This window comes from Amphiura filiformis, chromosome 8 (assembly GCF_039555335.1).
Source record: "Amphiura filiformis chromosome 8, Afil_fr2py, whole genome shotgun sequence".
NCBI lineage: Eukaryota > Metazoa > Echinodermata > Ophiuroidea > Amphilepidida > Amphiuridae > Amphiura > Amphiura filiformis.
The window spans coordinates 34,778,420-34,850,508 of record NC_092635.1 but is presented as its reverse complement, the minus strand read 5'-3'; the positions used below and the strand labels follow the sequence as shown (position 1 = coordinate 34,850,508).

Sequence of the window (72,089 nt, the reverse complement as noted above, 5' to 3'; positions counted from 1 at the left end):
GTTCTACGGTCATGTTTCCCTTGTTTAATTGTCTATACTATAGAGTGCAACGAAAACTAGTACACTGGGTCAAATAACTTATATCAAATTTATGAAGTTTAAAAACTGTTTTTCGGCATTTGAAGTTCAATTAAATATATTGACTGGTGGTAGAAAGGAAAGGCGTCGCAGTAGTACTATGGATGGCGGATACCTTCAAAATACGCGTAAGACAATACGCCTAGCCTTACACACCTAAGATGAAATCTTAGACGTCTAAGAATTCTTAGGCGTGTAAAATCTTAAGCGTGAAAAGTCTTAGTCGTCTAAGATTTAATTGGCATACTGGCCAGTAATTGAATACGCTTATGATGATTGGCTGTTTGTGATTTCTGGCTCTGTGATTTGTCGATTTAAGTCTGCCGCGAAATTCTTAGACGTCTAAGATTGCATCTTAGGCGTGTAAGGTTAGGCGTATTATCTTACGCGTATTTTGAAGGTATCCGCCTTCCATAGAGTACTGAGAGCAGCACCAATATCACACATTTGTTATTTTCACTCTAATGTTGGATACATGTTGATTCTATTGTCAGTGCTGTGAATAACTGTCGACTCCTACATACAGGACAGTGTTCACACAAATTATTGCCAGAAGTCGCAATTGACGAATTATTTTCCTGCCAAGACGTCAGCATTTCGGATACCACAATTAATCAAATACACACATCTGAACACAGTAAAAGAATGGTGAAGACAGCATTTTGATCCCAGGGTTTGCAACGTGTTTATTATTTCATAATGTATGTAAGATTAGGCTACAGGCTATTCAGTGGGATGGAAGGTGTCAAAAACGTCAGTGTCGGCTATTGGTTATACAAGACATCCACTTTCTGGTGGTCAGTTTGTCACGTTTTAGCCATTTAGTCACGTGATTTATCCATAAATTATTTTCAAGGCTATGTGAACTTTTGATCTCTCATGAAGATATGGATGTATATCATTTATTTTTGGATTTTTAGTAATGTTGCAGTTCAAATATATGCAACAAGACCAACGTTGTTAGCTTGATTAAACAGGGGAAATGCTCTATAATGCTACTCCTACCCATACTCAGATACCCTCAATATTAACTACATGCCTGTATTTAGCAACACATAATGGTAATTATGATTTGAGACAACTCACTCTTTGGTGATGTTCTAGAGGGACCAAACAAAGTGTGTTTTTTGCTATGAACGGAATGCCTAGTTTTCCCAGGTTGTTCCCACTCATTTCTCTATAATAGAATCCTTGTCTATAAGAGGGAAAGACAGGGTTTATATTCCATTATACCTACTTTTGTTTGGTAAAATAATAGATAGTAAGTTACACTAATAGCAAAATAGAAATGATTGGCCAATGATTGAAGCAATAATAAATTGTATATTATTAAAGCTAAAACTTCCCTTTAATTTGTGCAAAAAGAAACTCAGTTGTACGTTAAGGTTGGTCTTAACCCTGGAATTATGGAAACTTTCGGGCACCATAGTTGCTAAATTGTTGGTCTAAAGTATATACAAGTATACATATTTAGAATGGCAAAGACTTGATAAATTCATCTGTGAGGTAAAATTTGGGCCAAAATGATCATTCTTGGTCCATAATCCAAAAAACAAAAAGACAGCATTTTGAGCCCAGGGTTTGCAACGTGTTTATTATTTCATAATGTATGTAATATTAGGCTACAGTTCAGTGGGATGGAAGGTGTCAAAAACATCAGTGCCGACTATTGGTTATACAAGACATCCACTTTCTGGTGGTCAATTTGTCACGTTTTAATCATTTAGTCACGTGATTTATCCATGACTGTGATATTCAAGGCTATGTGAACTTTTGAGCTCTCCTGAAGATATGGATGAATTATTTTTGGATTTTTGGTAATGTTGCAGTTCAAATCTATGCAACAAGACCTTAAACTTGATCAAACAGGGGAAATGTTACATAATGCTACTCTTACCCATTAACACTCCTCCCTACGCCATACACGAGTTCGCCAAGCCGCATTTCCCTAAAATAAAATTTTCAAAAAATTACACTTGAGCATGTTTGAAATATGAATCTATGTAAATAACTTCAACATATCGGGTTAGAATTAACAATATAAAGACAGAAAACGTACCATATTTGCGGAATTCACCTTAAAAACATTAATATTAATTCTAATAGAGCTAACACTATTAAGTGTTATTACTATGTAATATTGTTGAATTCTCAAGCGCATACAGACCCAGACAATACGAGGGGCCTATGAATGATACATACACAATACATACTCGATTTTGTTTTCGTGCACGTGCTCTGTGCTGACTCAGGATTTTTTTCGTGAGCAAGACAAAAAGACAAGCCGTATGCTGTGGCAATGGGAATACACATCAAACAAGGTTTAATTTCATGATTACATGAAACCTGATTATTTATACAAAAACTTTGCCTGAAGAAGTTGAAGCTGACGTTCATGGCGACACTTTGGATGTATTAATTTGACATTATGGATTGTTTTGTGCAAAATTGGAGGAATTTTTGTGCCGTTTAATACGCGGTGAGTCAGCATCTGAATTCTGATCTGAAAAAGTTCAATTTCAAAGTCAACACCGGAGGATATCACTACCCAGGAAGGATTTTACACGGATTTTTATGTTATTGGGATGAACTGAAGTCAGGGTGGTGCACCGTTTGCGTGCCGATGGACCAGTGTATGCCGACAAAACTGGATTTTCCGTGGATCCACGGACCGACTGGCATGGCATGCACATGCAGGCCTAGCCGAGTCATGATGGTGCTCGACTAGGCCGCAATCATCTTGTCTACACATGTACATCATGTAATAGGTTCATACAAGCTGGACAACAGGAAGCCAATGTTATTGAGTCTGGAATCAGTCCAACACAGCGCTAGTCCACTCTGCCAGTCCGACACGCCTCTAGTCCGAAAATGAAAAACTCTGCGCCAGTCCGAAACTGAAAACCACTGCGCTAGTCCGAATCTGTAATACACTGCACTAGTCCAAGTCCAACACGCCGCTAGTCAAAATCTAAAATACACTCTGCCAGTCACACGCCGCTATAGTCCGAAAATTAAAAACACTACGCCAATCCGAAACTGAAAACCATTGCGCTAGTCCGAATTTGAAAAACATGGTGCTAGTCCGAATCTGAATTTGGGAAACACTGTGCTAGTCCGATATTTGGACTAGCGCAGTGTCGGACTGAAGAAGTGTTTTCCAGATTCGGACCAGCGCAGTGTATTTCAGATTCGGACTAGGGGCATATATGGACTAGCGGTGTGTCGGACTGTTGCAGTGGTTTTCATTTTCAGACTAGCGCATGCTTTTTTTCGGACTAGCGCAGTGTTTTTATTTTCGGACTGACACACCTCTAAGTAGTAAGGAATTTGTGTAGTCGGACTAGCAGCGTGTCGTACTAGGGCGTGTCGGACTGAGTGGTGTACCCCCCCCCCCCATTGGACTACGGCTACGCCTCTGATGAATAACTTAATCCAAACAATAAACACTATAATTTAACAAATACTAGAAAGCCAAATTCCTTGCAAGGATTCGAAAATGACCAGAAAAAAGAAAAACACAGTTTGTGTTTGGCGCAGCATTGGTATGATTTTTAATGAGGAAATGTTGCAAATCAAATATTAACTGCGTGTTTGTGTAGTGTAGTCCTTTTGAAAAATCATGCAAACCTATGCAAAATATTGTTCAATCTTTAAAATTGAGTCATACCACAGTCCACAGACCCTAAAAAGATCTGTGATCATAGTCATACATAGTCATACACTTGCCGTACGGCAAAGGCAAAGAACTAGCCAAAGGTGAAAACTTAAAAAAAAAAAAATCTCTTGGAAACTGGGTTGAAAAAGTAGTGAAATTTATTAAAATTGGATACTGAATTGATTTGCTTGGTTTGTTATTTCAAAGTAAGATTATTTTTTAATCAATAAAATAGAAATAATATTATTTAAAATACGGTTAAAATAGTAAACACTTTATTTATTTGTTATTTTAATATCTTGTTTATTTGTTTGCCATTCATCGTATTTCGTAGTAAATTCATTCATAAAAAAGTTATTACATTCTTAAAAGGAGGTGCTCCACCCACGTGATCACAACTAATTAATTATTCTTGAGTGCGTGCGCTCGACAATTTTCGAACGCAATCGTTACCAGTCCTCACCTGCGAGCACAACCCGATGACCGCGCGTAAGCAGTGGAAGGACTGGTGGATTAAGTCTATCAAAAGGGTACGTGATTCCGCTTGATTATTTGACCCCCTAGCTTACTGAATAAATACTGCGGTTTTCCGATCTTTTCCGATCTTGATTTGAAAAGGTCTATATCACACATTTGTTATTTTCACTCTAGTAATGTTGGATACATGTTGATTCTATTGTCAGTGCTGTAAATAACTGTCGACTCCTACATACAGGACATTGTTCACACAAATTATTGCCAGAAGTCGCAATTGACGAATTATTTTCCTGCCAAGACGTCAGCATTTCTGATACCACAATTAATCAAATACACACATCTGAACACAGTAAAAGAATGGTGAAGACAGCCTTTAGAGCCCAGGGTTTTCAACGTGTTTATTATTTTATAATGTATGTAAGATTAGGCTACAGGCTATTCAGTGGGATGGAAGGTGTTAAAAACATCAGTGCCGACTATTGGTTATACAAGACATCCACTTTCTGGTGGTCAGTTTGTCACGTTTTAGCCATTTAGTCACGTGATTTATCCATGAATTATTTTCAAGGCCATGTGAACTTTTTATCTCTCGTGAAGATATGGATGAATTATTTTTGGATTTTTGGTAATGTTGCAGTTCAAATCTATGCAACAAGACCAACATTGTTAAACTTGATTAAACAGGGGGAAATGTTACATAATGCTACTGCTAAACATTAATTTAGCAACTCAAATACCCTCAATATTAACTACATGCCTAGTAATGGTAACCAATATGAGACAACTCACTCTCTGGTGATGTTCTAGAGGGACCAAACAAATTGTGGTTTTTTTTGCTATGGTTTATATTCCTGGTAAAATATAATAATAAAAATTAAATAACACTAATAGTAAAAAAAATATTAACTAATGATTGAAGCAATAATAAATTGTATATTATTTAAGCTACAACTTCCCTTGAGTTTGTGCAAAAAGAAACTCAGTTGTACGTTAAGGTTGGTCTTAACTTAAAATATAAAAAAACGGTTTTTTGGCCCACTTCTTTTTCGTTAAACGTAACAAAAAAAATCGTGGGCCAAATTTGTTTTTTTATTAATTTTTAAAAATTAGATAAAAATATCTAAGCCGTTTTTTCAAATTTCAAATATTTTTGGTGAATCTGTCGCGATATTGTTCAAATAGTGCTACTATAAAGTATGCTAATAATGCTACTGATATAGTCAATAAATTGATAGCATTCCCCTTTTACTAGCACATTATACATTGATGCATCTTGTGCATTTGTTAGCTTAAGTGAAAATCAAAACAGTTAGATTTAAATGTACCATATTTCTGTTTATAGAACTTTCGTCGCCGTTAGTTTCAAACATATTGGTCAAAATTGTTATATGCAGGAACGGATATTGCCGTTTAAGGAATCGTAACATACCTGAGAATCCCGATATAGCCTCTAACAGACTAGAACTTGCACACTCTATCTTATAAAACATTGGCATGGTAGTTGATTTTTTTTCTCAGTGTTTTTACCATTCGACATGAAACAACTAAATGTAAAATAATAATGAAATAAATCAAATTTGTGAAAAACTGTTAAAATGTACAAATAAATGAATTTCAGCTTTGTTTCATCACAGACTTACCAAGGTGTTGTAATGTCACCGAGATATTGACAAATGCACGTCACAGATTTGATTATTAAGCACGCTAAGGTAACCATTACTCTATGTCCATTGAACGGTGTTTAGTGAATCGAATTTCACTGACCTCACTTTGCAAAATGACAGGGTAAACATTTTATTTGTTCTACTTGATGCTTCAGAACAAAATTACAATTTGCGTACAGTAAGCAAGGTTAATTTATTATAAATTAAGTAAGGGGCAGAGACCTGCTTTACATTGCCTGTTTACTCAATTCTGTTTAGTTGATTGCATTCAATTCCCAACTCCATCAACTGCCCTGGGATTTCAACTGTATTTCTTTCTTGTGCGATACACCGGTGAAATTCAAATGTCACGAATCACAATTTTAGAAAGGTGTGAAATCGATTTTTATTAAATCTAATTTGTGTCATAATGAAATCACTGTAATCGGTAAATAGTGCAGTAGGTTAGCATGATATTTTGAAACATTATCAAACAGGTGTTTGAATTTAGTTGTTGATCGTTTACAATTTTTCTAATATTTATACTTGAATATACAATGAAAATGTAATTTATTCACCATGAACAAAAAAGCAGCAGTTGAAATGCTCTGTTGCTTATCGTCTGTGATGTTTTAGTTACCAGAGAAGCATTTGAAAATATAGTTGTTACGTAGATTTCATCTGTAATATTTAGTTTACCAGATAAATGCATCAGAGTTATACAAAACAAACTTAAATGTATTGTTCATTTTATCTCGATTAAGAGCTGTGGTACGTGCAAATTGAGGTAAGCGGAGAGAAGAAGCAACGAGGAATCCCAAATCACAGCGCCAGGTAATGACCGGGCCACCGAGTGCAAATGTGCATTTATTTTAGAAGATTCATGTTTGTTTTAAATTTTGGGGCGTTTTTTTCCGAAATTTGATATTTTGGTGATATTTCAAGAAAGCGACATGCCAAAGACAAATCTTTTGGCATATACTTTGTTATTGTTAATACAACTCTTTTCTCCATACCTACGTTACAATTCGTTTTGGTGATTTAGTAATATTATACATTTTGTGACTGCATTTTCACGTTTTCAATGCGTTTTAAGCTTACCGTGGAATTAACGGTGATATCTGGTCATGCTCCTTTTATCATTTCTGTCTGATCGTCGGCTTTTGCAAATAACAGAATGCTCTGAATAACTATCTATTCCTCTCGGTGGCTCTTTTCATGATATAATTACTTTGAAATCCATGTAACAACCCACAATTTATATGTGAATTCGAGGTTCAAGGCTGCTTTCAGAAATCTCAAAAAAGTGTGTCGACTATGTTTTTTACAACCAAAGTATACAAAGAATTAATTACATGTCAATGACCTCTGTAAGTATGACTTCATTTATAGACCATTTTATGCATCTTCCGTACTTTTCTATTACGTAGGATCTTTACCCACAGACATATGCCAATATTACGTAACGCCACAGGTGAACATATTTGTTTGACACCCAGTCGAGCGGTCTAAGGTGTTGTAATTAATTTCTTTGATGCTGCTCTGATCGTCGCTGATCCGTGTCGCTGGTTCGAAACCTTATTATTATTTCATCTTTTTTCTTATGCTGCTTTATTGTTAAAGCGTATAGAAACTGATTTATATTTCTTATTTATTTACTTATTTGTTTATTTATTTATTTATTTATTTGTTTTATTTATGTATTTATTTATTTATTTTTCGATTGAGTATTTAAATGACGTGATGATTGAACGATTGCTACTTTAGTTGTGGGATTTTTGTTTGATTGACATCGTACATTAGTATTTCTTTCTATCTTTTAAGCATTATCAAGGATTAATATCACAGGTTTTAGTGCATCCCGTGCTTCAGAACTGAGAGGTACCGGGTTCGATTCCCATATATGCCTATATACTGCAGTAAGTTTATTTGACGCGCGATCTCAGTTAGTCATTTTCTGATGGCTGTGTCTGGAATCCAAACCACGGTCCGTTCTCTTCACATCCCCATCAAATGGTACTATGCATTATACTGAATCATCGGGATATTATTGAGTTATCTTAGTTCTGTATTCTGTGTCGCTATCTGTTGTATGGTTATTCATGGCAATGAAGATCATAGTTTATCATTCCCTTTCCCTTATTTTATTTTCCCGGCTTGTATTAAGTCAAACATGTGCAACGTGAATGAAAGGTTAAGGTCATTTTCACCTTATGAAATAAAATTTAGTTTTAACACTACCGGTGAGTAAATAAACAAAATTCCATTACCGTTGCGCTGCGTTCCACATGGAAGTACATTATTCACGATGCACAAAATATTTATAATCAATCAAATCCTTGGACCGATAATTTGAAAGCCAGCAAACATGCATCATTGCTAGAATTTATTCTAACGCTCACAAATAAACCATTTGAACTCAGCGAATGTGTAAAAAATTAAATTGTTTATAAATTGTACTAAAAGCAAAAAATGAAGGATAATTCATAAACATTGTTGTTTTTGAAGTGAAAAATGTGGCAAAAAACAAGGAAATTCCAAGGGTTGGCACAAGTCTAAGCATTCAAAATTTGAAGTAGGCCCTATCGGCTATGAGTTTGCTCAAAAATTAAATATTTTATGTTAATTTTGATAATTGCTTATAAAAGAGAATTGTATAAAAAACGTGTTTTCAAAAAAATAGAATGCATTACCTGAAATTAGTCTTGGTACAAATCTTTGGGATTGATTGTCACAGTATACGAAAACGCTCTGAAAATGCATGTTTTTGGCCCTTATTTCCAAACATTGGTAAAATATTAAAATATTACTTTCATTTACCAGTTAGAACTAACTAAAGGATTGGGATTCCGTTTGACAAAACAGGGTAATATGTTTGTAATCCAAAATTATTAGTACTGTATTTTTCTGGAATTGGTGTTATATAGCTAATTTTATGCCTAAAATACTTATTATCAAATTAATACTAATACTTATTATCAAATTAGAATTCATTTACGGGGGAGTGTGTCAGTAACAGGCAATTATTAACAACTAATATTAGTTGTTGTTATGTATTGTGTATTGTCAAAATGACAAAGGAATATTTTTATGCAAAACTAAACTATTGTATCGCATGACTTCCTACCCCTGAAAAAGTTTGATCCCAGATTGTTCAGTAAAGAACAAACAAATATAATTTCACGTATTGTTCATGACTGTTTCAAAGTTTTATTGTCTTCCACATATGATCAGGAAAGTATCGCGACCTACATGGTATTCCCTTACGGGATTAGCTTAATTCAGTGCTAGATCGAGTTGTGGGTATGTCAGAGTTTTCCCAAAATGAATTTCGTTACCATGGTTACCAGTTAAACCATGTGGAAAAGAGGCTTCCAGTTGTGTGTTTTACTAATGTTCCTTTGCTAAATTGCATATACCTTAGAGAGCAACAAAAAGTCGTAAACTGGGTCAAATAATCAATCCTTACTTTGCTGTACCCACTTTGCATTTAGTTGCAGCAAATTCATGAAGTTTTATTCCCTTATGTTTAAAAATATTTTTCAGAATATTCTGTTCAATTAAAATAAAGTTAAAGGGGACTAGAACGTTAAGCTGTACGGGTTTCGAAAAGACGCGTGCTTATATTGTTGCGTTCTAATAATTGCAAATTGTCATTTATTTTGGCCCCATTTGGTAGAAGAGATTCTTATACTATAATGCAATTCAAAATTCATAATTCATAATTGACATTCATCTCATCAGAAAAACAATCGAATCCGGCACTTACCTCCAATTAGGTTGCTTGAAATTTGAACATAGCTTACTTAGTAAAACAGCATAAATTATAATCACTCAAACATTTGCTATGCTTACGGATTCTTTTCACCACGTAAGTATCGAACTCAAAAGTTCCTAACTTCTACACTACTTAAGAAATGTTTCATCTGGATTATCATTTAACACTATTCGATGGGAATTCATACTATCAAATCCATTTTTGGTGACATACCTTGTTACAGTGTCATGCTGCTACGCAGCACTTCTTCAGACTGGCAACCTTGCTTCTTCTTCTTTCCTGAAGTTGCTGCCGGTGGCGGCGCTAGAAGCTGGTCGAAAATATTCGGTAAGAAATAGTTCTCCTCGTCTCTGTTCATGTGTTTCGCCCTCGTCTCCAGATCCAAATTACATTTTTTGCTAAATATTTTGCTAACACGTAAATAACGTTATGTTAAAATATTTGCAGTATGTTTCAACAAATGTTTTTGAATGTTATTAAAATGATTTATGCACTTTATATGTCCTTTATATAACCCGACATTTAAACGTTTTCTGGCAACCTTTTCTAACCTTTTGTGATTGATGTCGAAAACGTTTTGTGTTTGCTGGGTAGCTGTGTTACGCTTTGTAACACATTGGGAGACTTTATGTCTCTGTGGATTGTGATGATGATGATAATAATGATGATGATGATGATGATGATGATGATGATAATGATGATGATGATGATGATGATGTTGATGATGATGACGATGATGATGATGATAATAATGATGATGATGATGATGATGATGATGATGATGATGATGATGATGGTGAGATTAATTTAAACATTTTTTTCTTTTTCAAAATACATTAGGAATGATGTGTTTGTACATGACTTCATTTCTCCTTTCATTTCAATCTTATTAACATTTTACCTGCAATGAGCATCACTATTAAGCAAGAAAGAAATCATATGAATTGAAAGAAGTGTTTATTATTCATTCTAGCATTCTAGCTAGTTTCAATCATTGAATTTACCTTAGACAAATCTGCTCTTAAGAATGTGAAAACCTTTTTCATAACAAATGGGTCGCCCAGATGACCTTTGTAAAACATCTAACACAAATGTCTGCATACTTTAAAGTTAATGGAAAAACGTAATGGAATCGGAATCCTCTGTTAAGTGAGAGGCTTTTAACACATGTTAATTGCATTCTCATTGGTTACGTTGTACCATAAAGTGTCGCTGTAAATCTAACTGTTGATTGTTAGGGATATTTGTACACTAACTAGGCAACTTTGGCAGAATCGAATGATTAATTGGCCCTTGATTTGTTTTAGAAGAACTTGAGTCAAGGTTGCTTTAGGAAAAAATGGCAAAGCAAATTAAATATCTTGAAACAGGTTGGTACCTTATGTACTAAAACGAGAATCACTTAGTAGCTTTTTCTGGGAAACATGTGCGTGCTTAAACACATTTGCTATTTCGACTTTTTTACCGTAATGCAATATGCAGAGACCTAAACCTAATACTAGTAGTTGAAATGTTCCCTGGCCTTTTAAACGATTGGGGCAAAACATGTAATGTCTACCGCTAAGCCACTAAGATGCAGTAGGTGTTATATGGGAATTATCAAAAGTGGTATTTTCTCCATATGTAATTGTATAACCTATGCGTGTAATGGTGTCATCATCCTGGGGAACATGTGATGTATTGCACGTAAGAACCATAATGAGCCAACTTGCGTAATCATTAATGTATAATTCAGAGTGTTGATTTATCATCACCAGATGAATATTCATTTATTTTTTAATTCGTGGTTTATTAAAAGACACAGTCGCAGCTAAAAGCTAAATTGATGTGAAATTTACAATCAATAAAAAACAACAAAAGTGCGTGACTTAAATATCAAAAAACACATAAAGCACACATATTCAGTCAAGGGGCGAGACTACCTCCGGCAACCATATCCCAAGGTAAGGCCAAAAACAAAAAGACGTTTGCTTGATCTCAATCGACCGACCCTAATTTTGGAAATCAGAAAAACGGGTTTTTCTGTACAAGGCAACACAGGTATTGAACACACAAGCGGCACATGATTTAATTGCTGAAATGCACATCAGGTATGAAAACATGGTACTAAACATGGTAAAGATGCTGAATATTTCCTGAACAGAAATTATAGCAAACAAATTGTATGCGTTTAATTAGATTTTATATTTATACATTCATTAAATTTCAGTAATTTTAGGTAATCCATTAATCGTATAAGCTGCAGAAAAGCGAGGAAGCACAGTCAGCATTTTGGCTAGCTGTTCAAAGATCAGTCCATGTTTGCTGCTGGTGGCATCAATAAAAGGCCACAAAAAACCAAAAAAACAATGTACAATATGTGTTAGTGTATGATTTCCAAAGTCCGTGCATTTGGTTGTGACTAAGGCTAGGATCCAGGTTAAAACTCTTGAAATGACCTTGAAAAACCTTGAAATGCCAGAAAAATGTACCTTGCTCCAAAAAGTTATGGCTCCTCCAGTAAACAAAGTTTGTTGAATCTGAACCAAGAAATACACTTACTTGTGTACGTTTTTGCAAACACTGTTGCCTTTGTCTATACTTGAAACACTTGATGATGAGTGATTGCTACTGACAATTGACGCTGGATGTATCTCCAGTGCAGGTCTTGGTGTTGCCAGGGATTTTCTTGATCCCAGTTATGCTTCTCTCAAAGTCATAGAGGGGTTAAATTTTAAAATTGATCAGACTTAGTTCAAAACCACACCAAGTAGTCATTTGGTCAAGTTTAGTTTAGTTTACCTCCGACGGTTCTCGAGCAATGAAAAATAAAAAGGTTTCATTTCTTGCTACACTGGGGTCAAACCTAAAAATGCTCCGATTTTAGCCAAAATGATCTCAAATTGTTTGTCTTGCAAAAGCAATTAAAATTGAGAATACTTTATACCATATACAATGCTGAACAAAATTAGTGGAATAAAAAATTGAATGTCGTCATTTTGCAGGAAAAACCTCCTATGTGTCTTTGGCCCCTGAACATGTTTAAAGCAAAACTGCCAACAGGTTACATAGGAGGTTTTGCTTTAAATATGTTCAGGGGCCAAAGACACATAGGGTTTTTTTTTCTGCCCAACGACGATGTGCACCTTGTAATGGTCATATTTTCGTTATTTTTAGAGTCATGAAATGGTGCTTTCTTTAGTGTCAAGTCTAAACATTACTCTCACCCCAATATCTCACCCTTTCCCACCAATCAGGGAAGGCCACATTTCGACCATTTTGCTTATAACTCGAGAATTATACATCTCAGAAAAGACAAAGAATACTTTTTCAGCCAAGACTGCACAGGATTAAATTTCCCTTGCTTCTTAACTATCATTACAATTGAACTATCTATCATAATAACGTCAAATGATGCCTTGAATAGTATAACAGTTTCTTCCAATTGTTACGTGTCAGGCAGATATCATGTTACAGAAAGGGCAAGTTAACATTAAGAAGGGGGGATTGAGTGACCACCTTGGACCTCACGTTCCGCACCATATGCTCGTGTCGCTTAATAGCAAACAATTATTTCATGATGATCTTTATTCGTCATTGGCTAACCTCTAATTCGTTATTAGTAATCTCATCATTGAAGCCATACTACGTAAAATCAGATATATGAGATCATTACTAGTCAACTTACAATTATTATTCGACCCAGCTGATTCTGGGGTGATTGAAAGTAAAAAGCAGTATTTACCGAAAAATATCACAATAAAACATTCTTTATAATTGACAGGTGATTACTATTAAGTGAGTTGTACTCATTCAATTTATGAATTTCCTCAATGTATAAAATGGTATATGCATGGCAAATCATTATATGTCCGCAAATCACAATACAACAAGAAATCAAAAAGTAAAGTCTAATGATCATAGTGCAAAGGGAATACTAAACAATTTGTGAACGATACAAAAATTGTCTTCCAAAGGAGAAATGTTTTAGATGGTTATGTAAATATCACCAGCTGGCCGCATGTGGCGTATTCCGAGTATCCACACTTCACATTTCACTTTTGTCGACGCATGCTCAATACATCAATACTGCGTGACTACAAGTGTCAATCAAAGTGTATTAACATTGATGGCGTGGTTGTTACCAGTCGAGCTCACTGGAAGTAATGATTCGATCAGTGGTCTGAATATAAACGTAGGAATCGCTGAGATAGGCTGCCTTTGGACTTCCCGCAGAAATATGCTAACACCGGTACTCGGCTATGATATACCTATATAAGAAGCAAGACGAGCAGTACCTTTTGTGTATGGTCTTATTGAATATGGCATAGATAGCAATAAAGGATTATATCACTGGTTAATATCTATTAAACTGTCTTCGAGATCTCTTGCGGAATATTTTTTCCAGAAAAAGGTAGGATTCTATTTCAAAAGTTACATAATCAGCTATAGGTTGCTGGTAGCACCAACTTGTACGTGTTTTAAGAAAACCAAATAGAATATACACGCGGTAATATCTCAACTTTGTATTGTTGTTAATGCACAACATCTTCATCGCATTATTATCGCTTTCTCGTCAATAAAAAATAACATCAATTTTTCATCACATCATTATCTTTTATCATCATCGTCATTTTCGTCGTCGATCAGTGTCGTCGTCTTGGTATCGTGATCATTATAGATATCTTAGTATATCATCATTGGTACAGTCAAAGTGTTCAAGACATCCAATTTGACAACTGCAAATGTACACGATATCCATAATTTCATAAGTACTATTTCAAAACGAAATTTACATCAATCTATCATAATAATTGAATTCAGTAAAAAGTAAACCCCGGAGAGTAAACGTATACAATACATCACATTACATACAGAACAGGTGAAAATAGGACTCTTTGCAACATTAAAGCATTGGAAGTGGTAATTAGCACCATCATATTATATCGATTTAAAACAAAATGTTACCAGTTAGAGTATAAACCACAGCGATATTAAGTCTCTCAATGGGCTTCAACAATGGAATTACAATAAACAAGCTCAAGGAATATATGATGTATGCCAGTAAAGGTGGTGCATCCGAAAAATAGTGAAATTGAGAAGATAAATTCGTAACTTAATGACAATTTAATCGGGAATTACTGATGTCTTCGTGCTGTCCGACTTAGGATTGGGTTGAAAATTGCAGTGTCAAGTAACTTTAGAGCATAAAAAGTGGACAGAGTGGTATATCCAGAAACTCGAACAACAAAGATTTCTTTATAGAAACATAAGAATTCACTTCACGTAACAAATGTATCTATTATTCAATTATATACGTGCTTTTTGAAATAAGACCCATAAAATGAAAACTAACAGGTTGATCCAGCCGATATAAGCTATTGACCTTAAAACTGTGATGCCATTTCAGGGAACAATTCATTTAGATTTTTTCGAATAAAATATTGAAATGAGTATATTTGACTGACGGCTCAATTACAATAACTGTCATAAAGAGTATTATTTATTTTGTCCTGGACACGCAGAACGTAAAATGCGTCTCAAAGCGTATGTAAAAACAAAAGGATTCAGTATCGTAACGCAATACAACCGTCATTGTTTAATGTAAAATTTTGAACATCATCTTAGACAATGTAATGGAAACCTTCAACTTTGTTATTTGAGTATCAGCAAGCTGTAGATAAGATAAGTTTTATTACCATATTATATCCAAAATGAAAACACTCGAGCAGATCAGAAGTATTTTAATTCCATCAATACCGACTCTAAGAAGAAAACGTTCTAACCGAGTGTCTATACGCTCCTGTAAATATTGTCATTGCAAAGTAAAATGTATACATTACTTGGCATAGCATTTAAAATCAGATGCATTTGTGAGAAATTGATTCGTTAAAGGTTAAGACAATTTTTGACGTGTTATAAAGCTCGGTGTGATTTTATTCAATATTATCTACCTGGACGATATTGTTATATTATTTAGTTTGTCCTTGCAAGATTGAATAAAATCAAATTATGTCATGACTTGAAAGTGTTTATTAAATGATAAAATTATTTTCAGACATCGTTGTGACCTTTTTCATTTATTTTCTGAGCGACAAAAGCTACCAAAATATTGAGTAGATATTTGTTTGAAAATGTTATTGCTGATTTGTTTTGTTTTAAAACACTGTCTTCAACTAATTTGACAAAGGAAACGAGTAAATCTAACGAGAGCAAAAAAATGCATCCATTTTATTGTATCAAACCTTTTACTTGATATATATTAGCTATCCTTAAAAGCCTTGTATGGATTTGAAACGTTACATTAAATTAGCAATGATTCGCAAAAAAATAATATTAACAGTCAATATTGAAGACAGTTAATAATATCATTTACGCAATTTATGAAATAGTTAGGTTGACTCTGTGTTAAAAAGGCAATAAAAATTGTGATATAAAATATTGCGAAAAGTTCCATATAACAATAATATTGAAAATATTGTATTTATAGTATCAATGGTGAAGGGGAAATGGCCCATTTGAGACATATTAACACAAGGTTGTTCTGTATGTTTGTATATCGACTCCATAGTGTTAACCACATTACTCACGCATCACTTGCACAACCTACCGCTAAAGGGGAATAACACCATTAAACTTGACTTACCGAGGTTTTATTAAAATCGTTCTCCGAACCCAAACGTTAACACGCGCTCATATATAATCATATTAGTACATTTTCACATACTGTGGTAGGTTTTTAACCTAGTCCCTCTTTTTAATTTTAACATGTTGTATCATGCTGCAAACCCACAGCCAATATAAATTATTCATGCATGTTCATATTATTCTGGCAATTTACTATTTCTTTTATGCCTTTCTCTTTCTTTAAGGGATGGGGTATGAACGTTTGGACAGTATTTATTGTGGGACATTAGAGCACATCAGATATATCGAATTGCATTCTGAATACGAAGAATGTCCTTCTGATATCAAATAATTTTGATTTTTTGAAATTCGCAATGTAATACACATTTTATGGCAAATGAGTAAAAATTGATATTTTTGATATTTAACAGTACTCGAAGTAAACTTTATAAATCTAATGATTGAAAATTTTGACCTTTCGTATTGAAGATATGGATTTTTCCCAAAAACACCAAAAAAAAATTAGGTCTTTTTGGGGAAAAAATCCATATTTTCAATATGAAAGTTCAAAATTTTCAATTCATCGTCGGCTTTTCACCCCAGCTACATACACTTTAAGAATATATCACTATATTTATAAAATTTACTTCGAGGACTGTTATATATCAAAAATGTGAAAAATATCAAATTTTAATAATTTGTCATAAAATTTGTATTATATCGTGAATTTCAAAAAATTTGATTTCGGAAAGATATTCTCCGTATTCAGAATGCAATTCGATATGTCTGATGTGCTCTCATGTCCCACAAAAACTACTGTCGAAACGCTCAAAACGCTCATTCCAGATCCCTTAAGAGATAGTGCTAACGTTGAAACTGTATTACACTTTAAATATTTGCCACTATAATCTTACCGTTTCATTTACTGATATTAGACACAAGGTGTTTTCCCGATTAAAATAAAATTGTAAAATGCATGGACTCATTAAATTAGCCTTCTGAGCGATTATATTAAATATCACTTCCTTAAGGATGACTTCCAAAAGAGAAAAAAAGAAGCCTCCGGGCAGGAGGCTCCTGACGACGTAATTGGTTTATCTGGCTGGACATCTCTCCAAACCTTCCGGGAAATGTATAACAACTTCAACGCTACTAATTCATTTTCTTACCTGTACAATACACCAGAATAATCATCCCACGGTCTAACTGAGGCAATTTGTAATACTCTAATTTGTCTAATACCTTTTGAACTCTGTTAAGGTCATGGATATCCTCTATTCAGTGATACCAACGTAAGCAGCAAAAAACGTCTTACAATATGTCCCAAAAATGATTCAGTCGAAAGGAACTGCTTTTTAAACAGGACAACTTTCACAATACTTCTTAGTCTTACACCATATAAAATATCAACATTTACGCAATGCCTCATACTCAAATTGATATATATATATTGCGTATCTATTGAGTAGAATCAACTCATCGCACACAAAGTGGGCCATGCAGAAAATGATATACTACGGTAAATTTGCCGCAACGTTTGTGACACACTTTGTACGTTGCCACCAAGAACGTCACGACACTTAGGAAATTTAACATGTACATGTAAGAAAAATATATAACGAGAACAATAATTGTGGCATTATTATTGTAAAAATAATTTAAAGGAAAGATTTACTGGAAATAAATAGCACAAGTAATCGTTTTGTTGACGGGTCTCACCGTAGGGACCGTGAATATGTAACGTCAAACTTGGCTTTGCTGCAATGTGTGTAAAAAGGAATGATTAAACGTTCGTGGTTCATTAATGTTTTATCACACTCGATGATAAAGCTAATTTTGCACCGTCGTAGGCGAATGTTAACTTGTATGGATAGAGCGATAGACTTGCCTTTCATGTAAAGACGTATATCTTTCTTAACACTCAATTAGAATTGTGATATAGATACTATACCAATAGATATTCATGACATCTTGATGCATCCACTATCATTACGGTTTTATTTAGAACAGCGTTTCTAAAATCTTGTAGGCTGCCAGGCTATTTGCAACAGACATATTTTGTTATTGAAAGCTACGTTTGAACTGGTGAGAATTCTAATGTGCTGAGTAAAATGCTTCTAACCCGATCTAAAATGTTAATTGCGCATATATTGAGTAAAATCAACTCAAAACACAAAGTGGGCCATGTAGAAAATAACATATCACGGTAAATTTGATGTAACTTTGGTAACACAATTTGTATGTTGCTACCAAAACGTCCTCATGATACTTAAGAAATCTACATGCACGCAAAATATATAGCGATATTATTATGACAGTTTTATTGTAAAAAATAATTGAAACAAAATATTTCTCAAGAAATAAATAGCACAAACAATTGGAGTTTTGAAAATTGGACTAACCTTTTGTAACGAGAAGATTCTGTATCAGAATTGGTTTTGCTAAACAGGAATGCTTAGACAGTTAACATGTTTGTGGTTCACTAACGTTTTATCACATAAGATGATAAAGCTAACTTTGCATCGTCACTTACTGAGTACTTTCGTAAGTGAAGGCTAACATCTATGGATATATAAAGCCATAGTCTTGCCTTTCATGTAAAGACGTATATCTTTCTTAACACTCAATTAGAGTTGTGATATAGATACTATACCAATAGATATTCATGACATGTTGAAGCATCCACTATCATTACGGTTGTATTTAAAGCGGCGTTTGAAAATTTCTGTAAGACTATTTGAAACGAACATTATTTTTGTTATTGAAATCTACATTTGAGTTTGTTGTGTAAAATTAACGTCTGCACTTTCGCAGTGAATAACATAAAAATAACTTTTTATATTTTTTTGTATTTTTATGTATTGCAATATTATGGTCACTCTAGTTAACTGTTTTTATCCTAAGTATATGGTGGTATTTTATGGCATAATTTCAATGAATCCAGCCAGGTGCACTGATCGCGGAACTATAAAATTTACATTTGATAAACACTTTTGATCATGTAATTTGAAATGGGAATTTTAAGTATATCAGAACAACATTAGGTATACTCTACCAGCAGAAATCTTTAGCTCGAAGTTAAGCATGTGTGTCTTTTATGACAATATTATGAATTCGTAAACATTTCCTCAAAATGCAACTTTTAAAAATGTGCAGATCTCCTACATATAGGCAAATTTAGGGTTGTTTATATTATATTTTAATTTTAATTAGTTAAAGAATTAAGCATAGTAGACAGCCACAACACACATAAGTAATAGCTGAGCACTGAATCAACATAAGCACTTATCTAGAATATTAACATAAAACGGTGGTTCTTCTTAAACAATTTAATAGCAAGGTCACAATTTTGAGTCAATACTAGAAAACCCGTAGCAACCAAGTAATTAATAAATTACATGCAGTCATCTTGAACTGAAATATTCTATACCGAGTCACATTTATAGATGTAGCGACTAATCCTACATTTGAATTTGGATTTGGAAGATACCTTCTCTTAAATAACAGTATTGCGAACCACCAGCATACATAACTCGATGTAGAGAGTCTTTCCTATTCAGAGGAAATATTGCAATTACACACCTTATTGCCTTTTAACAATAACCATTGACACTAGCACATTATCAGAGAAGATGTAAGAAAAGGATGGAGAACAGAATTATATCCTTGAGATAATCCCGTAGGTAATCCTGTTGCACCTATCATAGTCCTTTATTCTCAAGTGGTGGGTTAACCAACAGTTAACAATGAGAGGAAATTCCTGAACCTAGTTCAGTTGGGGATGATTTGAAGTGACCGCAAATTATGACCATTTGATATTTAATACCAGCAATGTGAAAAAAAAAAAAAAGAAATAATGTAGTGCCAAAATAATGTACCCTTTTACGGAAGGAGCAAAGTTTAACAAGTTATAACTCCGCTACTGAAGTACGAATATCAGCGGCGAATGTCAGGTTATTATTTCCCAGTCTTTAAAAAAATTGCAGACAGAGGTGGGAATCGATCTCGGTACCTCCCGGTTAAACAGCACTGTGAAAGACCACTAGACCAACTAAATATCTGTTGTGAGATGTGTGACATTAATCTTTGATATTGCTTAATGGAACAAATCGCGGAATCAAATCAGTAATAAAAGAAATAGATTCTTATATAGCGGTCAAATTAGATAAAAGGGGACATATTTGTCCCTGCTCGAAAGAAAATATAGGTTAGAAAATTATCAAATAAATTTAAATTACAAATTGAGATTTTATATTTCTTTCTTTCACGAGGCGACATTATCACAGACAAACACTGTATAAGCTAAAAACTCGACGCTCATCACTAGATGCTGTCATTTAGCTCAATGGTAGAGCATCAGACTGCTGATATCAATATCGTTGGTTCGAGTCCTCCTGCCAGCAATGGTTATATTTATGATTTTAATGCTACGCTAAAATTTGTTCAATTTTTTCGTTTATTTATTTATTTATTTATTTATTTATTTATTTATTTATTTATTTATTTATTTATTTATTTATTTGTTTTTGTTTATTTATGTAAATAATTTGATATATTTGAAAGAGGTATTTGAGCAATTTTATAATCCTATGGGGTCATTTTGAACCCCCACCCTCCCAACTTGCCAAACGCACAACACCTATGAGTTTGCATCATACATGTCATCATTAGTCACGATTATGCACTTTCAGTTTCCCACGCGTTTGAACGGGAATTGGATTGCGTACTTTTTCGATGTCTAGTGAGCAAATTTTTTCATTATTTTGAGAAAATGATGTCAAATTTTCTATTCTATATTGTTTGGTAATAATGTCTTTTGCCAATAGTATGTTTAAAGTTGTAATTTTGTGTTTTTGATCGCAAAGATCGGATATTTTCGTTCCCGATTCGAATTCTGAACCCTTCGCAAGGGTGCCGATTTCGGCAGAACTTTGACGATAATTTTGCCTTTTGGACACTTAAATGCTTTCGATCCTTAATTTTGTTTCAACCGAGTCTTAAATTATCAAGCACAATACAGTTGGTACCACATTTATATATTGATGAAATTTTAAAGATTTTTTTTCAAGTTTCTAACCGGCGCAAATCGTTAAGTGTGTATTTCCCATTGACATCCAAAATGGCGTAAGCCAGTCCTCAATATACATAGGTACGGCGTATATAGGACTGGCAAGCGAGTCTATGTCATCATCATAAAATTTGAAATTCAGGTCCCACAAAAATACAGTAATTGTGCAAAAGAGGACATAAATAATTTCTTTCTGCAACCATAATGGGCCGCAATATATCACTAACCGCATAGTCCGAGGCAAGGTTCATTATTGTCAGGGTTAGGGTCTTAGGGTTAGGGTCTTATGGTTAGGGTTAGGGGTTAGGGTTAGGGGTTAGGGTTAGGGTTAGGGTTAGGGTTAGGGTTAGGGTTAGGGTTAGGGTTAGGGTAAGGGTTAGGGTTAGGGTTAGGGATTAGGGTTAGGGTTAGGATTATATTCGTATTTATTATACTAGTAATAGTATTCGCTACTTGCACGGTTCCGCCATTATGCACTATGTGCGGGGAGAGCCTCGAACTGGCAGCATACATGAAAGGAAGAATTATGTAACCTTACACAGAACGTTATGACTAGTTCAATTCCCATTCATGTATGCTGTCAGTTCGAGGCTCTCCCCGCACATAGTGCATAATGGCGGAACCGTGCAAGTAGCGAATATTGTGTGTATGCAGTTTATTCCGTAATCAATAAGTATCATAAACAAACACCTTTCTGGCACAACGAATCATAGCACAGTCGTGTAGGCATTAGACTATGGATACAAAGGTTGTGGGTTCGAACCCCAGGTAAACCGTTATAGAATTTTAATTCTATCGATTTCTTTTTATTTATTAAGTAAGAGGAAATAATAATGGTAATAAACTCGTGTTATATCTAGCCTCATAGGCCTATTAATTACATGTATGTACTATGTGTTATCGCATTGTGGCCCATTATGGTTGCAGAAAGAAATAACGCACGCCGGCAACTAGACTACTATACAAAAAAATAGTATCAAATCTTTCCTGCTCAATCAATATAATACTTGCAAATAGATCATAGTTTACTAATCTAATCCTGTAATATAGACCTGTTATATCACCTGTATTTGCATGTAGAGTCTATACATGGTTTGTTATGGTAGGGATTAGTGTCCGATCTCTGTAATGTAATGTAAATGAAGCATATTGATATGCAGGAAGAATCGATCAGGGCGCTATCTATTAGGGAAAGATAAACACTATTCAAAATATCAATAGACAAGAAGAAAGGGATGTAGAGATTTGTAATTGAGTCATGCATGATTTATCAGAAGGTTCTTTCCAATTCCCAAACGTAATGTATATACTTGCTCTTATTTTCACTGCCTTGCTGTAATAATCCTACCAATCTATATACATGATTGAAATGAATACACAATATGAAAGTTAAGAAAGAGGTCAGGGTTTTTAGGTAGCTCATATCATTAATGTAATATAAAAAGATCTTTTAAGTAATTGAAGCGAAACATGCTTTTTAATTATCAGATGATCTTTATAATGCAATAATGCCTGAAACAGATACTGACGATATGTTAACTTGGAGCGCCAACTCGTAAATACTTTTAGTTTTTAATACGCATAATCCGTGTGAAAATTAATACACAGTTATTTTAGTAGAACCATGTGTTCATTCTAAGAAATTCCAAAAATGCATTTTGAATTCTTTACTTACCGTTCTTAAGAGATACCAGGAAAACGCATCTCACCATTTTTTTGTCCTAGCGTGGGTTCTCAGAAAGGTGTATATATATACCGCTTTTACATAAAAAACGATACTGTTCTAATAATATAGCCGGATATTGGTAAAAAGGCTGTTATAGTTAAAAGTCGCCCCAAGTGCCGTCCCTGTTTGTCTGCAGGGTTCGTGTTTAAATATAGGTGCTTTTTGTGTTTCAGAGTACATAGCGTTATATGCGTAACATAGTGTATAGGAGTATTAGAAAGATAGGGTTTTCAGATCTTTGCTTTGCTTTTAACATTATGCTGAGACGCAGTAATGCATTTGAGAAAGCAATAAATCGTAATTGTATTATTGAATCATAAATTTACCTACATTACCGTGTTCGTTGTGCTTGCTTAATTTGCGTACAGTATCTGCGTCTTTATTGTGTCGAAATCATAGCAAGCAGTTGGTTATGTTAAGACAATGTGGGTGTGATCGGTGGTAATAACAGCATTTCTTGGGTGTAGACCTTTCCTCTGAAGATATATATATATTTCGTAATATTCTCAGAACTATGTATATGTTACGATTCGCATGGCATCGTACTGACTCTGTGAAGCAAGCATTACAATGCCAGATTATCTCATCCATCACGTCTGTTAATAAAAAACCCGACCTTCCAACACAGAACTAAGAAGCGTTTCATACCATGCAAGGGAAATAAAAAACCCTGTTTTATAACGTCTCTATTAGCTTTTAAAGAGACGCTTTTAAATTCGTGCCTTCGATTTATCTTTATGCTAAGCAGTAGTACTCAATCAAAATCAATCTTATATCAAAATCAAAATGGTTTACACATGTACTTTCAGTTATTAAAGCTCTTTAAAACATAACCTTGTCCTTATATTTACATATTTTGTATCTGTCAGTAAATATCTGTCAGACTAATGTAATTTATTAACTGCGAAAGTCCACTAACCGCCGCACCCGAAAAAAGCTTTTTCGGGCGGCGCGGTCGCGATTTGTCTTTCTTGCACCACGTGAGATATTGATCATAGTATGAGCTAAGCATAGTCTGGTAACTAAGAAAAAAGGTCCTGGTCGTCGGACTACTACATCGTCCTCAAAAACTTTTTAGCGAGGTACTTTTAATTATGTTTATGGACAGTGGAGACCTATTTACACAGATGGTTGATACTCAATCAGCGGCATCATATAAATTTGATGCCTGTAGCTTACAGAGTCTGGAATAATGTGACTACAGATTGCTTTAGCATTGATGTAAACGATACGAGTAATGTCCATGTAATGGTATTATCACCATATGGAATATAATATAAAATAACACTTAAGGTCGAGATGGTACACTGTAGAATTACACATATAATTCATACTTGCGCCTGATGTGACGGTGTTATCTTTCTCTGATGCACTCAATAATTACCGATTGTTGAAATCCAATCGACCCGAAAGAAATGTAATGTATTTTGATGATAAATATTAGAATACTCTTAATACCGTTAAGTAAATGAGCAGACAATGTGATGAATTGAGCACGTGAAACAAAATGAAAATCAACACAGAACCGAACGGTTTTAACTTACTGGAATTTATCTACATAAGCCTTTTCAGAGAAATTCTAAAAGTGGACTTCAGATATATGCGTTCCCTTGGTGTAATTAAACGTTTAAAATCTATAAAATCAGTTCACGAAAATTTAAAAAATTCTCGTAAATGGACCGTGTTTGTCAGAAATTGATCGTGAAAAAATTACATCGTGACATAGAGTAGTGTTTGCAGAAATATTGTATCATAAAACTGATATGATATGTTTAAAGGCGTGATTTTTCCCCGGGATAAGTTCGTCTTAGCAATTAACTTGCATCTGATTTATTTTGAGATTGCATTTTGTTTGATTTCAATAACCATTTTCTCGGATGACCAATTCCCATAAAACATGTCTACCACTCTGCAATAAAAACCTAGTCACTGGAGTCACGATTGTGACATTTTCATAGCAAAACTGCGCCAGTGCTATTAAACGTCAATACAATCTGTAACTCCGAATGGCGTTAATCAATCCGTGAATAGTTTCTCCTGCTGTTCTTTATATGCACAAATATAAATTGTTCTTCTAAGGACAATTTGTCCATAAAATCTATTATTATAATTAAAAACATTTCTAATAATTATGTCCATTGCATTCCACACACAAAAATAACAAACATGTCTTAACCTTTGTTGGTTATAAAATGATTGTTGTTGTTGTTTGTTAATTAACGGTGTCTAGAGGATTAATTTTCCTCAAGGTCGTTCTTATCATCTGCAGTGCCTTTAATCAGGATAAAATAAAAGTTGTCGTCGTATTTATATTTCTATCGTGGTTTTATTTGTAAGGTTGATTGGATGACCTACTTTTCAATTAAGAACGGCAATATGTTGATGAAAACGAAATATGTGGTGGTATTTTGTTCGGTTGCAGGTGCACAGACATAATAAATATTTTCAAATAAACATAAATAATGCGTATTGGGTACGGATGTAAGTCAGTACATTAAGCTCAGTATACGTCCAATATTTTGATCAAATATTTTAAGTGCAAGATATTAGTATTTGTACTTCAAGTGCCTGTGGTTCAATGTCTGCTACAAAATACATGTTGTCGGCGGAGTCAAATGACTCGTATACATTTGGAAATAGGTCTACGGTATTTGCATCCAAGCTGAACATACGGAACATGTTAATCACAGTGTACATTATGTTATGTTTGTAAGTAGATGCATCTAGTATTACATCGAGATGGCATAGACAAGGTGTTGTATTGCTATGTACAAGACCCATTACGATGCTTCTGACCGAATAGGAATTCAAGCATCGTAATGGGTCTTGTTACGATGCCAAAGTAGGAACCAAGGGTCGTTTTGTAACGCAAAGTTGCAAGTGTGTTTATGATAAGAGATAGTGCGGCCCACCAAATTAATAGATTTAGAAATATAAAAGCTAATAACTTGAAACATGATTCTAACTTAAGGACCAACAGAAGAAATAATACAAAGGCCTTTTTTAGGTACTATGAAAGTTGTCAAACTTGTACAAAAAGAAACTGCTGCTACAACTAAATTCTTCATTGCGATTATCGGATTGATCTCGTATTTTACTCGATGTCGTACAACCTGAGGCAGGCATTGCATAATTTTTACTCCTCGGCACCTGTATAACAAAAGTCGTGATTTCTGATGTTAAAGCCCCCATACGTACTGGTATTATTCATCTACTGTAGTAATTGGTTTTATCGTTTCTTTTTGATCGTAGTTATTGCAGAGGTAAGAACTGCGGCATTAAAAACATAGAGGTCAATTCCAGTAGTCCATGTTTTTGTGATTGCTTAAGTCGTTTGCAACTGATAACCCATCTTTTACACGCGAGTCTTCTTCTTGAAAATCTAAAGCAATAACAGTAATAGACCCTATCGAATACAGTTGTACGTCACTCGCCCTCATAAGATTCTGCTGTCCGTAAGGTACCACGGACCAAATTCGCATGATAATACAATAAAACAGGTGATATGTATGAATGGTGTGGAATCGAACTAGAGACCTGTTCTGCTGTCATTTAGAACTTAGAATGTCTGTCATTTCAATTCTTACACCGTTCCGGTTGAGTTTTAATATTCGATTGGGTCTATAAAACACATGATTGGCCTGATTACATCAGAAAACTGATACTTTTTGCTCCGACTCAAATCCACGGGGGATATGTTTACGCTGCGATAGTTTCGGGTGGTGATTGGTTTTATCGCCTGTTTTGATCGTAGCTAGTGGATGAGGTAAAAACTCGTACATTGTACTCAACAAGTAATAGTTTTACAAAGGGTGATTCCGGTAGTCCTTTTACAAATTTTTGTTCTTGCTTATTTTACAAGTTCGCCTTTGTCTCAAATGACCCATGTTTGTTTTAAAAACAACCATCGACGTTGTTGTTACATCATGGTACACATTATAATATGGTAGTAAGTTAAGGCATCTAGTATTACATCAATTTAGCATAGACAAGGTGTTGTATTGCTATGTACTGACCGAATAGGAATTCAAGCACCGTAATGGGTCTTGTTAAGATGCCAAAGTAGGAACCAAGGGTCGTTTTGTAACGCAAAGTTGCCAGAGTATTTATGAGAGTAGAGAATGAGGCCCACCAAATATATTTAGAAATGTAAATGTTAGTGTTAACAGCTTGTAACATGATGCTAACGAGGTAATTGGACGAACGGAAGAAATGGAGAATACAAAGGCCTTGCTTGGGTATTAAGTAAAACTTGTACAAATAAAACTTTAAATCTGTATTGCAATTATTGGATTGCTCTCGTATTTTATGTCGTCCAACCTCAGGCATGTACTTTTGCGCACCTGTATGACAAACATGTTTCTGATGTTCTGCATGTTATTCGACTATCTAGTAAGGGGATGTGCAATAATTATTTTCCCCCGGGGGGGGGGGTAAAATTTCCGAACGGCCCGCCAAAAATCGCTTGCCCCCCCCCCTCGGCCTGCCAAAATCGCTTGCCCCCTCCTCTCGGCCCGCCATAAAATCTTTGCCCCCCCCCCTTAAACATGCCAAATTTTTGGGATCCCAATTTTAAAACCTTAAATGGTCTAGATATATGTTGCGAGCGTAGCGAACAGGAAAATTTGCATATTAAAGCGTTTCCGTACTGTTTTCCTAAGCCTTTTTAGAGCGTTTTATTTAAAAGGCGCCCCATGAATGTGTGCCAAAAATCGCTTGCCCCCCCACCCCACCCCTCTCGGTTGGCCAAAATTGCTTCCCCCCCCCTTTCGGCTCGCCAAAAATGTATTGCCCCCTCCCCCAATTTTACCCTCCCCCAGGGCTCATAATTATCGCACAGCCCCTAATGATTGTTTCTTGGTCGCAGCTATTGCGGCGGTAATAACTGCGGGCCCACATGGTCCCAATAAACAACTTTACATATAGGTCAATTCCAGTAGTCCATTTGCAAGTTTTTTGTTACTGACTAAAGCTGTTATACCCCTCCCCTTGGCATTTGCAACTAATGTTTTACACGCAAGTCTTCCCTCTAAAGCTATAACAGGAATATAACTCATCATTGGTTCGATTGTATCTGAAAACCGATACTTATTTACTATGACGCAAATAAACATGGGTTATGCGATTGTTTTGAGTAAGGTTTGTGGTGAGTGTTTGATACCTTAGCTGCTTTAGGTTTTGCATTTTAATTTATTAAACATTAAATTTCAAATGGCCTTTAAGAAACTGTTGACTTCAAAATGTAAATTTCAGATGAAAACATTGTAGCTTACGGCTGTGTGCATTATCCTTGCCGATTTAAATGTCAGGTCAAGACTCAAGAGTGAGGCCCAAACTTGTTTTTACATATTTTGTGTTATCACCTACAAGTGTCATCTAGAGCATAATATTACACTCAAGAAATCGATCAAGTTAAAAGATATTAATATGCAGGGCAGCTAGGAAAATGAAAAAATGGAAATAAATAGCACAAGTAATCGTTTTGTTGATCGGTCTCACCGTAGGGACCGCGAAGATGCTACATCAAACTTGGTTTTGCTAAAATGTGTAAAAAGGAATGATTAAACGTTTGTGGTTCATTAAAGCTTTATCACACTCGATGATAAAGCTAATGTTGCACTGTCACTTCTATCGTAGGCGAATGTTGTATGGATAGAGCGATAGACTTGCCTTTCATGTAAAGACGTATATCATTCTTAACACTCAATTAGAGTTGTGATATAGATACTATACCAATAGATATTCATGACATCTTGATGCATCCACTATCATTACGGTTTTATTTAGAACGGCGTTTCTAAAATCTTGTAGGCTGTCAGGCTATTTGCAACAGACATATTTTGTTATTGAAAGCTACGTTTGAACTGGTGAGAATTCTAATGTGCTGAGTAAAATGCTTCTAACCCGATCTAAAATGTTAATTGCGCATATATTGAGTAAAATCAACTCAAAACACAAAGTGGGCCATGTAGAAAATAACATATCACGGTAAATTTGATGTAACTTTGGTAACACAATTTGTATGTTGCTACCAAAACGTCCTCATGATACTTAAGAAATCTACATGCACGCAAAATATATAGCGATATTATTATGACAGTTTTATTGTAAAAAATAATTGAAACAAAATATTTCTCAAGAAATAAATAGCACAAACAATTGGAGTTTTGAAAATTGGTCTAACCTTTTGTACCGAGAAGATTCTGTATCAGAATTGGTTTTGCTAAAAAGGAATGGTTAGACAGTTAACATGTTTGTGGTTCACTAACGTTTTATCACATAAGATGATAAAGCTAACTTTGCATCGTCACTTACTGAGTACTTTCGTAAGTGAAGGCTAACATCTATGGATATATAAAGCCATAGTCTTGCCTTTCATGTAAAGACGTATATCTTTCTTAACACTCAATTAGAGTTGTGATATAGATACTATACCAATAGATATTCATGACATGTTGAAGCATCCACTATCATTACGGTTGTATTTAAAGCGGCGTTTGAAAATTTCTGTAAGACTATTTGAAACGAACATTATTTTTGTTATTGAAATCTACATTTGAGTTTGTTGTGTAAAATTAACGTCTGCACTTTCGCAGTGAATAACATAAAAATAACTTTTTATATTTTTTTGTATTTTTATGTATTGCAATATTATGGTCACTCTAGTTAACTGTTTTTATCCTAAGTATATGGTGGTATTTTATGGCATAATTTCAATGAATCCAGCCAGGTGCACTGATCGCGGAACTATAAAATTTACATTTGATAAACACTTTTGATCATGTAATTTGAAATGGGAATTTTAAGTATATCAGAACAACATTAGGTATACTCTACCAGCAGAAATCTTTAGCTCGAAGTTAAGCATGTGTGTCTTTTATGACAATATTATGAATTCGTAAACATTTCCTCAAAATGCAACTTTTAAAAATGTGCAGATCTCCTACATATAGGCAAATTTAGGGTTGTTTATATTATATTTTAATTTTAATTAGTTAAAGAATTAAGCATAGTAGACAGCCACAACACACATAAGTAATAGCTGAGCACTGAATCAACATAAGCACTTATCTAGAATATTAACATAAAACGGTGGTTCTTCTTAAACAATTTAATAGCAAGGTCACAATTTTGAGTCAATACTAGAAAACCCGTAGCAACCAAGTAATTAATAAATTACATGCAGTCATCTTGAACTGAAATATTCTATACCGAGTCACATTTATAGATGTAGCGACTAATCCTATATACTTGCTCTTATTTTCACTGCCTTGCTGTAATAATCCTACCAATCTATATACATGATTGAAATGAATACACAATATGAAAGTTAAGAAAGAGGTCAGGGTTTTTAGGTAGCTCATATCATTAATGTAATATAAAAAGATCTTTTAAGTAATTGAAGCGAAACATGCTTTTTAATTATCAGATGATCTTTATAATGCAATAATGCCTGAAACAGATACTGACGATATGTTAACTTGGAGCGCCAACTCGTAAATACTTTTAGTTTTTAATACGCATAATCCGTGTGAAAATTAATACACAGTTATTTTAGTAGAACCATGTGTTCATTCTAAGAAATTCCCGAGATGCTTTTTTAATTCTTTACTTACCGTTCTTAAGAGATACCAGGAAAACGCATCACCATTTTTTTGTCCTAGCGTGGGTTCTCAGAAAGGTGTATATATATACCGCTTTTACATAAAAAACGATACTGTTCTAATAATATAGCCGGATATTGGTAAAAAGGCTGTTATAGTTAAAAGTCGCCCCAAGTGCCGTCCCTGTTTGTCTGCAGGGTTCGTGTTTAAATATAGGTGCTTTTGTGTTTCAGAGTACATAGCGTTATATGCGTAACATAGTGTATAGGAGTATTAGAAAGATAGGGTTTTCAGATCTTTGCTTTGCTTTTAACATTATGCTGAGACGCAGTAATGCATTTGAGAAAGCAATAAATCGTAATTGTATTATTGAATCATAAATTTACCTACATTACCGTGTTCGTTGTGCTTGCTTAATTTGCGTACAGTATCTGCGTCTTTATTGTGTCGAAATCATAGCAAGCAGTTGGTTATGTTAAGACAATGTGGGTGTGATCGGTGGTAATAACAGCATTTCTTGGGTGTAGACCTTTCCTCTGAAGATATATATATATTTCGTAATATTCTCAGAACTATGTATATGTTACGATTCGCATGGCATCGTACTGACTCTGTGAAGCAAGCATTACAATGCCAGATTATCTCATCCATCACGTCTGTTAATAAAAAACCCGACCTTCCAACACAGAACTAAGAAGCGTTTCATACCATGCAAGGGAAATAAAAAAAACCCTGTTTTATAACGTCTCTATTAGCTTTTAAAGAGACGCTTTTAAATTCGTGCCTTCGATTTATCTTTATGCTAAGCAGTAGTACTCAATCAAAATCAATCTTATATCAAAATCAAAATGGTTTACACATGTACTTTCAGTTATTAAAGCTCTTTAAAACATAACCTTGTCCTTATATTTACATATTTTGTATCTGTCAGTAAATATCTGTCAGACTAATGTAACTCGATTGATTTGGAAGGACAGTATTAGTTTAACGTTATCGGAAGAAAACTACATCTGTCAGCTCACTTTAAACGCTTGGGTAAGCGCAATGTGTCAGACCCATATAAGATATGAAATAAAATGTAGGCTATTTTGAGTTCTTAACTTACCGTTCTTAAGAGATACCAGGAAAACGCATCTCACCACTTTTTTGTCCTAGCGTGGGTTCTCAGAAATGTGTGTATATATATACCGCTTTTACATAAAAAACGATACTGTTCTAATAATATAGCCGGATATTGGCAAAAAGGCTGTTATAGTTAAAAGTCGCCTTAAGTACCGTCCCTGTTTGTCTGCAGGGTGCGTGTTTAAATATAGGTGCTTTTTGTGTTCAGAGTACATAGCGTTATATGCGTAACAGAGTGTATAGGAGTATGAAAAAATAGGGTTTTCAGATATTTGCTTTGCTTTTAACATTATGCTGAGACTCAGCGATGCATTTGAGAAAGCAATAAATCGTAATTGTATTATTGAATCATAAATTTGCCTACATTGCCGTGTTCGTTGTGCTTGCTTAATTTGCATACAGTGTCTGCGTCTTTATTGTGTCGAAATCATAGCAAGCATTTGGTTATGTTAAGACAATGTGGATGTGATCGGTGGTAATAACAACCTTTCGTGGGTGTAGACTTTTCCTCTGAAAAAATATATATATTTCGTAATATTCTCAGAACTATGTATATGTTACGATTCGCATGGCATCGTACTGGCTCTGTGAAGCAAGCATTACAATGCCAGATTATCTCATCCATCACGTCTGTTAATAAAAAAAACCGACCTTCCAACACAGAACGAAGAAGCGTTTCATACCATGCAAGAGAAATTTAAAAAAACCCTGTTTCATAACGTCTCTATTAGCTTTTAAAGAGACGCTTTTAAATTCGTGCCTTCGATTTATCTTTATGCTAAACAGTAGTACTCAAAATCAGTCTTATATCAAAATCAAAATGGTTTACAAATGTACTTTCAGTTATTAAAGCTCTTTAAAACTTGTCCTTGTATTTACATATATTGTATCTGTCAGTAAATATCTGTCAGACTAATATAACTCGATTGATTTGGAAGGACAGTATTAGTTTAACGTTATCAGAAGAAAACTACATCTGTCAGCTCACTTTAAATGCTTGAGTAAGCGTAATGTGTCAGACCCATATGAAATATGTATATTCAGCTCTGCCATAATATTGAATCTGGTTTCACATGCACGATATCAATTATTCGTGAAACGGCAAGATGTATTGGTTGCCTTTTATATATAAGATAAGAAGATCCAGATGCCGCATGCCTTAACACGTTTAATATAAACAACATTGCTTACCAAACAATAAATTTCAGGCAAATGTGAAGAGCAAATACTAAGGAAGCGCCAAAAGAATTTCGTCAATAGAAAAAATTGATCACGTAATATATAGAGCTGGAATGAGATTAATTCATCATACACGGGAACATATGGACAACTAGAAACGAAATACCCTGACATCTTTTGTGAGCTAACCCTTAGTTTCTTAACATAATACTAGGATCATCGGTTAGGATCATTTTCATGTATAAAAATGAGATTTGTTTATATTTTAATAAATAGGTGCAGACGAACATAAGACCTACCTGAGAGATATTTTGAAGACATTAAGATGGTACTACACCCCCTGATATATTTTGTGACTAATTTTGCATTTTTCTCCAAAAATAACTACACACTGGTAACAAAAGTTATGTATATTATAGGGGCAAGGAATCCAATTACTCAGTGATTCAAGACAAGTGGTTCATTTTTAATGTTAAGAAATGAGGTACATTCTAGCGGTACCTCTTTTCTTATCATAAATAACGTACCGCCTGTATTGAGTCACTGAAATTCCAATGTAGTAACTAAATTCCTTGCCATTATAATTATACATAACGTTTGTTACCTGTGTATTATTATTTTTGAGAAAAATGCAAAAATAGTCACAAATTTATCAAGGGGTGTAGTAACACCTTAAAAACACGATATGAACTTACTCCGTTTACTTTAACCCTCGTCTAACGGATGAGGTGGATCCCACGCAGGATGTTTTTGCTGCCGCCAACGTTCAAACAAGTCGCCAAACGGCTCAAAGTAATTATCTATTCAACCATCCTTTGTGCTCATTTTAGTGACAACTCTTTGTAGATTCAGCAACCACCTTACCAAGGGTAGGCTAGTTCGTTCAACCTTCACGTAGCCAAAACAAAACTTATAGATGATACGTTCAAGACATGATCAGGGGGTACCGGGACCACCGAGCTCGGGGGTAGGCACCAAAATGTTATATCAACATCGTCTTACTATAAATAGCGAAATATTGTGAGTATGTGTGGGTATTTATGTACATTGAAAGGCTTCATCAGTTTTGATCCAAATGTCGTCAAATTCACACGGAAATTGAGGACAAAAAGGTATGGATGGGTTACGGATACGGGTAATGGTTAAAGGTACGGGATGAGATTAATCTAATGTTGGTTTCATACTTTTTGCCGCTTGACACTGAGCGGCGTGATGCTTCATCATGCCGATTACACTTTTCTAAAAGCGGGGCGGAACACCGCTCAGCGGCAGCGGCGTGACTATGAAAGCCAAAGTTGCAGCTCAGCATCGCCGAAAATTGTATCTTGTTCTCTCGGAGGAATATAATTGATGTTTCGATTGCTTCTTGAAAATATCAATCAAGATAAAGATAACTTGATTATTCTGCGTTAGTATTTTGATTCTGATTGGTTCGTTGAATTACGTGATGAATTGCTGTGAAACATCGACACCTTATTCCTTATTCAAAACCACGCACTGCTTGTCCAAACGCGGCATGTAAGCTTCCTATTATATTTGAAACAATATGCCCTGATTGTATCTGCAACCAGTAACGCATGCAAATTTTACGCAGAGCATTTACACGAGGTTACGCTAATATTTTGTTCGGTATTCACTTGGACTATGGATGTAAAGAACCTTGATATAAAGAACAGATAGTTTTAGGAAACAAAGTGACATTTTCTCTATATCTCGCACTATTTTGCTGTAAAAAAAAAGAAACAAATGTTAGTTTTACTGCCTCATCCTTTACACCCATTGTTTACATTTGTATTGTCTCTGGCATATTATTTGCGTATAAAGGCTACGGCATTAGTTTTGTTTCTTAGTTTCTGGTGTCCTCCGTTTGTTCGACAAGGTATACCCTAACCCTAATCCTAACCATAATTCCAACCCTGCTGTCATAACCCTGCTGCCTTAAAGGGGGTCTCCGACAATCATAACATTATCCCTTATATGTTAGTAAAATAATTATCAACCACGAATCACATGGTTTTATTTAAACTCATATTGACCATAAAAACAGTCGGCTCCCAACACGCGATATTCAAAATTCCCGCGCCGAAATTGTCTAAGTGCAATGACGTAATGGTTATTTGTGTTCAATTGTCATCAGCCTTCATTGTATTACTGGGACGTCATTGCACTCGATAATTTCGGCGCCCGGGAAATTTGAATATCGCGTGTACAGAGCCGGCTGTGTTTATTCGTTTTTTTGGTCATTATAAGTTTATTTCAAATCAAACCACGTGATTCGTGCTTGATAATTGTTTTCTATCATATAAGGCATAATGTTGTGATTGCCGGAGTCATCCTTTAATCCTAACCCTTGTTCCCTAGTCCTAACCCTGCTGCCCTAATCATAACCCTGCCGTCCTAATCCTAACCCTGCCGCCCTAATCATAACCCTGCCGCCCTAATCATAACCCTGCCGCCCTAATCATAACCCTGCCACCCTAATCCCAATTTTGTTGCCTTAATCCTAGCCCGCAGCCCTAATCCTAACCCTGCTGCCCTAATCCTAACCCTGCCACCCTAATCCTAACCCTGCCGCCTTATTCCTAACCCTGCCACCCTAATCCTAAACCTGCCGCCCTAATCCTAACCTTGTCCCCCTAATCCTAACCCTTCTGACCTAATCCAGACCCTTCTGCTCTAATCCTAACCCTGCAGCTCTAATCCTAACCCTGCTGCCCTAATAATAAACCTGCTGCCCTAATCATAACCCTGCCGTCCTAATCTCATCCCTGCTGCCGTAATCCTAACCCCGCAGCCCTAATCCTAACTCTGCTGCCCTAATCCTAACCCTGCTGCCCTTAAACCTACAGCCTTAATGCTAACCCTGCTGCCCTAATCCTAATCATATTGAAGGTCAAACGTAATCCGGTTAATAAGCGGAGCCAGAGGAATGACAATGTTATTTGTTGCCACGTGCGGCACATCACCATCTACACCTTAGTTCGACGACTAGGACCTGTTTTTTTCTTAGTTAGCAACTACGCCCTAGACTCTGATCGCTCAAGAGAGATTAACTGCGAAAGTCCACTAACCGCCGCACCCGAAAAAAGCTTTTTCGGGCGGCGCGGTCGCGATTTGTCTTTCTTGCACCACGTGAGATACTGATCATAGTATGAGCTAAGCATAGTTGGTAACTAAGAAAAAAAGGTCCTGGTCGTCGGACTACTACATCGTCCTCAAAAACTTTTAGCGAGGTACTTTTAATTATGTTTATGGACAGTGGAGACCTATTTACACAGATGGTTGATACTCAATCAGCGGCATCATATAAATTTGATGCCTGTAGCTTACAGAGTCTGGAATAATGTGACTACAGATTGCTTTAGCATTGATGTAAACGATACGAGTAATGTCCATGTAATGGTATTATCACCATATGGAATATAATATAAAATAACACTTAAGGTCGAGATGGTACACTGTAGGATTACACATATAATTCATACTTGCGCCTGATGTGACGGTGTTATATTTCTCAGATGCACTCAATAATTACCGATTGTTGAAATCCAATCAAGCCGAAAGAAATATAATGTATTTTGATGATAAATATTAGAACACTCTTAATACCGTTAAGTAAATGAGCAGACAATGTGATGAATTGAGCACGTGAAACAAAATGAAAATCAACACAGAACCGAACGGTTTTAATTCACTGGAATTTCTCTACATAAGCCTTTTCAGAGAAATTCAAAAAGGGACTTCAAATATATGCGTTCCCTTGGTGTAATTTAACGTTTAAAATCTATAAAATCAGTTTACGAAAATTGAACAAAATTCTCGTAAATGGACCGTGTTTGTCAGAAATTGATCGTGAAAAAATTACATCGTGACATAGAGTAGTGTTTGCAGAAATATTGTATCATAAAACTGATATGATATGTTTAAAGGCGTGATTTTTCCCCGGGATAAGTTCGTCTTAGCAATTAACCTGCATCTGATTTATTTTGAGATTGCATTTTGTTTGATTTCAATAACCATTTTCTCGGATGACCAATTCCCATAAAACATGTCTACCACTCTGCAATAAAAACCTAGTCACTGGAGTCACGATTGTGACATTTTCATAGCAAAACTGCGCCAGTGCTATTAAACGTCAATACAGTCTGTTACTCGGAATGGCGTTAATCAATCCGTGAATAGTTTCTCCTGTTGTTCTTTATATGCACAAATATAAATTGTTCTTCTAAGGACAATTTGTCCATAAAATCTATTATTATAATTAAAAGCATTTCTAATAATTATGTCCATTGCATTCCACACACAAAAATAACAAACATGTCTTAACCTTTGTTGGTTATAAAATGATTGTTGTTGTTGTTTGTTAATTAACGGTGTCTAGAGGATTAATTTTCCTCAAGGTCGATTTTATCATCTGCAGTGCCTTTAATCAAGATGAAATAAAAGTTGTCGTCGTATTTATATTTCTATCGTGCTTTTATTTGTAAGGTTGATTGGATGACCTACTTTTCAATTAAGTACAGCAATATGTTGATGAAAACGAAATATGCGGTGGTATTTTGTTCGGTTGCAGGTGCACAGACATAATAAATATTTTCAAATAAACATAAATAATGCGTATTGGGTACGGATGTAAGTTAGTAGATTAAGCTCAGTATACGTCCAATGTTTGATCAAATATTTTAAGTGCAAGATATTAGTATATACTTCAATTGCCTGAAGTTCAATGTCTGCTACAAAATACATGTTGTCTGCGGAGTCAAATGACTCGTATACATTTGGAAATAGGTCTACGGTATTTGCATCCAAGCTGAACATACGGAACATGTTAATCACAGTGTACATTATGCTATGTTTGTAAGTAGATGCATCTAGTATTACATCGAGATGGCATAGACAAGGTGTTGTATTGCTATGTACAAGACCCATTACGATGCTTCTGACCGAATAGGAATTCAAGCATCGTAATGGCTCTAGTTAAGATGCCAAAGTAGGAACCAAGGGTCGTTTTGTAACGCAAAGTTGCAAGTGTGTTTATGATAAGAGATAGTGCGGCCCACCAAATTAATAGATTTAGAAATGTAAAAGCTTGAGTAATAGCTTGAAACATGATTCTAACACATACAAAGGCCTTTTTAGGTACTATGAAAGTTGTCAAACTTCTACAAAAAGAAACTGCTGCTACAGCTAACTTCTTCATCCGATTATCGGATTGATCTCGTATTTTACTCGATGTCGTACAACCTGAGGCAGGCATTGCATCATTTTTACTCATGCGCACCTGTCTAACAAAAGGCGTGGTTTCTGATGTTGAAGCCCCCATACGTACTGGTATTGTTCATCTACTGTAGTGATTGGTTTTATCGTTTGTTTTTGATCGTAGTTATTGCTTTGGTTTTGATCGTAGTTATTGCTGAGGTAAGAACTGTGGCATTAAAAACCTAGAGGTCGATTCCAGTAGTCCAAGTTTTTGTGATTGCTTAAGTCGTTTGCAACTGATGACCCATCTTTTACACGCGAGTCTTCTTCTTGAAAATTTAAAGCAATAACAGGAATAGACCCTATCGAATACAGTTGTACATTACTCGCCCTGATAAGATTCTGCCCTCCGTAAGGTACCACGGACCAAATTCGCATGATAATACAATAAAACAGGTGATAGATATGAATGGTTGTGGAATCGAACTAGAGACCTGTTCCGCTGTCATTTAGAACTTAGAATGTCATTTCAATTCTTACACCGTTCCGGTTGAGTTTTAATATTCGATTGGGTCTATAAAACACATGATTGGCATGATTGCATCAGAAAACCGATACTTTTTGCTCCGACTCAAATCCACGTGGGATATGTTTACTACGCTGCGATAGTTTCGGGTGGTGATTGGTTTTATCGCCTGTTTTGATCGTAGCATGGAAGAAAGAGATGAGAAGGAACCACAACGACTTCGATCGGCCAAGTTTTAATCCGCTTATCTATTGACGCATGAAAAGAAAAACTATCAATGGTACTTACTTTCATGTATGATCCATTTACCGCGATCGATGCTTGGCAAAATCATTACTGAAAAAATTTATAACAAACCCATCCACGAACAAACAAACGCTACCCAGAAGTAAGATTATGGAATTTCACTGATGCTCTGAACATGTATAGTAGCTTTGTTTTGGGATCTACAGTCAAACTGTTTTCTTGATCGTGTTGTGTAGAAAATGTCCTATAAAACATCGAAAAGGTAATCAAAATCGGCCGTTTTTTTGCTGAGTTTCATCTTTAGCAAATAAGGTAAGATTTTTGTGACTTTTTCGATGAAAAATAGATGTAAAATGTTCTTAAATAATGCACAATGTTCCGGTTGAGTCCGGTACATAAAACCTGTTTAATTTAATAGTTTATATGTGTATAATCGTAACTAGCTAACTCGTTTCAGTGCCAAAGACTGCCAACTCTGAGAAAAAAGTCATCAAAGTTCGGAAAAATTGGGCAAAATGGAAGAAAAAGATGTAGGCCATCAATGACCGATGATCACGTCACCAGAGAAAATCCTATAGGGTGCTTGCACGGAAGGTCATTAGTTCAAATCGTCCTTCACACACGCTCCAGAAGACATGCAAATACATGGAATACAATACCAATCACCTATTTAACGCGGGGTATTGATCAAAGTAAATCCTCATGAATAACAATGTCTACTAAATGTCGGTAAAGGGAGTGGACAAAGTGAATGCGTTCGTTGTGGTTCCTTCTTATCTCTTTCTTCCATGATCGTAGCTAGTGGATGAGGTAAAAACTCCATTGTACCATTGTTAATTCCAGTAGTCCATTTACAAATTTTTGTTCTTGTCTATCCTACACCTCTCGCCTTTGTCTAAAATGACCCGTGTTTGTTTTAAAAACAACCATGGTACACAGTATATTATGGTTGAAAGTAGGCATCTAGTATTACATCAATTTAGCATAGACAAGGTGTTGTATTGCTATGTACTGACCGAATAGGAATTCAAGCACCGTAATGGGTCTTGTTAAGATGCCAAAGTAGGAACCAAGGGTCGTTTTGTAACGCAAAGTTGCCAGAGTATTTATGAGAGTAGAGAGTGAGGCCCACCAAATATATTTAGAAATGTAAATGTTAGTGTTAACAGATTGTAACATGATGCTAACGAGGTAATTGGACGAACGGAAGAAATGGAGAATACAAAGGCCTTGCTTGGGTATTAAGTAAAACTTGTACAAATAAAACTTTAAATCTGTATTGCAATTATTGGATTGCTCTCGTATTTTATGTCGTCCAACCTCAGGCATGTACTTTTGCGCACCTGTATGACAAACATGTTTCTGATGTTCTGCATGTTATTCGACTATCTAGTAAGGGGCTGTGCAATAATTATTTTCCCCGGGGGTAAAATTTCGAACGGCCCGCCAAAATCGCTTGCCCCCCCCGGCCTGCCAAAATCGCTTGCCCCCCTCCTCTCGGCCCGCCATAAAATCTTTGCCCCCCCCCCTTAAACATGCCAAATTTTTGGGATCCCAATTTTAAAACCTTAAATGGTCTAGATATATGTTGCGAGCGTAGCGAACAGGAAAATTTGCATATTAAAGCGTTTCCGTACTGTTTTCCTAAGCCTTTTAGAGCGTTTTTATTTAAAAGGCGCCCCATGAATGAGTTAAAAAAATCGCTTGCCCCCCCCTCTCGGTTGGCCAAAAATTGCTCCCCCCCCCCTTTCGGCTCGCCAAAAATGTATTGCCCCCTCCCACAATTTTACCCTCCCCAGGGCTCATAATTATCGCACAGCCCCTAATGATTGTTTCTTGGTCGTAGCTATTGCGGAGGTAATAACTGCGGGCCCACATGGTCCCAATAAACAACTTTACATATGTGATGCGATCAAGCAAAATCAGTCGGAACTCGCAAATATTGATTTTGAGATATAGCCAAACAAAGGCAACATTTCCTTTTGTTTCCTCTTGTTTTCGAAACTCTTTAATTGCTCATATCTTTGGAACTGGTTGTTCGATTGCAATTGGGTTTTCTGCAAAATACAGCTGTGTAAATGCGTTTTGCTATCATGTAAGAAACTGAAAATTTATTGTTGCCGAGTTCCGACTGATTTTGCTTGATCGCATCACATATAGGTCAATTCCAGTAGTCCATTTGCAAGTTTTTTGTTACTGACTAAAGCTGTTATACCCCTCCCCTTGGCATTTGCAACTAATGTTTTACACGCAAGTCTTCCCTCTAAAGCTATAACAGGAATATAACTCATCATTGGTTCGATTGTATCTGAAAACCGATACTTATTTACTATGACGCAAATAAACATGGGTTATGCGATTGTTTTAAGTAAGGTTTGTGGTGAGTGTTTGATACCTTAGCTGCTTTAGGTTTTGCATTTTAATTTATTAAACATTAAATTTCAAATGGCCTTTAAGAAACTGTTGACTTCAAAATGTAAATTTCAGATGAAAACATTGTAGCTTACGGCTGTGTGCATTATCCTTGCCGATTTAAATGTCAGGTCAAGACTCAAGAGTGAGGCCCAAACTTGTTTTTACATATTTTGTGTTATCACCTACAAGTGTCATCTAGAGCATAATATTACACTCAAGAAATCGATCAAGTTAAAAGATATTAATATGCAGGGCAGCTAGGAAAATGAAAAAATGTATGTTTACATGTGCTGCTGAAACGAGGTTATGACCGCTTAACCGTTATAAGTGATAACTCCGCAAGCACTTTGCACAGGTAATGGTCTATTTGCGTCCCTATGGAGAGGCCCGACCAGTTAAAAGGTTATGGCATCTACTATGGCCATGCATCTTTTGTGATCTAGAAGAGATGTGATATTTGATTAATGATAAGGAATTAAATTCTTAATGGGATGTTCCTTATCTTTTCACACCTTGAAATATTCTTTCCAGGTGTGAAATGATAATACTGTACTTTATATTCATCCATCTATTCAAGAATGATATTCAATATTAATAAATGGCAATTTCCATGCCTCGGCTTGAAATGTCTGCATTTTAGCACGATGTAGCTGTAGCTCCAAACGTGACCTTCAAATGCAAGGAAAATATTTTCAGATTTCCCTTGAACCAAAAGTAATGAAAAGAGCGACCATCCTTCGTATAATACAATACATGTTCATGGCCATAATAAACACTGCGCGACTTGCACGTGAGTTTTCTTAGCCCGTAGCGTAGAATTAGCCAATTTTGATCGCATGATGCCATAGGCCCCTGGTTTCAGATTATTGTGTAAGCCGCATCCTCCATAGCGCCGCGAGTGAATACTGATTTCCGATCTTTCCACAAGAACAATATGTGAACCAACTGATGACTTCCTTAAAAGATCACGCACTTCGGCAAGATGCGGTGGGCAAAAAGAAATAATTACCAGGTATGTTTACAAGATAACGTCTGTCTGGTCAATCGCTAATTTTCTAATACTATACAAACACTGCTACTACTTCGAGTAATTGCGGAGCACTAATCATTTTGTCATTTGTTCGGGAAAACATGTCCTAACCTTACGATGTTTCCTTAGCTTTTGTTGTATTATATTGGGGCAAATAGGTGAATTTAATATAAGATTGGTTTTTTTAAAATATTTTATGATAAGAGTTTATGAATATGGTTCAGTATTAAGTCTTAACGTTTTTTATGCATAAAAATCACTTATTTACAAATCGGCAGATACACGATGTTGTTTAATCAGAATTGGTTTGGACTCAAATGTTAATTGGTTAAAAAGCACTCCAAAAAACCTCGTTGCGCAAATAAGATATGTATTTGGTTTTAATCTCTTTAGCAGAACCACGACAAGACTTTAAAAAAAAAGAAAATGCGGAATTATCATAATACGGTTAGCTTGTGAAGAATTTTTTCCATGTACTGCCTTCTCGTTTATCAAATACTCCTCTAAATTAATTATTGTAGCGACGCCACGCCATCAAAGTGTGATTTTACCTCGACCGGCCATTCAATCAACGATATATACGTTTGGTTGAGTAGAGGTTACCTTACATCGTTCGCAACGTATGCTTCTTTCATTAAATGAGGACGGTCCGATTCGAATAGTCTTGCATCATTCCAACTATTTCCGCTATCAATATTGAGATGTTTACATAAGTTGACAGGGAAAACATTCTTTCCGAGAGGCTTTTTTTCACTTATTTCAATGAGAAGCGCAATGTTGGTGTGTCCCCACAAGCAAATTCACTCCAGTAGAGGGACTTCAGCGCATGATCAGTCAAGTAGCACAAATTGGAATGACTTAATGTGATATGTTATTTCGGTTGTAAGCATTGAGTCTTAAAGAGGAAACATGAGTGAAATTTAATATAAAAAAATGAGAAAAAGTTGGTTATAGTGTACTTTAGATTACTTTAACAGTATATTATTGTTAGTAATGCAGTGTGACCTTGAAATGTGAAATGCTTGAACCAACCAGATATAAAACAGCTATTACATACTTTTAATTTTTTGTTCATAATAGAAACATTTGAAAATCACATTAATCCATTCCAATGAGTTAAAAACAAAACGTTTTTATGAACAATACATACCTCATGTTTAATATGCTTGTACTAAAAAAATGCAGAACGTTGATTGCTATTTGCATCCATTGAATGGATTAATGCTCGTAAAATGGTCAATGTTCAAAATGTCTAGAAGTATATACAAATTATTCGGTCATATGTGGTTTGGGTACTAAAATATCAAAAATTCAAGTTTGCCTGTGCACCCTGTACATCGCCTAATGTTGTAAGTGGCAGGTGTACTTTACAAACGAATGACTCCAACAATGTAACTGAGCTGAACCCAAGGATGGAAAAATAAACCCAGCAAGTCTAATATTCAGATAAGTCATGCAAAACAACTTCTGACCGCAGTCAATTCAAGCTCAAAATGTAATTATAGAACGTACTTTCTTAGATCGAAGTTAATGTGTGCGTGTTGGCATTACGTTTTTTTTTTTGTATTTCAATTTGTGTATTTCCATTTGTAACACACAAAAAAAAATATTTGGACGTTGGGTTATCATTTTCAATGAAAACATATTGAAAATGTTACACACAATGGTATTTAACTAAAGTAGTAATACATATATAGTATTAAATCTTATTAGTGAACAAATGTTGAAGACTATAATGTCCAGCAACTATTGAACTGATGATTTCCTTTTTACAGTATGCTAAAATTTAAGTTATTGCACATGGGGGATTCCGAATTGTAATAATGTTATCAAAAACAACATTTTGAAAGTGTTTGCCTACGGAAAAAATATTCATGGACGGAAAGGTTTACAATAATATCACAAAGTTAAACACAATAGACGATTTTGCTGCACAGTCTGGTGTTGTTTACCGCTTTTGCATTCAAATGTACGGGAAGACCACCCGCTGTGTCGGAGGTGACTTGCAGACTTCCTATCTACAAGCTGTTATGGCATCGCGGAGGTGATCAAGTGCGTATTTATAAATACGTATTTATAAATATAGTCAAAGCCTACTGTTTCATGCAAAGTAGCAAATTATAAGCATTAGATGCCAGGTAGTATGTAGGTGTTTAATATCAACACGATAAGGATCTAGATAGTACAACTCTTATTCTACTTATATTTAATCAGATGAAATGCATTTGTTCAAGAAGTAGAAAATAGAACAACTGTTTTGATGGGAATATACTGCTCAGTTAAGTAACTGGTAGGCAGGGAAACGAATATGTGGCGGCGACCCTTACATCCCTAAAAGGTTTATTTTTTTGAAATAGATGGATGACGTTTAGTTCTCTTTAAACGCTGCCAGTAATGAAGTAGCTAAATTGCCTGAAGGATTTGTTTGTTGAATTGTTTGCAAAATCCAGCGTGTGTTTAATCTCGCCTGTATAAATACGTGAAAGTAAATAGTATTTCTGGCGACCTTATAGGGGTTTTCAATTTTCTAAGGGTGATGGTTCTTCAAATTCAGAGTCATTTTCTGGGTAGAATAAGCATGTCTTTATTTGATGTGCATACAGGCTGTATCACAATAATTGGTACCCATTGGTTTTGGTATTTATTGAAAAGCCTGGTTGATGTTCTTCCAAATGCAACATAGATCCCTTTGGAATGGCCGGAATTAAATTAATAGTTTCTAACCCGTAGTGTCACATTAATCTGACAAACATTGGTGGATCTTATGTTGCATTTAGATGAGGCAGTCTAGTCTTGTCCATAATCACTGAAAAACTGATCGGTACCAATCATTTTGATACGGCCTGTAATCACATACATTAGTTAAATTTAGCACAATTTATAAAGATTTCTGAAAGTATGATTTGAATATGGCGTAATTGATCGCACTTTCGTTTCATTCAAACCCGTTTGGTAGGAAAGTCGTTTGTAACATCTCTAAATTCACGCTCAAATAGTATTCTACATCGCTGGTGACTCTTAGTTGGTGAACTGCATCCCCTCAAAAGGGGCGGTAGTGGTTAGTACCACTTAGGATAGGCAAAAGCCGCATTGATATCCGCGGGTACACAAAATAATAGCAATTGAAATCAAACTTGATCAAATTGTGTTAAAACCATACCAATTTATTTCCCTAGTCATAAAGATTCGGAAAATAAATAGTTTGACCAATTTCGGATGTATCGGTTTTGAGAGATTTAAAGAAATTGCCCTTTGCTCTTTTGTATTTTGTTTACAACACTATGTGGAAGTACAGCTTTGTCCCCACCCCGTGGTACCTCCCAACCTATCTAGCTCACCCACTCATAAGATCGCCTCTAATGATGTCTTACTCTATAAATGCATTAATTTACTGATTATACAAGGAGGAAAATTGGACAAGGCTTTAGATGAATAATTACTAAGTGCATGAACCTGCATGGCATTTGCAAAGTGTATTAGCTCAGTCACTACAAGTACCAAGTCTTATATTGACTGAAGTTGCATATGTAGGCTATGTACTTCAATTCATCAGGGATCATGGTGGTAGTATTGCTTTTAATGAATGATTGAATTTTGGTCAATAAATCTGGATCTTGTATTTTGGTGAAAAAAGTAATAGCTTATTTTAATAGGTTAGTAATAAATTACTGAACGCTGACAATTGATATATCAGCTCTACCATACTTTGACAACCAAATCGGGCAGGAAACAAGTGACTTATATTACGTTTAGCGAACTAAAATACTGCGGTGTACTTCTTACATTTATCTTATAAGAAATGAGTCAAGAGGCCAATAATTGGATTTATATCTGCATATGTCTGGTGGTTCGATTATTGTATTGTCGTTTGCATTAATTGTCTACATACCAAAATTAATAATTTTCAAGCAATTAAACTGCGGGTACCGAAACCGCCTTCGCCTACTTGGTTTGTTTTCAAATGTAGATGCATTGTAAGATGCATCTAAAAAGTAATTCGCGTCACATGCCGTATTTATAGGAAGTAGCCGTACTCTGTAGTATCGCTTACTCGTGCCCTGGGCTGAATAACACAATTTGACGAGATCTGATACTAAAGTCATATTTATACAATCATAAAGGAGCGAATACTAGACTACTTCGCCTGTGTGTTACCAACACTGTCTCATATTAAGTCAGGCATCTGCTTTCTCGTGTCACTATGTGATCTGAGCTGACGGAGTCATAGAATCAAAAAGCATCACTTGATCACTAAGAATCATGTAATATAGCACCCGTAGGTCTACTTTATTGACAGTGCAATCCTGACAATGCAATAACGGCACCTGTTAGTATAATGGTGACAGAAAAATTAGACCAACACCAAAAACGTCATAATTGTATATCAAAATTCTCTTTCTCACATCCTTTTGAAAGGTCAGTGAGTCGTGAGATTGATCTATTCAAGGTGCTTGGCGCGTTGACCCCATTCGCTCAATTTACCCCATCAAGATCAAGATTTGGTATCCGAAGATAGCTCATAAACTGTATTGTTTGGTTACCAGCTCTAACAAGCCACACCCATGAAGGCGCAATCACCCAAACGGACATCTACAAGCACACCCCCATCAATACCCACACACACACCCCTACAAATAATTAAACACCCTTTTAAACACTCACATAGGCTATATTGCATTTGGATTGCATTGGTTTTTTCTTAACATTAACGAGGCTTTATATGATTACTAAATATGTAATTACTTTCGTGCTACACGTATTGATTAGACATATCAAAACAGCTTTTTACACACCCTGCATAAATTCACAAGATTTCCTAAAAAAAGTGAATAACGACATTTTAAAGCATTTCAGTTTGACATTGTACTAAGAGTAATAATTGGACTCATCAATTTAGGGGGGACCTTCCAAAGTTTATCTAAATTTTCTGAAATTTTACTTGATGCATTTTTACACCAAAATTAACCAAATTAGATGTTGACCGTTTTAAAAAATCCAAACTTTTGCATTTCTTAATGATTTCTTGTACATGCAGTAGAGGAATATATTACAATTTTTGGTCTTTAAGATTACGACGATTATTGGTAAGACCAGTGTTAAGTACCAAAGAAAATAAATCAACACGCTTACAATAAGTTTTGAATTCAATATTTTGGAGATAGCGGCTAAACATTTCCGTGTTATTCTGAACTTTTATTGCTGACAGAGAAATCGCCGATTTTTTTTGTAAGGCTGAGTTTCAATGATTAACTGACATTTCCCACGAAATATACGATATACGATATTTACCTTGTTTTTGTTGTTGAACTTGTCCGGCGGACGCATCGTTGTTAAATGGTGATGAACAACGGTGAAACATGATTGAATCCTTTAATTTACAAGTCCCTAATCCGTTTATTGTATATTTGCCTACAACTAATTTTGTCAATTCGATTACATTTCAAATCTATTTACAGCCAATTATATGATTACCCATGTGCAATATACAAATGAACTGGCAATATAAATCTTCTACCTTAGGGACATGTCAGATAATTGACTTTGTATAAAACAAGCAAGAAGCAAACCGAGTGTAATAAAGACACAACCATCATACAGTTCATCGCATTGCTTATTAATGGATTTGTAATATTAGCACGGGTTTGACCAATATGTGTCATTTTAAATCAATCAGACTTTTCGTAACGTATTATTAATGCAGTTTAGTATTGCTGCACAAGACCGTGCCTGTTTAATGACTATTGAATAGTCATTCGTAACTGTGTAAAATGTTTAACTCTGTCCGTTTTTTGATATTTAAAAGCATTTGATAAAAGGAAAATCTGAAAAAAACGACAGTGCTTAATATTTATATATTTGGCTTAATATTCATAATGTGTATGCATCTTGTATGAATCCTGTCAAACAGAAGAATAATACCAGGTTTATGATGCAAAAGTTACGTTGCCTCTACACACACTGGCCACAAATATCAAAACATCGGTGAAAAAAGAAAAACGCAAACTGATTCAAGGTCATCTGATGTGCCTCTTTGTGGTCCACCTTTGTGGCTTCTGATTCTCGCAGATCTTAAAAGACAGATTTTATCAACCATTGCAAAGGCATTTTGATATTTTGTGGACTAAAGATTCTTCGTCTCTTCGTTCAAACGGATTTCCGTCTTTCAGCCATTGTAAGCACTCGAATACATGTATGATGTCAACGCAGTGGACACCATCCACCCGATTATTTATTTCATGCAAAGAACATTGCAATCTAACTCGTAATGTAAAATTAACATAAAATTAGATGAATTTAACTATTTGCAGTGCGAAACTCTTTTTCAAGGATGTTGCCATCAAAGGATTTTGGCCAGTGTGTGTAGAAAAATATTTGTTCTTAATTTTAAATAAAAGAAACATGTTTTAATTTTGCATTGATTTTCTCTTTCTACTGTATCTAAGGTTAGCAAGAAAGGCGGCAGCACAATTTTGTAGAGTCATTTCCAGTTACATGCATAACCGTTAGGATTATGTACGGTTACGTACTTATTATTGCCTACTGTTCTAAGGTTACCGCTAATTATATTCCAGCAAAAAAACGTTAAAGAGAAAATACATACATACACCCCTACACTCTAGTTGACCCGGCTGGTACTTGATCGTTATTTGAAGTGGCAAGAACATCCCATGCGAATGCATTGTACAAGAGGGACAATCCCATTGACAGTGTGATTACGCTATAGTGTTCTTTCCAGAAAAACAAACAAACAATCTGCAGTATTAGTGTACATTTAAAGGCCCATTCAGTGATTTTCTCATCCGGACTATCGTCAAAATCATCAAGTTTCAGATTTGTGTACCTTTGTCATTGTTATAGATGTGCTAACATAGCCTGCTAGTGGTTCATTTGTGTATTTGTGTATTTAAGACAAAATAAGGCATTAACATGAATACTGACAGTATATTATACAGTGTACTTCGGTTATTATATAAATGCGCTTTTATAAATACGCACGTGACCACCTCCGCGCTGCCATAACAGCTTATACACCTTTGTTTCCAATGGACATTTTATTGTGAAATGTCATTGTACAAGGAATACAAAAAAAGATTCCACATAGCCCCCGAATGAAAAGTATTTAATTATCTTTGTAATCACTCAAAAAGCATTTTGTGTGAATTTTACATCCGAACTAGAGGCTATTAATTTTTTACGAGCCTTTTTATTTTACATGTAAAGCCTATGGGAGAGGCGATTAGAAATGGACGGCAATGCTAAAAAAACCTCATTTTGGGCCATTTTAGACAATAAAATGCCAATAAAAAAAGAATAGCCTCTAGTCAGGTTGTAAAATTCACACACAATGCTACCTGAATGAGTACAAACATAATTAAATACATTTCATTCGGGGGCTATAGCAAAAACAAAAAATGTCCTATACCTTAATGGTTATAGAACAAAGGTGTATAGACAGTAAGTCTCGAAGTGACCTTCTACATAGTGAGTGGTCTTTGAATGCAAAGGCGGAACAACATGAGACTGCTGTGTAGCAAAATTGTCTATTTTGGTTCAACTTTGTGATTATATTGTAAACGTTTCCGTCGTTGAATATTTTTCCGTCGTCAAATACTTTCAAAATGTTGTTGTTGATAACATATTACAAATTCGGGATTGCAAAATGTGTATTAATTTTGCAATTCAATTAATACTTAAATTTGATGATATTTATCTACAGAGTTACTATCCCTTTCTGTATAGTGGTCAATGCATGAGGATTTGGTCACGCTTGCTGGTCTTGGTATGTCGTGCCCATGGGTCACGTGCGTATTTATAAAAGCGCAATTATAGATATAACGGAAGTACACTGATATACATCAGCTACATGTATTTGAATGGTCCCTCAACTTTGACAATACTGCTGTTTTCCTCATTTTTTGCCAAGGTTTTCCATTTCAAAAATACCTAATGACAATTTTAATGACTTATCTTTCACTTTTAGGCAATTTATAAACAATTTGAATTTTTTTTGCACTTTCGTTGGGATCACTGAAAGGGCCTTTATTTAACATATTATTACCTAACTACTGTTAAGAATATATTCCATACGGTTTCAGGTAAAAATTCAATTAAAAATTTACATAAGAAAGATTAAGAAAGGTTCTCTTGATGATAGCATGTTAAATTACTTGCAATTTCTTTCTTTGATTTGATTTGCTCGAGTTTTGACAACCCTGGATAACCCAAGAAAGTCTCTATTGAAGCTTATTTCCATTGGGGTCCATTTGAATATGCTTTCGTCTTGAATCAGACATGAAAATCCTTACAAGTACACGTAGAACATGGAACTATTTGCATGTTATTCTCAGGGTATTTTAGTAGTTCAGGTAAACGATTTTCACATTACATGGAACGGTACATAATCCTAACGGGAAATGGCTCTACAAAATTGTGTTGTCACTGTTCTTGCTATTTGTCAATAATAATAGTATAACTTTAATAATGCATTGATATCTAACATCGCCATATCAATGAATAATCAGGTGAATACTACAACCAAAAAAAATAAACAAAGAATTCGCTTAATTTGTTGTCATGTTTAATTGTAACACTTTGGGTTGGTAAACTGTTCACTCTTTCTTATTTAATATATTCAGTTTCCTCTTGTAGCGAGCAATCGTTCCGCAATCTTATTTGTTCTTGTGCAGGATGCGTATCCCCATTACCTACTTTAATTCGCTTAATGTGAAACAATAACATATATATTACAATAATTGTATGTTGTTATATCGGCCTATAACATTAATATCAAAAAGTAAATATTCCTTTAACAAAATTGCACACAAACAAAATATTACACAGATGTCTTATATAATAGATGCAATATATATGACCTCTTTACGTAAGTATGGATGTGGTAAAATAAGTACTCATTCATCTACTTCACATCATAATATAACTGCAGTGGTCATAGTATTTTACAAGTAATGGTAATGGTAAAAAATCATCCTAATTTTTGAGACTGATGTAGATTCTTGTTTAGATTTAAAATGGGCATGTAATCGGGGGTCATGTTTGTTAATTTTGACAGACTTACTTACTTACTCTTGGTGACTACTTAGTATATTGTAATATCAGGCCGTTTGCCAGGTTCGGTCATTTAAGAGAACCGGAACGTTATTATAATTGAAGACCGAATTAAAAAAGACTAGTTTGCGTCTGACGTCAGGGCAAAGGCGCGCTGTGATTGGTTGCTGACCTGCGCAGTACGGCATTTTTGGTTCAGTTGACAGGACGTCATACGCAAACTAGTCTTTTTAATTATAGCTTATTCCCTCCATCAAGTCATTGAGATTTCACAAGATATCTTTGCCTTCAGTTCTTGATTGTCGGATTATTGGTTTCCGTATTAAAATCAAAACCAGGCTTTATTAAAAGTGTTATTATAGAGACCGCTAAATATCTTGTTTGTCGCCCACATGTGACCAACAGAAACGTTGGCCTCAGTCCCAACCGGCTTTGTATCAAGACTAGTACATACGTATGAAAATTAAAAAAATGTAAAAGAATAAAGATTCCCTAAGGTGATAATTTTATGCACATATCCATATGTGGATAACACATTGTCAAAGAGCAATATCGTTTCGTGACATTCCTTCGCTACCTGAGACAACAAGTTTCTTTGAGAAATTGTCTTCGATATCTTGATAAATTAATTTCTGTACATTTGACACTTCAACAAATTACACCACTGAGCTTCAGATACGTTTTTATTAGTTCTGTTTCCCAATGTAATCAATTAATCGTCAGAATCACGATATAGAAAGTGGCGGAAAACACAATCAAAGTATAAAAAGATAAATGATGGCTTTCCTGCTTGACAACCTAAAACTTGGATTGTCGGATGAAATTGCCAGCCACGGAAAAATGCACGTCTTTATTATGGTGTTTCAATCGCATACATTAGACTGGTGCTGTAATAACTTGAAACCTCATCAATATTTACCACATTTATCAGAGGACTGACTGCTGCAAAATCAAATACCAACATTGTTGACATTAGCTAAATGTGCTGATGAAACTGTGATTTAAAGGAGCATAATATAGAGGAAGTAATGTCAATCTCATTTAACACTACCACATCTTACAAAATGATGTTCATATACTTGGATGTTAAGGGTAGACAAGTTACTGTTGGTCGAAGCAGACAAAAAATATCGATTTTCATTATGTAAATCAATATATTATTGAAAAATAACACTTAGATGTTTTGCAAAAGTTCATTCTACAAACCATATACTTTCAAACCTTGCTTGATTTATCGTTTTTAATGAGTTCTGTACGTTTATGTAAGTGTTGCAGGTGTTTCAGCCCTCCTACAACATAACTCAAGAACCACAGGACCTAGAAAACTATATCTGTGATATTTGAATTCTTCTACACACTCGCTATGAAATGAGCAATGCGATTTTTGCCAAAGCTGACTACCATTCGCAAGATGCTGTGAACTACCAAATCGCAAAACTTTAAAATAGTGTCAAACCTTAAACGAACCTGTCCGTGCATGGGGCCGTTTTATGTTTCAGTAAATTAAACTGATTGGATTTTTGTACTGTATCGACATCTCTATCGATATCTCTCTATCTCTACGTATTGATTATATCCCTGTTGTATTACGTACTGCTTATAAACATCTAAAAAAAAAGGAACTACCCCCCCCCCCCCTTAAAATAATAATGGCCATTATTCAAAAACGGGTGATTGTATTACAAATCTGTAAAATGCGTTGGAAGCAGAATTTATTTTTGCGCATTTTGACACCTTATTTGTAGCAATTATCTAAATATTAATGTCACAGCGTACATTAAAATCTTGAAATGCAACCCAATATTTTGAAAGTTACAATAAATTTCTATTGATTTGTATTCAGTATAATGGAAGGAAATCTGGACCTCACTACATTAAATTGACAAATGTTTTATTGTTTTCTGAGCTATCGTATCGCAGAAATAAATTCTGCTTCCAACGCATTTTACAGATTTGTAATACAATAGCCCGTTTTGGAATAATGGCCATTATTCAAGGGGTTAGTGAGATGTTTATATCTATTGATGTATTGAATTCTCTTGCTGTATTTCTGTATCTAACTAACGAATGAAAAAAGTTGCCGAAAAAACTCCGATCAGTCTAAACTACTCGGTTTCTCAAATCATACACACTTTAGAAAGTGTCAACCAAACATGCCAGTTACAATAACAAATCAAGACATTGAAACTGAAAATATTGTTACGCAAGTCTAAAGACCTCAGAAAGGCCCGTTGTTAACAATGTTATTCTTTGGTTTTATTTTTCTACAGACTCTTTCAAACAGATGTACACTTTAGCTGAGGAAGTAAGAATGTGAAGATACAATATCGCGTGGTTGGATCGCACCATATGGCCAGTTTGGGGTTCCATCAAGGGTTTCACCACAGCGTTATAGTGTAAATATCTCGATGACTCTGTTCGGTTGGCGTCAATAGCTAACTGCGTGTCATTCCATGGGTGTCAACAATCAATAGGTATTTCAATGTTAAGGCAAGTTGCCATTAAAACCGGTCGAACTTATCATTGCTTCTAATTGTGAAGCTCCATCGAGTTAATATACAGACTACATATATTGTAAGTTCATCGAAACACAAACAGTACTGGTATTGACAGAGACGGTTGACATTTCTCATCTGGTGAAAGTCTCTGACATCGTATTACCTGTATATTAAACAGTTTACTTTACCAGTCGTGACACTAGGATAGAACCATAAAACTTGAATATTCATCTTGATCGTTCGTTATTGTATACGAGTAGCAGAAAGCTGACACACTATTATAGGCATACTGTGGAGAAATTGAAGACGTTTGTTGAATAAGGGTCATCTTACGTTACAGCCGATATTTGTTCAGTTCTTCTACGATATTGAAAACGACACCATGTCTGATTTTCCATTAAACGATTCATACAGTACAACGGGTACTCCTGATGGGGACGATCCAAGTAAGGGGTCTATACCGACAGACCAGTTGACACAACTGATCGCACTCGCCGTTATTTTTGTAATCACCATTATCGGTAATTTTCTTGTCTATGCATATCTTTGGTTACATCGTACGGATAAAGCTCGAATCAATAGTTACGTTTGGGCTTTAGCTACAGCTGATCTACTTGTAGCTTTGTTTCCACTTCTATTCAACATTGTCATGAGTTTTCGTGATAACATATGGGTCGGGGGCGATGCGGCTTGTCGCCTTCGTATGCTAATGGAAAGTGTAGCTTTAATGGCTTCTAGTAACATAGTAGTAGCTATCGCTGTAGATAGATTTTACGCCGTTATGTTTCCACTGAAGAAAGCTCTAAATGAGCGCCATGTTATTACTATATCCTGGGTTCTAGCTCTGCTTCTGTCCGTTCCTAATCTTTACGTCTTTCGTACTTTTGACAACGACAGACAAAATGGAACAGAGAAATGCCGATCCATTTTCCGTTCCAAACCTATATTTCATCAACAGATATACATGACATACGTGACAATAGTGGTATTCATTGTCCCTTTTATCATGATATGTTTCACATACTTCTTGATTGTATTCAAACTGTTCAGTGATCAATCAATGTTCCAAAGCAGTTGGAAGAAAAGCGCTCGATGGAGAACTTTGAAGATGACCTTTGTTATTATTGTCTCCTACTTAGTATGTAATACGCCCTTCTTCGTTACTGAACTGATCATAGCGTACGCCGGAAGGACCAGCGTCAACCCGTATGCTTACTCTGTGTTCTCAGTATTTGTGACCTGTAATAGTGCAACAAACCCATTTGTTTTTTTATATTTCAACGCCTGCAAGAAAATGAAAAAACGGCAATCTGGAAATGAAACACAAACTACTATGGAAACTCAGTACACCGCACCACCTAAGGTAACCAAAGGCAAAAACGCACCAGTACGAATGTAACATAAGTTAATGTACTGATTGACTTTCTTTGCAATATTACTGAATCATACCAAAATTGGCCTTTGGTAATGGCGAGACTTTATTTATATAAACAGTGGAAATTATTTTTAAAAAGCTTCATTTTTTGTGAACTTGCTGTTGGGCAAACCATTTCTGCGATTACAATTTCCTAATTATTATGTTGCTTTTCCCCAGCTTTTGAAGTCGAAGTCAGAGATATAGGACTATGCGTTTTATACTCCTGGGCAAAGTTAATCCCTCAACTCGTCGCAGACACACTAGAGAACAACTGTGCATGTGTTTTTTTGCGTGTGTAATATTCCATAATTCGATAAAGAATAATGTTAATGTTTGTTTTTGAATTAAAGCAAGTTTTGCAAGTTACAGAAAATTACTTTGCTGCAAAACAGAGATGAGAAGAGAGGTATTACTTTTGACCAAGAGTACAATTCTTTAGTCTCAAGTAAAATTGTTTGTATGTGTGGAAATAATTTGATCGAGAGCATGGATATAAGGCGTATGCTGTGGCTAATATATCTGACACCTATAAAATGGCAAATGTGTTACCAAACTAAATCCAGCAGCATTTCAGGGCAGACCAGATCGACTACCGAGCAGAAAGCGACCACATTTGCGGTGTTCATATTCTTTACCTCTTGTAAAATTTCACGCGCGGTCCGGTTAAGTATTTTAGAACAGGTCAGATACTTGACTTTACAGTTCCGCCTAAAGTTATTGCACTGATATCTCCAGCATCTGTTGAGTCCAATTATTACTCTTAGTAAAATGTCAAGCTGAAATGTTTCAAAATGTCGTTGTCCACTTGTTCAAAAACATTGTAAATTTGTGCAGGGTATGCAAAAGGCTGTTTTGATATGTCTATTAGTAGTACGAAAGTAGTTATTCACTGTATTTAGTAATAATATGAAAGCCTCGTTAATGTTAGGAAAAAACTAACGCAATCAAAATGCAATATAGCCTATGTGAGTGCGTAGAGGGGTGTGTGTACATGTAGATAAAGGGGTGAGAGGGCAGGAGAATGTGGATGGGTGTGTGCTTGTAGAGGTTTGTGATGGGTGTGGATGTGTGCAGGTGTAGGGGATGTTGTGGATCTGAAAGTTGAATTAGAAGGGGTGTGTCAGGATGTGCATGAGTGTAATAACCTGCGCGTGTGAATCAAATAGATGGCGTGGCAGCTGTTATGGGAGTGTGAATCTAATAGTGACGTTGTTGAGAAGACGTATGTGTGGGTGGGGTGCGCGTGTTTGCGCGTTCCCGTGTGTGTTCGTGTTAATGAGCGTAACCAGTTGAGATATCCAAACGGTGGTGTGGTATTAATCTTTGTGGAGTGTGAGGGCTGTGATTGTGTAATTTGATAGTGGTGTATAAGCATTGCGTTTGCGGATATAAGATTGTGTGCCAGTAAGCATGTGCCTTAATTAGTCGATGTAAGCGTGCAATGAAAACAACCTTTTGAATTAACAGAACTGTGTGGTATTCCATGTTGGTTGCAAAGAGATCACCTACCAATCAGCTTAATTTTTTTCTCTGATAATTAAGCATCTTGATGTATTTTAACCTAGTGATATATTCAAAATGTACAACTAAGTCAGCCTTATTGCATATTTTGCTTTAAGCATGAATATTTACCCGTAAGCTTTCATTATCTCGACTTGGCACCATGTGATTAGATGTATCATTTTAATTTATATTTTCTACCGACTGGTTGGTATGATAATCATCATCCCTGATTAGATTTTAGAGGGGTATCTGATATAGATGGTACAAAATGGATAGTGGAAGTAAGTATATTCGAATAGAGCATCCGATTCCAACTCATTTTACAATCATGTTTGCATACACCCTGCGGAGATCACTCTCAAATCACTTGGGTAACATATCACAACGCGGTCATAAAAATACATTTTTTGTATGCTCCTTTAACATGAATTCAGCTGCTTTATTGGTTTTCACTGTTTCCATATCAATGTGAGTTTTAATAATGTTGATGGATGGCAATGGTGTGCGAATAAAATAAATGTATCAATGGCCCAATTTTGAATCTTAACTGCATAGAGCAAGTCATTTTTTCATGTATAATTTTAATATCCTTTGCTTTCTAATTTGAATATTACTTTGCAGAACAACTTTCGAGACAGAATCTCGTAAAGCAGATATATATTTTTCCTAATTTTGTGCCTTTGAAACGTATGTAGATATTAAAGACTATATAGAGTATAATATACTTAGTTGTTAAACGATTATCGTTGGAAATGTGAGACTAACACATGATCATTTTAAGTATGAGAGATAATTGCATACCGTAGCATTTCTAATATAATATTTAAATTAAAAAATACAGTTTTATGTGGTTGAAAAGCATATTATCATTATTACTAAAGGTGTTGAGCACACGCATCCTGTAATATCGTATAACAATAACGATGTACCAATATCATTACATACCTCCTCGTGTTGAATTCAATGTGTTGTATGTAATTCACGTTCTGCCTGCAATGTGCAATTATTTATCCTTTTGTGACAATGACGTCGTGAGATGCAGTTTCGTATTATATTTAAACGTACCACAACAATGATGATCTAGGTCAAGAAGAAAGAACTTTAAATTGACAACGGAATTACAAAAGTATTATTTGGCCTGAAGCAACGGTTTTGAATACAATAATACAGTTGTATAGGTAAGATATCTTTAGTAGTGTGAGATAAATATATATAGACATATGAGGAAATAACACAGCATATCGAATTTGTTTCAACAGTATGAAATTAAGGCGAGCCGGAGGGGGGCATGACCTAGCAGTTTTGAAACAATATTTAGTCAAATAAAGCTGACACATAAGAAGAATAGTATGGGCTATATTTAGGAAATTCCAAGGCTTGATATCAGGGATATCATTAAGAACCTCAAGATCTGTGGAAATATAAATGTAATCATTCTATTCCTTGACTTATTGCCAGTCTGGTCATAAGAAGAAATATTAAGTACACTTCAGTTTTTTAGTTAAATGTTTACAACTGGATAAATATGGGTGTTGCCATTCGACTCGCCTTAATGTCGAATAAGATTTAGTTCAATAGCTTTTGAAAGCTTACCAAATCAACTAAGGTAAAATAAAGTGCGTTGCCCTATTTGTTCATAAAACACACGAAAACATTATGCACGTATTGTGGCATAAAGTAGATTTGATAATTTTCCTGATTTCATACGAATACATTTAATTAAATGATAGATTAAGCTGTCCCAACTACTGTATTAGAGCTTTCTGCAATAACATCTTCAATATTCACAGTGTCCAACTACTCATTTTCGTCTAGGTATGCCTTATTCTTTAAAGGGCTATACAAGCCATATAGTCTTAAGCTGAATTTATACTTCATCGCTCTATGAAGAGCGATTGGAATTTGACCAAAGAGGTAGCGCGCTTTTCCCGTCACAACAAAAAGCACTCTAGCTCATTTGCTAAAGACTTATTGCTGTCGCTCAGCGATGTAGCATAAATTCAGGTTTAGCTTTGATTTATTTACTTTGTTCTAAAGATACTGTTGAAAAATGTTATGTGTACGAAAATTCGATTAATATTATTTGTGTACAAATCACAAATTTTAATGTTGATCAGTTTAAAATCAGTTTAAATATTACAGTATTCATGCTCCCCCAGAATAATATATGACATTTTTTATACATACTAACTTAATTGAAGTATTAGTATCCCGGCCCAGCACATTGAAAGTCCATTATACAAACCTAATATGCTTTTAAAACTTGACAAACATGTATACCACGAATTTACATTAATAACATCGTACCAGTCAATTACTATAACGCAGGAAGTAAGCTCAAGGCATACATTAAGTTCCTGGAATTATGCAATATAATACTTTGCTTTTTACGAAGCAGTAATGAGCGTCAAACCCATGTGTATATAACTAGCCATATTTTCTGGAAAATGCGAGGTACTAGTATGAATCACACAACAATGTTTGTTGTTGAAAGTGTTGAATATCTCTTGTTTACCCGATGGAAATCGCTCCTTAAAACTATTGAAAACTGAGCCACAAACTCAGTTGATTAAACGCAAGCCGGGCAGCTGTATGTTACAAACTTTTTCACTAGAGGAGTTCGATTGCCTTTCGGAATGTAATCCTTAATGTAATTAATGTGACAATTAAAATATACGTAGATTGTAATCTTTACGTAATAAAGAAAAAAATGCTGGGTGTTTTAGAATATTTGTGAAAGGACTGTTTTATTATCGATGTCAGTTCATGTATTTTTATTGTAAATAAAAGAGCAAAATTCTGATTTGTGTAATTATATTTTGTTGTAGTAAATCAAGCATTTTGTATGTAACAAATTATGCGCATTAATTATACTTGTCATCTTACAGGCGTATGCTGGTTTCATAATGTCATGCCCTTTGCCGCCGAGCAGCGTGACGCACTCGCATTACAGACAAACGGATACAATCAAGGCTCGTGATTGGATAATGTGTAAATATGAAAGTATGACAGGGAAATAAGGCACCATGTTTAGTTTGTTCCTATATCGCTATCGGTGCCCGCTAGGTAACGTCTAGCCTCATTTCCCTGGAAGAGGTGAGCCTCGAACCCATGCCGCACCTTGCCGCTATCATGGCTATCTAACTAAAACGTTAGTATAGTACCAATGCGCTAGACCACTCGCCCGCCGATTTTTAAGTAGCCCTCTTGAAATTTGAAGATATACATAACGTCAACATACCAGGTATAGAATTGACAATAATATCACAAGCAAAGACAGAAAACGTACCATATTTAGCTAATTTACCTTAATTATAATAGTACTATTGTTGAATTCTTAAGTGCATACAGAAGATACGAGGGGCCTCTATACATTCACAATACATTATCAATTTTGACTTCGCTGCACGTGTATGGCAAGCCAAGGGGGCCAAAAGCGAGGAACAGCTACGCGTAGCTTCTTTCTCGTTACGAGCAGCTGTTTGACCAATCAAAATAGTCAAATTTAATCACGTGGTTGGGTCGTTAGCTGCGCGTAGTATAGTTATAGGTATCCTCTTTCACAATTATTATCTTGTAATTAATTTACGGAATTAGCATAGACAACGAACGGGTAAAGGAGGCCAAATCACAACACGTGTCAAGAGAACATGTTGCTAATGCCTGGCTAAAATGACACAAAGCATATTTATTTAGTGTTTCCAAGTTTACACCGTGTTTAATAGCAAGTAACTTTATACTCGGGCTGTATTAGCGGTGCAGGGGATATGAAGGTCAAACAACAACAACTACTGATGTAAAGCGCTGTGTAAAGATATTGCAGGGAAAGCGATATCACATGCCACTGTGTAAATATGGAGAGAGTAAAATGGGTCATCATTTTTTTTGGAACGGGGGGTTCCTAAATTTACAAAAAGTCGGCGTCAATAAATTGCGGCCCTCACTATTTCGGCATCAAAATGTTATGACCCCCGACTCCCACCACCGATACACCTTACCCCCTATACAGGCTAAAATTGTATTGAATACAATAAACACACTATCTGTAGTCATCTTGTGACTCCCTACATTTTGTCATTATCAATTTATGACCCCCCCCTCCCCCTTATTTTTCTTTCCTATATTTAGGATCCCCTTCCGAAGAATATGATAGCCCTCTAAATATAGAACAATCATCATTCTGTTCAGATATTACTTTAATAGCACCTATACCATTTTTTGCTGATATACTACAGATATTTTCATTTACAAAAATTAACAACGTAATATTTGTGAGAGAGGATGTTTACATCAGCTCCACGTGTTTAAAACCGCGAATCTGATTGGTTAATAAGCTGCAAGTAACGAGAAAGAAGCTGCGCGTAGCTAGTCCCACGTTCTGAGCCGCTTAGCTTGCCATACACGTGCTCATTGGTTGTCAAGGTATAGTAGGGAGCCTAGTAAGCCTTCCATTTGTTCTTGTAAGACGGTCTAGGTTTTTGCAATACATATAAAAATTCCATATAAGTCACCAAACTTTCTTTCAAAATTAAAAGATTAGATTCCCATGAAAACGAAACTGTACCCATTGCATCATCTTTTCAGTCCTCATTTTCATTAAATTCGAAAATTATTTTGGCTTATGTAAGATTAAAGTAAAACACAGATGTGCTTTTGTAATAAATGCTTTAACAAGATATATACCATACATTTTTGTTTAAGTATCTGAACATTTTTATTTTTAGTGTCTTTGGATGTTATATATATATACTATTATATATCAATACACACAAGTATTTCAGAAAAGCATGATTATTTGAATCAATAATTGCTCGTATACGAGCAACATTTTGGTCAACATGCCAAATGACACACTCAGTTTTCATTTAAACAGCTACCAATTTTGACAAGTATTTCAATTGAAGTTTACTAAATTGTAAACCAGCAGTAAAAAACCGACCATTTTAATTAAGGTTCTTTCCAGACAGCTATATATAATAGTAGACATTTAAAACTACCAATATTCTGCTAGTCAATTTCGTGCTTGTCTGACGATTCATTATTGCTGACCGGATCACGTTGTTGTTCGATATGTTCTTCGCATTCTAAATCACTTAAATGAATAACTACCATTCAGTTTTATCAATAAAACGCGCTCCTATCGTAATACTCCTCATATAGTTTAGTCTATATTACACGAATCCCATTAATAAACCTATACAAGTAAAGTGTGCATGGGTTTTGCTTTCCTTCATTTTATAGATTGTGCAAGTGTGCGTTGCCTTGTTTCATATTTGCCAGCAGTAAAAGAAACCTAATGGGTGTAGGTCTGATGACTGTAATGCACTTGCGGCTGCCTATAGTGTTATGTAAAAATTTCAAAATGTAGGTCGTATACCATTTTTAAAAATTGGCTTTCAAATTAATCTTTAGTTTGCTGAAGTTGTCAGTAGATGGGACGGGTGTCTAAATGTTCACAATGAATCGGACTGTTTTATGGCAGAATGGGTATAATAGGGTCTGTTAGCATATTAGAAAATCTGGCGTGTGTCATGGAAATTACGGGCGGCCTGGTTATGATGGCACTCGTAATGTACAATGTGGTCCAAAAACAACTTTACCCAATTTCAGAGGGTGGTTGCTCGAATTGTGGTAGAGCTATTCATGATATTGTTACATATTCCAAATGTATATCTTTCTACGAGTATTTGATGAAGAAATGAAAGCAAAAGAAGCTAAATTAACAAAATGGTGCTAGTTTTACGTCCGAGTGTCAAAAATCACTTTGTCCACACGTAATTCAATGGGATGTGTCCAATTGCTAAGAGTAAGGCATACATTGGGCATACATGTAATTGGTAATCACGTTTGGCTTGTCTTTGAAAAGTGATAATTGTTTTACATGCATGAACGGAATACAATCGATTCTAATCCCCATTTACTTGTCATGTACTCGTACATCACCCCTGTCATTGACCTACAATTAGCATAACAATTACAAAGGTTTCACCTGGAGCAATTTTTTGAATTTTAAATATGCCTTCGTGCATTTTGTGACTTACGTGGCTCATTTCTGAATAGGTTAGCAAGATGAGGCAATTCCCAACACAAGAGAGGACTTTTATGGCAGAGGTATATTTAAGAACAGAAAGCTTTTTTGAAGTGCATCGTCAATTTCAGATTTGTTTCCCGAACGTAAGAGTCCCGCCGAAACCTACCATAAATCTATATGGAACTTTCACAACTTCGGAAGTGTGATGAATAGATGCAAAGCACGAAGCGGACGTCCCAGAACTGGCCGTTCATCTGCAAATATTACAGCGGTTCAAAGGGAACTTGCAGCTAGCCCCAGAGTCGGTTCTCGACGCAACAATTTGCCGAGCATACCACGAACGCAATTAGTGCAATCACTTAAACTTGCTTGTACATAACATTTTGTAATGACAAAAAATAAGGTCCGAGTTTACAATTGCTTTACGCATATTTGAAGAGAATTGTTTATATATATATATATTGCAGCATGAAAGCTGCATATCATGACGAAATATCGTAGCTTGACATTTAAATTTATTTGACTGTGTTATATAAAATTCATGAACAAATGTGTGCTTATACTGAGTGGTTCTCATTCTATATCGAACTCGCTATTGCAAGTGATGCGACGCGACAGCCAGTAGGCCTTCGCGTGGACAAAATAAATTTTGACCCTTTGATTTAAAATTAGCGTCACGTTTTTAATTTAATACATTTTTGAATAGTTTTTTCACCAAATACTCTTAAGAAAATGTTCTTTACGAATATATGAAAATAATGTAAGGCAGACTTTTCAATGTTGAGATATGAACCTTTTTAATTGGGTAAAGTTCTTTTTGGATCACCCTGTACCTATCGGCAAAACACTTGAAACAAGTATGGCGATTTAAAATGCTTTAAAAAAATGTATACCATGAATTGTTGTTTAAATATCAAAACATTTTTTTCTATTTTTAGTGCCGCTTTTGAATTCAGAAAAGGATGATTATATGAATCAATAATTGCTCGTCTGCGAGTAACATTTGGTCAACTTTCCAAATGACAAACTCAGTGTTCTTTTAAGCAGCTACCAATTTTTACATACGAGTATTTCAATTGAAGTTTACTGAATTGTAAGAAACCGACCTTTTTAATTGAGGTTCTTTCTAGACAGTTATATATAATAGTAGACATTGTAAACTACCAATATTCTGCTAGTCAATTTCGTGCTTGTCTGGCATTTCATTATTGCTGACCGGATCACGTTGTTGTTCGATATGTTCTTCATATCCTAAATCACCTAAATGACTGACTATCATTCAGCTTTATCAATAAAATGCGTCTCGTCGTAATACTCCTCGTATAGTTTAGTCCATATTACACGAATCCCATTAATAAACCTATACAAGTAAAGTGTGCATGGGTTTTGCTTTCCTTCATTTTATAGATTGTGCAAGTGTGCGTTGCCTTGTTTCATATTTGCCAGCAGTGAAAGAAACCTAATGGGTGTAGGTCTGATGACTGTAATGCACTTGCGGCTGCCTATAGTGTTATGTAAGAATTTAAAAATGTAGGTCGTATGCCATTTTTAAAATTGACTTTCAAATTAATCTTTAGTTTGCTGAAGTTGTCAGTAGATGTGAACAATTAAACATGTGTTTTGTTTTTAACAGATTGAACAAACTCTTGAAAACCTTATGAGGAGTTCCAGTTCAAGTTGTCAAGGTGAATTTATGAGGAACCTTGCCCTTAAATAGAGTACGGAAATACATGATAGGGATGGATGTCCTCCTTTCTAGGGTCTATGATGAATCAGACTGTTTTTATGGCAGAATGGGTATAATTGGGTCTGTTAGCATATTAGAATGCCTGGCGTGTGTCATGAGAATTACGGGCGGCCTGGTTATGATGGCACTCGTAATGTACAAGTAACTATCGGCAAAACACTTGAAACAAGTATGGCGCTAACAGCTCACTACTTAGCCGTGATATTCTTCAGGCTTAAATGTAAGAGGTCCTTCCAAAGGACGGATAAAAAGCGTCTTTACATGTAAGCTGCCTGAAGGAGTGGAACAAATTAATCGAGCTTCACCTGTTAAACGACTCGGAAAAGACCTGCACTTTCTTTTAAATCGAACTAGACATATGAAAACAGCTTTTAACTGCAATGTAAACAGTTATTGGCAGCTACTTTGTGGATGTGGGGATGTGATATAAAAAGCTCTCTTATTGATTAATTTGGTTTTGTTTTCAAAACCATATTATGTTTCTACCACGCTTTCAATAAACACAATAGAATATATATTTGTTTTATCAGGAGGCTTCAAAGGCTGTACGCACACATTGATATGTATTGAATATTCATCGATGAGACCTAAGGAGATCTGTACTGGTTTTAATTATGTTTATTTAACATTTGCTCACGTTATACCCGATATTAAAATAATATTTATTTAAGTACACACAAAATATGCACCAGTTTAAAATAATATTGATCAAGGTACACAAAAATATGAACCAGTTTGAAATAATATTTATCGAAGTGCACAAAAGTATGCACCAGTTATTAAACCCCCATTAAAACAATTAAGACTGAGTGCGCACTTTAATTTCATTTAATCAACCCACAGAAATGTTGCAGTTATTGGCGGATGTAGAAAATGTAAATAATGTCAATTCGCGACCTTCGCGTGGCGCTTGCGCGACGCATGGGGTGTTAGAAGTGAAGAACTTTGCAAAATGAAGGCCGAACGGAAGCCATTTTGTGGACCATTGGTACTACTACTATTATTGTGTACAATTTTAGTTTGATAAGGCCGAAATGAAGTCCGACTATTATTAGTTCTCACTATTATTAATTGCATAACCTATTGCTTTAAACATTACGTGTCGGGTGTCCAAGCAAGTAATAAAATGGGCGCCTTGTTTATGCACACGTGGGGGTGTCTGCTGGGAATGTTCCCCTTGAGATGCCAGAAAATGTTTTCAAATTGAAGCCATTTGGTGGACCATTGAAAAATCGAAAAATCTGTTAAATAAAGGCCCAAATTGAAGTCATTCGTGGACAAGATTACACTATTTATTGTTTATTGTTTTACACATATAGTATTGAGTGTCCAAAGAAGAAGCAAAAAGGGAATTCGTTTATCCATACACAGGCCGGGGGTTAGACAATTGTGCAAATGAAGATCCAATACGCATATTTAGGGTTTCTCTACCGGATGTGGATTTGTATCTAAATGGATACAGTTTAGAGGTTAATCTATCTCCTTTGATATGCAATACGCATTAGGTAATACCTAATAGGTATTGTGGAAAGGAATTTCGGTACAAATCGACATCCGGTAGAGAAACCCTAAAGGTGCGTATTGAAGTCATTTAATATTAATAATTTTTACACTTTCTTTCAGCGTCTAGAATAGAGAATTGATTATTTATGCTAATCCAGACATATGACACACAGCATATTGTGTGTTTGGTTAAAGTGGGGGCCATCTCCCGGTCGAAAAAGTGGGGACCATTAGCCCCCCCCCCCCCCCTGGCCATCGGTTCCGCCGTCAATGCCCAATGTATTCGAGAAACAATGTGTGGAGTATCATAACGTTTTTGCACTATATTTAAAGCCTAGAAACATTTTTTAATCATAACCATTTAGTAGAAGTTATAAAGCGGGGGAGCATTGAATAAGTCGTTTTTGTCAAGGTGCATTTCGTTTCATAAAGTCTCAGTTTCATAAAAATCGTTGATAAAATAGAGAATAATTTCATTGGCATGAATCAGCTATAGACTTGTACCTCGTGCATGGAATAGGTTTATAAAATTAATGGTGGAATGCACGAACGCACAACACTTTGCCAATACACGCCCTGTCATAGAAGATTCGTCTGTTAACTCGGTGCACGACTGAAGTGCTTCCGCAATATTAGTATGATCCTTTTTAAATAATGCACGCAGCCATGTAAAGCAGACGCAACTCTGTTTGAACACCTCATTCCAAGAGCTGAACTGAATAAATATTGAATAAGCAAGATACTGGATGAGTAACATAAAACTCAAAGGAACACGATATGCATTGAAAACAGCTAGAGCGGAAATTTTGCGGACTTATTTTCTTGTACAAGTGCTTATATCAGACTAGTTTTTAATCCAAACTGGTCGTGTAAAATTTATATTAGGCACAACGGGCGATGAATATTTGAAATTCTGCTCTGCATTTCCAAAATCCCATCACTTCTTATTAGAATTGAAACATAGCAAATAAAGAGACAATAAATGGGAAAGCTGAACGACATTAGGAGAAGCAACTAAGTGTAAACACAGAAAGGTAAGTCAAACATCCAACAATTACCAATTCTGAAACCACTACAGTAAGCCAAAGAATTAAGGTACCAGTTGTGTTCACCCCTGTATATCCTAAATAAAGACAAATATGTCAAAATTAAAACAAGCAGCCAATACCTGTACTCTTCATTAGGAAATGAATTTGGAGAAAACCTTCTGTTAATAAAATACTATGCTGAGCCACCAGCCTGGGTGGCTCACGCTCCAGTAATTTCAGATGATTGAGCTCAGTAATACATCAAAGAATGTCTTCCAATTCATGAAAACAAATAGATAATCAGCTTATCGGATTAAAAGCTTAGAGGGAAGGTCTTGCTGCTCAGCGAGTGTCTGTAATTATCAGAAGGTTTTCTCAAAATTCATTCTCTAATGTTAGCTATGATTTAAGATATTTGTTGTTGAAATTGGTTAAGAATTATAGAAACGGTGATCTAAAATGGTGAAAAAACGAAATCAATGAAAGCACGACGCTAGTTTTAACGTGCTAATCAATGGAAGCACGACGCTAGTTATCTTATTCGCGAACGCTTTGTGTACAAATCAATAGGGCATGCAATGGAGAAACTGCATCTTTTAAATTGGCATCTTTCTTGGGTTTTCGGATCGTCGTGTTTTTATATCTTGAACGATTTCAACAAATGAGGTCTTAAATTCGAGCTAAAAGATGCAGCTATTGGCTGCTGGTTCTAATTATGACATATCTGTCTTTGTTTAGGATATACTGGAGGTGAACATAACTGGTACCTTAATTCTTTGGCTTACTGTATAAGCTAGTTATAACTGTCACAGGATAAAAACGAGCTTATAAGTTATAGACACACTAGTACCTGAGAGCAGTACAGGGTGTCCCAGAATGATCTATACCGGGAAAGATGAAATTTTTTAGGGATGAAGGGCATGTTGATTGGTCATATTGTTTTGCATTTTAAGTTCTACATATATTTAGCTTTCTCAGATTTTTTAGATTTTAAAAATTTGACGTTTCTAGTAGAAGTTATAGAAGATTGCGTAAAAATGGTGAATTCTAAGTTTTGACAACGCAACCTATTTTGAAAATCTGTAACATTACTAACCGTTCAGCACAAAGTTATTTGGACAAAGTTATGCAGGTATTTTAGTTGTGCCCTGTTCATATTTCCACTAAATAGCCGATATGTATCTATTATTTATGACGTTACGAAGCAATCATTATATGGAATTAAGGATTTGTGGCCTAATCCCATTCTCTCTTTGGCGGTAGTTTTAAATATAGTTATTGTGGTGTGAGGTCCATGTCATTTGAAATGCTTGCAGAGATCGAACTGTTTGTGGTACAGAAAAGACGGCTCCTCAATTTACTGTACAGCAGCGTGGATTTCTTTCAAAAACTTACTGGCAAACTGGCAGCTATGTTGAGACGCAAAGAAGATTCATTAGACGATAGTGTATAACGTAAAGAAGTTTGACGAGCACGGAACTGTCAGGAATCGGCAGAGTGAAGCTTCAGGTACTCTTAAGACTGTAAGAACTAGAGCGAACATTGCAGCTGTCCGGCAAGCTTTAAGGCGCAACCCCAACAGTAGTTGTCGTCGAAAGGCTGTGCCAAACACCCCACGTTCTTCATTTAATCGTATCGTGCCATTTTTCAAAGGTATGCGAGTCGTTTTTCATCGATTTTGCATTATTGCATGCCACGCCAATACAAATAAAGGTAGCGTGCTAAAATTAACAGAATAAGTAGGAGACATGTCCAACATTATAATGCTGGTAACAAAAATAGATACACTGCCCGTCTTCTATTTTTAGTTATTTTTGCAAACACGGTACAAATCATTCTGGGACACCCTGTATTACCATTTTTGTATTTGAACAACAAACATCTCTCAGCCAGTTCAGATCAGGTTATATTTTGGCTCTTCATTACCCCGAGCACTATAAAAGATAAACGCTGAATGATTAACTCTAAATTTACGATAAATAAGAATCTACACAAAAATCGTCTTTATTAACAGAAAAGATATTGTCCAAATATACCAAGAATATAATTTTGTATAAATCATTTGGATCAAATTGTCTTTTTGTGGAAGAAACTTAACCCTCTTCTAACTAAGCAAGCAGGGTGGAACCCCCAGTAGAATGTTTTCCAGTGCACTAAAAACAGGTCACACCTGCTACCACGAAATGAGTATAAAGTCGCAATGTCGGTAGTTTCGAGACGTCCTGGCTGCTGCGTTTCGTCTTCCACACGCACCTGTTCAAGCCAATAGTATGTCTGTAAAAGGGGCACAATGGGCCATTCACCAAGGACATACTACTGTTTGTACATGTGCGCGGCAAACAAAGAACATCAACTCAGAAGTCAGCAGGATGTCTCGAAACTTGTGGCGACTTTACGCTCATTTCGTGGTAGCAGGTCATAAATAAGCGACCAAATAACATGGGGTAATCTTAGGACCATCCCTGCGCTCGTTTTAGTGAAAGAAACTCGACCTACCACCTTACATGGGAGGTAAGATTGGCTATCAAATTTGTTATTGAACTAATTGTGACCGAAACAGGATAGAACCTGTGTACAGTTCGATCTCTTGAAGTAATGTACAGAAATATGCGATGTGAAATATACTCAGTTCCGTGTTTGATATCGGTAATCATTTCACAGAGTTAATACATCGTAGTATTATCTTTATTAATAATATCATTTATCAATCTAATTATGATGAATTTCATTGGAAGCTTTTAGATACAATAAATGTGATTTGCAATATCGTTAACCATACTAATAATAAATATATATCCTACGTATCACTAATTGTTCTAATTAATGCCATGAAGGTCAAATACACAGTAATTGACATAACGGTTATTATTTTAATACTATAATTTCTGTATAAAGTGCTTTTTCTTATAGGCTAAAGTACAAATTTGTAACCACTTAGTTATCTTAGTAATGAGTATGAGTACAAATAACAGCTAGTAAAATTACGGTATGTCCCTTTAAAAATGCTGAATGCCCCTAAAATAGGCATTTGCTTTTCATTGGTGATCTTATATGGTCGAATCCAACGAAAAGTGTACACGGCATGTTCAGGGCCATAACTTAAAAGTATTAATCAATTGGCATTCGTTTTTGTATTGTGTTTATTCGCTTTGATCATACGCTTCGCGCCATATATAATAAGACCCCTTCTGTGAAAAACTTAGACACAGAGACCCCAAAACATGCTATTTTTACCCATTTTTTCAAAATATTTCTTAAGGTATTTTTAAAACATCTAAATCAGTTATGAAAAGAAGTCATTGGATTGAATCTAAATTGATTTCCTGAAAGGTGTGTATTCAAAGATTGCCTGTTCAATTTTTCACATATTTGTACATAATTATGAATTTTTGTGATAATTTTTTGAGTGGTATTTTTTACATTACCTACGAATGCAATTTTTCATAGCACTAGATATATCTTTAAAAAATGGAAATCACTAACAAATGCACAATTGATACAAGCTTAGATATGTCCAATACTGAAATGCATTGCATTCGGACATCTTTATTATTGTGTTTAGCTGCCAGAAGTTCTAAATGGCACAAAGGTAGGTTTGGTAAAAAATATGCATTACCTCCGAATACAAGTTAAAAGCTGTGTCATTTCCACAAACTAAGAGAATAGTAAACAATAGTTAAGCAATAGGTGCAGGGTAATACACTGTTTATTTCTACCAAGTTTCAATAGCCTGCGTTTAAATATTTCTGAGATGTCAACAATAAAAGCAAGTATTCGTAGGTAAATTTCGGTAACCGAATGTTACCTACGAATACAATTTGACATCATGACAGTATTGTGAAACACCGTCATTCATGCCAATGCCCATATTGGTACATAACGAAGGCCTGTATGTTTGCTATCAAATCATATGTCAATGAAAGTTGCGAATTCACATACATGCCCACCATGCAAAACTGAATACGGCTTAATTGTTGAAAAATATCTACTGAAATAGACGACGGTCTGCTCATTTGAAAGAAAAATCAGATTCGAAGAAGATTAGAAGGGGATAAATACTTGGATTTGTCAGCTGCCATGTGTGTTTCATTTTAAACGTTTACCGACCTTCTGGTTTCTGAGTAATTTGTGTCCAAATTGGTTTATTCGAAGGTAACTTTTGACGTTTTCGCTAAGTTTACCTACGAATACCATGGAAAAAACGACTGTTATCATTGTCTCATGATCTAGACAACACAGTGATGGACCCTGGTATAAAGCTAATTGTAGTTGCCCTCAAACGAAAGGCCACAAGACGTAACTGACTCCAAGATGGACTTCACAAGTCTGCAATAACGGTTTTAAGCGATTTGTGTGCAATTAAGCAAATTAAAGTCACTTTAGTGCATTTGTTTCTTACTTCAATCCTCTTTCAACCGCTGTGAACCGACATTATTAATACATGATAGGGTCTAAAGTATCAATAAACGCACATAAAGAAAATAATACATTCAAAGTGCTTTATAAAATGAAGTTTTGATTGCGATATCCACCAAAAGTCTAATTCTTACCTACAAATACTAAAATGTTACTTACGAATACAGCATAATACATGACATGTGTAATGAAGTGTCCCTACCAATGGAAATTAATTGTCAAAACTTTAAGCGGTACCCCAGGACACTATTATTACCCATATACGGATTCATTCAACGATTATTTATTATGTAAAATTGCTGATTAAGTACTTGTATATGAAAATGAAGTGGTCAAAATCTTGCTAAAAGCATCAAAATATTTTTGATCTAAGGTAATAGCATTTATTCATTTGGACGTACCATCTGAAAGAGATCTAAAAACTACCATTTTATTAATTCATTACCATAATAGCCAAATTTAAACCTCTAAACTCAATATAGATATTGTTAAATCGCTCATGTTACCTACGAATACCCGGGTTTC

The 72,089-nt window shown here is 35.4% G+C and overlaps 1 protein-coding gene across 1 annotated transcript; it reads left to right on the top strand.

Annotated features, from left to right (window-relative positions):
- The first annotated feature begins 13,752 nt into the window (after positions 1–13,752).
- Positions 13,753–59,642, top strand: LOC140158977 (vasopressin V1a receptor-like). Its single transcript, XM_072182279.1, has 2 exons — positions 13,753–14,027; positions 53,692–59,642. The coding sequence occupies exon 2, from the start codon at positions 54,302–54,304 to the stop codon at positions 55,316–55,318; it is 1,017 nt and encodes a 338-aa protein (XP_072038380.1). The 5' UTR covers positions 13,753–14,027; positions 53,692–54,301; the 3' UTR covers positions 55,319–59,642.
- Positions 59,643–72,089: the final 12,447 nt, after the last annotated feature.

Coding starts and splice junctions, on each gene's coding strand:
- LOC140158977 (XM_072182279.1), top strand. CDS start 54,302: ATGTCTGATTTTCCATTAAACGATTCATACAGTACAACGGGTACTCCT.